General features: G+C 45.4%; 2 protein-coding genes and 1 non-coding gene across 6 annotated transcripts in view; all 3 read right to left on the bottom strand.

Moving 5' to 3' along the window:
* Positions 1–21631: 21631 nt before the first annotated feature.
* On the bottom strand, positions 21632–21696 carry Trnaa-ugc. Its single transcript has one exon. It is a non-coding gene; the product is annotated as a tRNA-Ala (tRNA).
* Positions 21697–26840: 5144 nt separating this feature from the next.
* On the bottom strand, positions 26841–34098 carry Etv3l (ETS variant transcription factor 3 like). The gene is made up of 5 exons (XM_042682195.1): positions 34038–34098; positions 33490–33727; positions 33060–33249; positions 32548–32675; positions 26841–27329 (listed from the first exon to the last, which is right to left on the bottom strand). Exons 1-5 carry the CDS (start codon positions 34096–34098, stop codon positions 26888–26890), a joined length of 1059 nt encoding a protein of 352 aa, XP_042538129.1. The 3' UTR covers positions 26841–26887.
* Positions 34099–60913: 26815 nt separating this feature from the next.
* The window catches only part of Etv3 (ETS variant transcription factor 3), a 15304-nt gene continuing 8440 nt past the window's right edge, over positions 60914–67777 (bottom strand). For 3 of the 4 annotated variants that reach the window (XM_042681773.1, XM_042681771.1, XM_042681774.1), the window contains exon 5: positions 60914–65392. In XM_042681773.1, the coding sequence (XP_042537707.1) occupies positions 64257–65392 (1136 nt within the window). In that variant the 3' untranslated portion in view covers positions 60914–64256. Of the gene's footprint in view, positions 65396–67777 lie in introns of all 4 variants that reach the window. The other variant, XM_042681775.1, reaches the window with a different exon arrangement.

The following is a 67777-nucleotide window of genomic DNA, read 5'->3' as shown; positions in this document are numbered from 1 at the left end:
AAAAAAAAAAGAATGTTCCCAAATGTTGGCACTTCTGTGGTAATAGATCAGTGGTCACCAAATACTTAAAAATATAATTTTCTTAGTATATGTAATATTTGTGTGTGTGTGTGTGTGTGTGTGTGTGTGTATGTGTGTGTGTATGTGTATGCTGGTCCTGGGGGCTTGAATTTAGAGCCTGGGCACTGTCCCTGAGCTCTTTTGCTCAAGGCTAGTAAGTATTCTACCACTTGAGCCACAGCTCCACTTTCAGGTTTTTTTGGTAGTTAATTGGAAATAAGAGTCTTATGAACTTTATTGCCAAGGCTGGCTTTGAACCAGAATCTTCAGATTTCACCCTCCTAAGTAGCTAGGATAACAGGCCACTGGTGAACCACTGGTGCCTGTATATGTAATATTATTAAACAACTATATATATGCATTTTACTACATATTTTATAAAACATTATAAACCCGAAAACATTTCTCCCTAGTGTAGAAATTTTAAAAGGTTAAAATACAGGTTTATATATTTTTAAACTAGCTACTGATGATTTAAACATATAATCCTAACTACCTCAGTGGCTGAGATCTGGTTGATATGTAGATTGAGCAGGAAAGTCTGTTAGAACTTTTCACAAGTAGGAGCCAGCTCAGGGGTCTGGGCCTGTCATTCTAACTATGACTAGAAGGCTTAAATAAATAGATGGTCATACAGGTGAGTACCTGGATAGAAACTAAAACCCTATCTCAAAATGACACCAGGAAAGGGCTAAAAGTGAGGTTCAGCACCACACTTAAGGCCATGAGTTCCTACCCAATACCACCAATAAATAAATAAATACACTTTTTTTTTGGGGGGGGGGGGAGTCAGTCACGGGTCTTGAACTCTGGGCTTCAGTGCTGTCCCTGAGCTCTTCAGCTCAGGGTGAGCACTCTACCACTTGAGCCACAGCACCACTTCCAGTTTTCTGGTGGTTAATTAGAGATAAGAATCTCACAGACTTTCCTGCCTGGGCTGGCTTTAAACCACCGATCCTCAGATCTCAGGCTCCTGAGTAGCTAGGATTACAGGTATGAGTCACTAGCACCCAGTCATAAATACACTTTTGAAATCACCTTTTTCCTTTTTTTTAGTGAAAATGTCTACCTTAACTTGAAAAAAAAAAGTAGTATATCCTTGATTACACTCAATAAATCACAATGCTCATTTTCCAATCCTATTCATTGATGATACAAATCTTTGATTCCAAATCCACTAGAAAATTTGCATCTGAAGTCAATCAGTTCTTGAATGATTGAAAGGTGTTACATTTTTATTAAGGTGTTAAAAATCACTAAGACATCCCATTTAGATTTAAAAAGCAGGTTTAAATACTCAGTTTCCTACTTTTTCAAAATTGGAAATATTTTAGTAATTTGTTTACAAAATGCTTCTCATTAGAAAAGCAGTGACTTTCTCATAGGCTTGTCATCCTCATCTTAAAGGGACTGAGTAAGTGGGTGCTTTTGTTGTATTTTGAAAGTAAATGCTAAGCAGATACTCTCGAAAGACATTCTCAAAGAACACTGTGAAATAAAATGTGTATCTCTTTTTTGTTCAATATCTCAAGACTTTCCCAGGAGACTGCCAGCCTACAGAGCAAAGATTTTCATGGTCATTCTTTCTGTCACTAAGAAAAGAAAACCCAAAAACATAAACTTTGTGGCAATGAAGAGGCTTGCTTTTGTCTAGAGGATGGCATAATACTGAAGAAAATAATTGTCAACTATGATGTTACCTTTGGTTCTTGGAAACTCCTTACTACTGCATGTGACAGATGTCTTCTGACACAGTGCCTGAGTCCACTAGGGCACTAGTAATTAGGAAAGCTTAAATAATTACTTTTGCTATAGCTAAATACTGTTCTGGGTACATTCTTAAGTATTTTCCTTATGCCTACCAGTGCAGTGCATCTCCATGCACACTACACTTTGAGGAGTACAAAGTAGCTTGCTTTTATTTATTTATTTATTTATGTAGGTTGTGGGTCTTGAACTCTGGGCCTGGACACTGTCTCTCAGCTCTTCAGATCAAGGCTATTGCTCTACCACTTGAGCCATGGCACCATTTCTGGTTTTCTGGTGGTTAGTTGCAGATAAGAGTCTTACGGACTTTCTTGCCCATCCTCAGATCTCAGCCTCCTGCGTAGCTAGGATTATAGGCGTGAGCTACTGGTGCCGGCTTTTATTTATTTATTTATTTTTGCCAGTCCTAGGGCTTAAGCTCAAGGCCTGGGCACTGTCCCTGAGCCTCTCTGTGCTCTACTACTTCAACCACAGCACCACTTCCAGCTTTTTGTAGACAAGCACTCTACCACTAACCCACATTCTCAGCCCCAAAGTGGCTTTTAAAGGACAGGTCCTTGAAGTTAGTTGGCCATTTAAATGAACTGCAAATCTTACTTTAAAAGCCAAAATAGAGTAGATTGTGTCCAAGACAAAACTAGTTTTAAGGATCTGGAAGTAGTGTTGATTGTTGGAAAGAGCACTGCATTAAGAATCCAAAGAACTGAGCCGGGCGCTGGTGGCTCATGCCTGTAATCCTAGCTACTCAGGAGGCTGAAATCTGAGGATCGCAGTTCAAAACCAGCCCGGGCAGGAGAGACCGTGAGACTCCTATCTCCAATAAACCACCAGAAAACCGGAAGTGGCGCTGTAGCTCAAGTGGTAGAGCGCTCGCCTTGAGCTGAAGAGCTGAGGGACAGCGCCCAGGCCCAGAGTTCAAGCCCCACGACCGACAAAAAAAAAAAAAAAAAAAGAATCCAAAGAACTGAATTTACTCTGGACTGTATCCCTTTCTAGTTTGTGATTTGCCATCTTTAGGTTGTGTGGATTTAATAAGATCAAGTTTGTTCTCTGTAAACTATAATGTATAGGGCAGGAAAATCAGGATTAATGTTGGTAAGTAATCATTTGAATTCATGTGGTTCTTTTGACTTTTTCCTACACAACTAGATAATAGATGAATCCTTTCCCTCTATCTGGTGTGATAGGAAGGGCATTACCTGTTTATATTCATTTACAGTTAAGGAAACTATGGCTCAGAGAGATTTTAGGTAATTTGCATCAAATCCTATTGATTGATAGACTGAAGTTAGAATTTATCCCTGTGAGAAGCAAAGGAAAGGGTAAGTATAATTAGCTTTTATTTTCTGGGATTGTAGAAACAATATTTAATTAAGTAGACAAAGGAGAGTAATGATGTAGAACTTTGAAGGGATCACAGAATAAATTCTAGAGAAACAACTTTGTTCTTGGGCAAACATCCCCAGAGCAAAAAAAAATTGGACCCTGAGTTGCAATTATTGCCCTTCAAGGGTGCTATTAAGGGATAGGCTTGGGAAAATAAAATCACCACTGGAAAGATCATGCCATTATTTACTAGAGATCTTTTCTATCTTTTTCCTAGCTTTAGGTTTTTTTTGAGACAGAGTCTCCCTGTATAGTATAGAATAACTTCCAATTTGTGACCTTCTTGCTTCAGTCTACAAAGTAGCTAAGATAATGTAGTGGGCATAAATTAAGGTTTTTTTGGTTGTTGTTGTTGTTTTTGTTTGATTTTTGTTTTTGGTGCTCATCTTGGAGCTAGAACTTAGGGTCTGATTGCTGTCTCTGAGCTTTTGTGTTCAAGGTTAGTGCTCTACCACTTGAGCCACAGCTCCACTTCCAGCTTTTTAGTGATTAACTAGAGATAAGAGTCTCATATACTTTTCTTGCCAGTGCTGGTTTGGAACCTTGGTCCTTAGAGCTCAGCCTCCTATGTAATTAGGATTATAGGCATGAGCCATCAGTGGCTGGCTAATATAGTCTTTAGTTCTAAGGCTGAGAAAGTTTTATTGGTTTGTTTGTTTGTTTTGGCAGGCATGGAGCTTGAACCCTGGGTGTGGGCGCTATCCCTCAACTCTTCAGCTCAAGGCTAGCACTCTACCACTTGAGCCACAGGACCACTTCCAGTTTTCTGGTGGTTTATTAGAGATAAAAGTCTCACAAACTGGGCTGGGAAGGTGGCTCAGTGGTAGAGCACTTGCCTTGCATGCATGAGGCCCTGGGTTCGATTCCTCAGCACCATAAGCAAAAAGGAAAAAAGCTGGAAGTGACGCTGTGGCTCAAGTGGTAGAGTGATAGCCTTGAGCACAGAGAGGCTCAGGGATAGTGCCCAGGCCCAGAGTTCAGGCCCCACAACCAGACCCCCCCCCCCAAAAAAAAAAGTCTCAAACTTTCCTGCCCAAGCTGGCTTTGAACCGCAATTCTCAGATCTCAGCCTCCTAAGTAGCTAGGATTACAGGCATAAGCCACTGACACTGGCATATTAGGCTTTTTGGTTGTTTTGTTTTGATTTTACCAATCCTGGGACTCAAACTCAGGGCCTAGGCACTGTCCCTGAGCCTCTCTGTGCTCAAGGCTATCACTCTACCACTTGAGCCACAGTGCCACTTCCAGCTTTTTCTGTTTATGTGGTACTGAGGACTTGAACCCAGGGCTTCATGCATGGTAGGCAAGCACTCAACCACTAAGCCACATTCCCAGCCTAGTTGTTTGTTTGTTTGTTTGTTTGTTTGTTTTGGGTCCAGTCGTGGGTCCTGAACTCTGGGCCTGGGCACTGTCCTTCAACTCTTCAGCTCAAGGCTAGCGCTCTACCACTTTGAGCCACAACACCACTTCCGGCTTTTTTCTTTTTGCTTATGTGGTGCTGAGGGATCAAACCCAAGGCCTCATGCATGCAAGACAAGTGCTCTACCACTGAGTCACCTTCCCAGCCCCCATCCTAGTTTATTTTTTAACTGAGATTTTTCTAGAATGCCCCTGTGTAGCCAGAATAACCAATTCTAAAATCTCTGTCTGCAATCCTCAGTACTCTCTGGAGGCAAAGATCAGGAGGATCACAACTCTATCTTCACTTCCCACACCCCACACCCTACCCTTATCTCAATGAAAAGTTGAGCATGGCAGCATATACCTATCATCCCAGCTATTCAGGAAGCATAGAAGATAAAGCATAAATAGGAGGATCAGAGCCCAGAACAGATCAGTCATAAGCTCAAGACTCTACTTGAAAAATAACAACAGTGCCAGCACTTGTGGTTCATGCCTATAAATCTAGCTGCTCAGGAGGCTGAGATGTGAGGATCAGCCTGGGAAGGAAAGTCCATGAGACTCTTATCTTCAATTAACCAACAGAAAACTGGAAGTAGAGCTAGCTCAAAGTGATAGAGCACCCAGCTCAGAATTCAAACTCCAAGACTGACCAAAACAAAGGAGAGCCAGGGAACTGGTTCCATTGGAAGAATGCCTGCCTACCAAACTCAAAGGCCTGACTGAGTTAGTATCCAAGTATCTCTTTTAAAAAAACAATTAAGGGACTGGGAAGGTGGCTCAGTGGTAGAGCTCATGCCTTGCATGCCAGAGGCCCTGGGTTCAATTCCTCAGCACCACATAAGCAAAAAGAAAAAAGCCAGAAGTGGCGCTGTGGCTCAAGTGGTAGAGCACTAGCCTTGAGCTGAAGAGCTGAGGGACAGTGCCCAGGCCCAGAGTTCAGGCCCCATGACCAGACCCAAAAAAACAAACAAACATAAAAAAAAAACATTAAGGGGGCTGGGAAATTGGCTCAGTGGTAGAGCGCTTGCCTTGCATACCCGAGGCCCTGGGTTCAATTCCTCAGCACCACATAAGCAAAAAGAAAAAAGGCAGAAGTGGCGCTGTGGCTCAAGTGGTAGAGCACTAGCCTTGAGCTGAAGAGCTGAGGGACAGCGCTCAGGCCCAGAGTTCAGGCCCCACTACCAGACCCCCCCCCCAAAAAAAAAAAAAAAAAACCATTAAGGGAGCTGGGAAGGTGGCTCAGTGGTAGAGTGCTTACCTTGCATGCATGATGCCCTGGGTTCGGTTCCTCAGCACCACATAAGCAGAAAAAGCCAGAAGTGGTGCTGTGGCTTAAGTGCTAGAACATTAGCCTTGAGCTGAAGAGCTGAGGGACAGTACCCAGACTCAGAGTTCAGGCAAAACAAAACAAAAAAGCCCATTAAGGGGGCTCAGCAATAGAGTGCTTGTCTCGCATGCATGAGGCCCTGGATTCGATTCCTCAGCACCACATAAACAGAAAGGCTAGAAGTGGTAGAGTGTTACCCTTGAGCTAAAGGGCTCAGGAACAGTGCCTAAGCCCAGTTCAAGCACCACGACCCACAAAAAAAAAGAAAAAAAAAGTCCTTTAAAGTGCTGGGAATGTGACTTAGTGGTAGATTGCTTGATTAGCATTCATGAAGCCCTGGGTTTGATTCCTCAGTACCACATAAACAGAAAAAAACTGGAAGTGGTGCTGTGGCTCAAGTGGTAGAGTGCTAGCCTTGAGCAAAAGAAGCTCAGGGACTGTGGCCAGGCCCTGAGTTCAAGCCCCAGGATTGGCAAAAAAAAAAGTCCAATAGAAATAAAAGTCCATATCCTTTTATTGCCACACTCAGAATATTATGTTCATTCAATTTGTTGAATGGTTCCCAATATAATTTTATTAATAAGTAATAATACTCAAAACATATATGGTGTTTACTGCAAAAAAATACTGTTCCAAGCAAATGACAAGTATTAACCATCTGATCCTCACAATAAGCTTTGGAAGTGCACATACTTGTAAACCCATTTTCAGATGGGAAGAGGTCAAGACAGGTAAAATTATTATTTGTTCAGCTCACAGAGCTGGGAACCCAGGTTGTCTGGTTGCAGGGTCTGTGCTTGACTATCAACTATATTACAAGCATTATGCCAGACACTGGGGAAGAAAGAACCAAAGAATAATGCATAGACAGAACCTTCTCAAAAAGTAGAGGAGGTATAGGGTATAGTTCCTCAGCTCCTAGAGAGTCCTTTTCCTAATGGTACAGTGTCCAGTACATTTTCTCTTACTATTCTCAGTTCTTTGCTTCTCTTCAGTGTCCCTTGAGTTATTTTCCCCAGAGATATAACCCCATGTCACTCTTGAAGATCTCAAGGCATTTAGTGGAAAGGAACATCTCACTTAACTCCCATTGAGGAGAGGTCTGCATTGTTTGTGGGTGGAGTCTCTTCCCAAGTATACCCTATAGTCTCAAGCTTGGTACCTTTTTTGTCTGTGGTTTCCTTAGAAACCAGGACTTTGTTATCACACCCCTAGTAGCTTAGAGCAGCTGAATAGCAGAGAAGGTGCCAAGATAAATTGTGAAGAAAAATGTGTGAAAGAAAACCAGTTTTAGATTCAAGGATAGGATTCTGGGAAGTTGGTTATGTATGTGTGCATATGGGTTTTTTTTTGTTTTGTTTTTACCCTTCTAATAAAAAAAAAGTTTTTAGGATGTAATGTGAGAAACAAAACAAGGTAAGACACCCAAAAGCTGCTTTAACAAAAAATGAAGCCAGGTACTGGTGGCTCGTGTCTATAATCCTAGCTAGCTACTCAAGAGGCTGAGATCTGGTCTGGGAATGAGGCTTAGTGGTAGAGTGCTTGCCTAGCATGCATGAAGCTCTGGGTATGATTCCTCAGTACTAAATAGAAAAAACCAGAAGTGGTGCTGTGGCTCAAGTGGTAGAGTGCTAGCCATGAGCAAAAGAAGCTCAAGAACAGTGCCCAGGTACTGAGTTCAAGCTCCAGGACTGGCAAAAAAAAAAAAAAAAGGCTGAGATCTAAGGATTTTGGTTCAAAGCTAGCCTGGGCAGAAAAGTCTGTCTCTTACCTCCATTTAACTAGCAGAAAGCCAGAGGTAGAGGTATAGCTCAAGTGATACAATGCAAGCTTTGAGTGAAAAAGCCAAGTGAGAATGCTAGTCTCATTCAGGTCCTAATACTGGCACAAAAAATAATAAGGTGGGGGCTGGGAAGGTGGCTCAATGGTAGAGCGCTTGCCTTGCATGCCTGAGGCCCTGGGTTCGATTCCTCAGCACCACATAAGCAAAAAGAAAAAAGCTGGAAGTGGCATTGTGGCTCAAGTGGTAGAGCGCTAGCCTTGAGCTGAAGAGCTGAGGGACAGTGCTCAGGCCCAGAGTTCAGGCCCCACAACTGTACCCAAAAAAATATGTATATAAGGTGGCAAAGCTAGATACTGGTATCTGACACCTGTAATCCTAATTATTCTGAAGAGGCTGAGACTTGAAGGATTGTCATTGAAAGCCAGCCTGAGCAGAAAGATGTGAAACTCCCATCTCCAATTAACCAGGAAAATGCTGGGCTAGGATGTGTCTTAAGTGGTAGAGTACCAGCCCTGAGCAAAGGAGTCAACAAGAGCATGAGGCCCTGAGCTCAAGTCCTAGTACCAGCTCTCTCTCTCTCACTCACAACAATAACAAAAACAACACTGAAAAATGTTCTCTTAAATAATAAATGACATATAATAAATTCCACATGTTTAACATCACTTTTGTTCCTTTCTAATTCTTTGCTCACAACTTGACTCTCCTGATTACCTTTCCACTCCTAATCTCATCAGCAATTGATCTGTTTTTTTTTTTGTTTCTTTAGATTCATTATCAATGTCATTGAGTATATTTACTTAAAGCTTAATAATATTTGAAATGTTCAGTTTCTAATTGTTTATTTACTCCTAGTATAGAAATTATTCATTTTGCATACTTAGTTAGCTGGCACTCCACCAAATGAATCATATTGCTAGCCCAGTTTTTTGTTGGTTATTTTGAAGATGGAGTCTCAAAGATTTTCTAGCTGGCCAGTTTAGGATCACACTCCTGTGGATCTCAGCCTCAATTTTAACCATTTTAAATATTAAACATTTTTAAACACAATTGGCCGGCACACACACAAAAGACAGACAGTTATTTCTCACAGTTCTGGAGGTTGAGAAATCCAGGATCAGGGGCCACATTATTTGGTTCTGAGGAGGGATCTCTTCCTGCCTTCACACTGTGTCCTCATATGGCAGAAAAAAAAGAACTGAAGAGAATAGCCTTTCCAGTTCTCATCTTGTAAGACACCGAGGCTTTCATGAGAATGCCACATTTATAACCTCCTGATTATCATGCAAAAGCCTCATCTCCAAATATCATATTAGAGCCTAGAATTAGCTGCTCAACACAAGTATCTGGGGACAGGAATACAGTTTAGGCCATGCAAGAGACTTAATATTATTGACTCAATCATCATTCTAATTATACATCTATTTCTATTTTAGTCCATTTTAGTAATTTCTATGTTTTCATTTTATCTGGCTAATTTGTTGTAATATAATGCTTCAATAGTATTATCTTATAATCTTCTTTATTTCAATATAATAGGTAGCCCCGGATTTCTGATTTGAGTTGTTTGAGATTGTGCTCTGTTTTCTTTATCAGGTGGAGAAGAAGGATAAACACCACATTTAATTTTAGCAGCCATAGATAAGAGGTATGGATAAGAGATTCTGATCACCACTTCTGCATCTACTTGAGTGAATTTCCTACCTAAGGATTTACACAGATAATAATTTTTCCCTCTGCATTTTGAGAGGGATGTCACTGCCACTGCAGTTTTTTGCTGACAAGCTGGGCTCCCTGCTTGGTAATTCCCAAGACACTTGGCAGCTTCAGGGAGAAACTAGCACAGATGACAGCCTCTTCCAATACCTCACTAATCCTCACAGCTGGCAAGCACACAGCAGTCAGATGGGAGAGATTCTCAGCTAAGATCATAAAGACTCCATATGGGAGAGAGAGGTTGGCCTTTTCTGAAAAGTGAGTTGATATTATGGATGTAGTGGGTGGGGCTGGAGGGCTATATTGTGAGATGGGCTGAGGGATGGGGTTGGAATTGAAAGCTCCAAATGAATGTGTAGGGTGGGGTAATAAAGTTGGAAGAGCAAACATGAAATGGAGTGAACTAGAGTAAAAGGGCATTGAATGAAAAGAGAAGCTCCATCCATCTAGAGGCAGTCCTGGGTTTCACAGATACCAGAATGAAAGGCCATTGGCAGCACAGTTTTCTTTGTGAGTGGTAGCTATCTATACATCTTCATGGTGGTATTAGTGGTAAGAAACAGAGATTTGCCAAGAATTAGGCATCTAATGAGAGCTGAATGAATGGTGGCTATTGAGGCATTGGATAAGTGGATTGATAATAAAGAGATCTCCCTATTTGCTAAGATGAGTCAAGCTAGATTGCCGACATTAGCACACACACAGCAAGGCAAGCGCAGACGGAGTCCCTGGGGTTTAAAGGATAGAGCCCGTCCATGATGATATGGGGGAGCACTTGGGCATGGCTAAGGAGTAAAGAAAGCTGAACATTGATATATGAAAAATACTTGCAGCCGGGTGCTGGTGGCTCACGCCTGTAATCCTAGCTACTCAGGAGGCTGAGATCTGAGGATCATGGTTCAAAGCCAGCCAGGGCAGAAAAGTCCGTGAGACTCTTATCTCCAATTAACCACTAGAAAACTGGAAGTGGCTCTGTAGCTCAAGTGGTAGAGTGCTCGCCTTGAGCTGAAGAGTGCAGGGATAGCACCCAAGCCCAGAGTTCAAGCCCCACGACCGACCAAAAAAAAAAAAAAATTTGCAATGAGGGTAGCAAATGGAGAGACCATCATACTTCATACTGCAGGTCAAGAGCAATGCTAGGTCTGGATAGGAGTGTGTAGACTTCTAGTGCTGTGAGATGGATCAATTAAGGGAGAATTAATTCAATCCTTCATTTTTCCAGAAGAAAAAAAATGGAAGCCTAATGAGGTAACCATACTTTTCCATTTCATTCCAGCTCCACCTTGCATTTTGTCCTTAAGTTTCAGTGAGGATTTAGTTGTGTCTAAAGTCTTTAAGTTGCTTATATCTTCAACATTCCTCTCTGTATTTTATGTCCTCTCACGTATTCTTGAATAACTACCAGTTATAAAACACACCTTTGACAAACTCCTTGAAAGAATTTTCTATGTTCTTTTTTTTTTTTTTTTGGGTCCAGTTATGGGGCCTGAACTCTGGGCCTGGACGCTTTCCCTCAGCTCTTCAGCTCAAGGCTAGCACTCTACCACTTGAGACACAGCGCCACTTCCAGCTTTTTTTCTTTTTGCTTATGTGGTGCTGAGGAATCGAACCCAGGACTTCATGCATGCAAGGCAAGCGCTCTACCACTGAGCCACCTTCCTAGCCCTTCTATGTTCTTTACCTCCACTATTAATTTATCCTCGTAGTCCATAATCCAGACTAGATTTCTTCCCTGTTATATTTCTGAACTTCCCCATAGGCTGCCATCTTGCAAGGTCCAGTGGATATATTTGGGTGGCTATTGGATTCCTTTGAGACACTTGACACATTATTCACTACAACCCTAAAGCTCTGCCTTAGATTTTATGACATAACATACATTGCTTTTTAATTGTTTTTATAAAAGTGATATACAAAAGGGTTACCATTTCATAAGTCAGGAAATGAGTCCATTTCTTTTTGGACAATGTCACCCCTTCCTTTTCTCCCAGTTTTTCCCTTCCATCCCACCCATAAGTTGTATAGTTCATTTTCAATATAGTGTCTACTGAGTGCCACTGTTGCATTAGTTCATCCTCTGTCCTTCCATTTCTGTGCCCCTCCTTACCTCCCCCCCTGCAAAGACAGATAAACTAACAAACAAGACAACAAGAAAAAAAATAACTTGTTTCCATTTCCTGGAATTTATTTGGATAAATATTATTTTATATGACCAGAAGCACTGTGCCTTTGGGTTTTTTCCCAAAATATCCTCCTTTGGTCTCACTGTGTGTGAATGCCTGGTGTCCTTTATAATGTATTATGTCTTGGTATATTTTAGGTCTAGCTTTCGCATCTGAGAGAAAATATGAACTGTGTCTGAGCTTGGTTTACCTCACTTAACATGATTTGTCATAGGTTCATCCATTTCCCTGTAAATGACATAATATTATTTTGCTAATGACTTTAAATTCCATTGTGTATAAGTTCCACATTTTTTTGATCCATTCATCAATTGTAGGGCATCTTAGCTGTTTCTATAAGTTGACTATTGTGAGTAGTGCAGCAGTGGATATGGATGTGCAGTATCCTGGCACATTTTATACATATGAGCTGGGTGCTGGGCCTCATGCCTGTAGTCCTAGCTATTAAGATCTGAGGACCATTGTTTGAAGCTAGCCATGCAGGAAACTGCGTGTAAGATTCCTATATTAGTAATGTGAGATGATGGCTTCAGGTATTTTGCAGATGCTGAAGATTGGAGAAATTAAAGAACTTCCCCACAATTACACAGCAGTGTGTACATTGAATCAATTTCAAACTCCTACCCATAGTCACAGAGACACTGAATGATTTAGCAATGTCTTTCTCTCCACCTCATCCATACCTCTTTCCCTAATTGTGTACAAAGTTATCTCTTATTATCTTTTATTGTTATATAGGAATTTGATCATGAGATACAGAGAAACCATATTTGAGAGGTTGAATTGGGAGTCTTTATTACAAAGCTGGCAACTGCGAGTGGACACATGTTCCCCCAAAACTTATAACCTCAAATGTACTTAATACTGTTAGGAAACTGAGCCACTAGGGTATAAAGAAAGAGCAGACAAGCAATCTCAATAAACCATATCCACTCTCATGGAGAGTTGAAGAGGGACGCCGTGGTGACTTGAGGAGAGTCAGGAGACATGAGGCACAGTGCATTAGTGGCTGAGGTGCTGGAGACTAAATAGGGTCATGGTCAGGAGGCAGGGTCACAGGGAACGCAAGAGTTCAAAGTCTCACAAGTTCATAGTACAGGTCTGGCAGGTCCAAGTCCCTGCCTCTGTCTCTTATGAATTCCAGCATGGGGGTGGGGGTGGGGTTTCACCTCTAAGAGTTTTCAGAAGATCCCTACATTCACCAAGATACCAAGATGATGCCAGTTAGACCTAGTATCCACATTTCATTATGTCTCTGCTTAAATTCTACTGCCTAGAGAGAAAGAGAGCTATGAGCTTTCCAACTTCAATCTCATCTCCTCTTCTCCTAAATGTTATGCTGGAGCTGGCTTTGTAAGCATTATACCCACCTTTGGTCCTCAGCTCCACCCAGACCTGCTAGCCCCTCCCTCTCTCTATGCAGACCCACCTGAATTCCCATCTACCTCACTTCCTATCCCCCAGACTCTGCTGCTACCTAGATAGTGGAGGTTGCCATGTGGTCTCTCTCCTGGGCAAATATGGCTCCTCTAATAAACCTAATAATCTTTCACCTGTGCCTGCCTCTGAGTGGTTCCCTGGCATGGATGTGACAGAAACTTTAATTGATCCTTTCGGGCTTGAGCTAGATCATATTTGTTCATGAGACCCAGGGAATTCTTAAGTCAAATAAAGTTATATGGGCAGCTTGGGGTTGGCCAGGTGGAAGTATTTATACTATGAAGATTAGCAAACACTGCTAATCAATCCTAATCCTGTTTGTTTGCTTCACAGCATTTAACACAATTTGAGATTTTTGTGTTAAGAATTTTACTCCCAGGTTACACTATTTACCTTATATAATGTGATAATTAAATGATTTATAGTTATTATTATAGTTTACATATGAAATATCCTCTTCTAGCTCATATGCTGACTTGGTCCCCAGCTAGTCAGAGATACTAAAAACTTTAGGAGGTGGGTCTTAGGAAGTAGGTCACTGAGGGTGTGCTATTGAAGTTTATATCAGATCCCAATCCCTTCCTCCATTCTCTTCTCCCTGTTTGCCATGAGAAGAAGAACCTTTTCCATCAGATGCTCCTGCCATGATGAGATTCTGATCAAACAGTCATGGATCAAGCCTTCTAAAACCATGAACTAAAATAAGTCCTTCCTCCTAGAAGTTTTTTATGTCAGACATCTAGTCACAACATAAGAAAACTGGTACCACAGAAGTGAGGTCCTGCTATGACAAAATCTGATCATGTGGGTCTTAAGCCTTGGAACTGGTTTGCTGAAAAGTTTGCAGATGTGGACTAGGGAAGTCCTAGGATTCTAGGAAGTGATATTTAATGGCCAGTTCTGGTGCAGGCCCAGAAGACTTGAATCCGTCAGGAATGCTGACAGTACAAGCTCAACTCATGCAGTTTTTAGATGGAAATGAGGACTTCATGGGGAATTGGACTAGAGGTAATTTGTGTTACATTCTTTTTTTTTTGGGGGGGGGGTCCGGTCGTGGGGCCTGAACTCTGGGCCTGGGTGCTGTCCCTCAGCTCTTCAGCTCAAGGCTAGCGCTCTGCCACTTGAGCCACAGCGCCACCTCCGGCTTTTTTCTTTTTGCTTATTTGGTGCTGAGGAATCGAACCCAGGGCCTCAGGCATGCAAGGCAAGCGCTCTGGCACTGAGCCACCATCCCAGCCCCAATTTGTGTTACATTCTGACAAAGAACTTCTCTACATTTTGTCCATAATATCCTGAGATTGCATGAGGCTGAAAGTAAAGATGATTGGCCTAGCATTTGGTCTGTGGCCAAAAGCAAAGTGCAAAGACTTGTGCAGCTTGATCAGAAAAGCCAATTTAAGCTTAAAGCTAAGGAAGGCAGGGTTTCTGAAGAAAGTGGTACTCTTCAAAAAATGAATCAATTACTTTGTATCTAGGACAATGGGAAAGATGTCTTGAAGGCATCTCAGGAATTGGTCAGACCACACCCATGTCAGCCTCCAGTGTATTAAAGAACAAGCTCATTTGAAAGACTTCTTGCTAGGAGATTGGCTCCTGAGTGACTTGCTCACAAAGGACAGCAGAGGAAAGTGTTTCCCCAGACTTACTTTCAGAGGCTTGTGAAGCCACTTTCAAAGGGGATTTCCTACTGCTTGAGCTGGCAGCACACTTTGGCATCTTCTATATAATGCTGGGTTTGCAGGCATGCAAACTCCAAGTGTTGTGAAGTCTTGGAGCCTTCCACCCAAATTTCAAAGGAAGACTGGAAGGCAGGCAATGTATGTCAGGGTCAACCCGAAAGCTTGATGTAAAGCCTCTGCTGCAATGGAGATCCCAAGATGTTGGAGGTGCCAAGAACTTGGAGTCTGCAGAGGAAAGCTGCAGGCTATGACAAAGCCAGCCTATGAGAGAGGCAATGTAAAGCCAAAGGGTTCCAAGCCTGTTAGAGTTCACATCAGGACACCATATGTCCCAGATGTTGAGCATGGAGCTACAATATTTAATGTTTGCCCTGCCAGATTTCACTCTTGCTTTGGTCTGATCATTCCTTGCTATTCCTCCATTTTTCTCTTTTGTAATGGGAAGGTTTAGTCTGCTATTGTATCTTGTAAGTATGTAGTGTGTGTGTGTGTGTGTGTGTGTGTGTGTGTGGGCATGTATGTGTGCATGTGTGTGTGTGAATGTGTGTGCTGGTCCTGGGGCTAGAACTCTGGGCCTGGATACTGTTCCTGAGCTTTGTTCAAAGCTAGCTCTCTATCAGTTGAGCTATAGCTCCACTTCTGGCTTTTTGGTAGTTAATTAGAGATAAGAGTCTCATAGACTTTCTTGCCTATGCTGGTTTAAAACTGTAATCTTCAGATTCCAGCCTCCTAAGTAGCTAGAATTACAGGTATGAGTCTCTGGTGCCCAACCTTATCTTTTATTTTACAGAGATCCACAGCCAAGAGTTTGGCCTTGAGTCAGGGAAGACCAGACTAAGATTTGTGAACAATATTGGAACTGTTAAGACCATGAGAACTCTTGGAAATGGACCACATGCACTTTGCATTATGTGATGGACAGGAGCCTTTGAGGCCAGAGGCAGAATGTTGTGGTTTGAATATGAAATGTCCCCCACAGGCTCACATGTTAAACATTTGGTTCCCAACAGATGGTGCTATTTTGGGAGATGCTATATTCTTTAGGCGGTAGGTCTTAGGAAGAGAATAGGTCACTGAGGGAGGAGAAGGTGCCTTTGAAGATTATATCTGGTTCTAGGTCTCTTCCTTGGTCTCTCTACTTCCTGTCTCCCATGAGGTGAAGAACTTCCTCTGCTATACACTTCTACTTGCGATGGTGTTCTGACCAAACAATCATGGACTCCATTCTCTGAAACCATGTGCTAAAATAAATCCTTTGTCCTTTAAGCTGTTACAACAGGCATTTTGTCTGGTATGTATTAAACATTCAATAAAAGTTATCCTATGAACTCATGAATTTTAGTCTATGTATATTTTGTCTAGTGTGTATCTGTACTGGCTCATAAGAGCCAGTTGTACACCTCTCTTCCCAATTCTACATCCACTGTGGTCATGTAGCTAGAGAGCCTATGACAGGTGTATGTATACCATTGGTATTTGGCAAATGCTTTCAACCAGGACCTTTTTTTTTCTTTTTGGAGAACAGTGTCCAATATGCTATTTATCCAGTGCCTGGTACTCAGTAGGCATTCAATATATTTTATCTCATGTATTTATCATTTGAGGTCTTTTTAGCCATGCCTTGAACTGACTTATTGCAGAACTCCCTTCCATAGGAGACCCTTGCTGAGGAAATTACTGGGCTATCATTTGCATGTTTCTTGGCTGCTCTCTAAAAGCAAACCTTGACATTCCTCCCTCTAGTTCTGGTTTCTTGGAAACAATTTACAAAGGGCAAGAAAGATGGGAGGCAAGAAGGCCATCAGAAGTGACCTATCTGCATGATTAGAGCTGTTTCAAGTTTCTTATGAGTCAATATCAATGTCTGTGCGCTTTCTCCTAGACTGCTATTTGCATTTTCAGCCTTGAGGTTTCTGTGAGAATGTCAGGATGCCAGAGGGAAGGTCATCAAACTCACCAAGCACACTAGGCACAATAAGAAAATAATGTGTGGAATTGATGACAGGTATTTGAGACCATCATGGAAGAGCCTCAGGGTGTATGAGGGGTCAATGAGTAGATGGAGCATGGTAAGAAAGGGTAGGAAGCAGGAGGCTCTACTTTGAAGAGGGTGCTTTATAAGTCTCTTTGCTGGCCGGGTTTGAGTGCAGGAACATCTATATTGAAAGCAGATGTGAGATCATGTATCAATCTAGTTGTCACTTCTTTCAATCTCCTTACTTATTTGTATTTGTTTATTTATTTTGTGCCGGACATGGGGCTTGAACTAAGGGCCTGGATGCTATGAACTTTTTCTCTCAAGGCTAGCACTCTATCACTTGAGCCAGCTCCACTTCTGGCATTTTGGTATTTAATTGAAGGTAAGAGTCTCACAAACTTCCCTACCTCAGATCTCAGCCTCCTCAGTAGCTAGGATAAAGTGTGAGACATTGATGTTCCCTTTTTTATTTTTATGTAAATTAATAGCAAAGCTTCAAATATTCTTAATGATTATGTGTTAGAGAGGTGTAGAGATGGAGAAGGGAAGATATATGACATGTTTATCATTAAAATTACAGAGGGATGCTAGTGGTTCACACCTGTAATCCTAGATACTCAGGAGGCTAAGATCTGAGATTTCTAGTTCAAAGACAGCCTGGGTAGAAAAGTCCCCATGAGACTCTATCTCCAATTAACCATTCAAAAACCAAAAGTGGCACTGTGGCTCAGGTAGTAGAACACTAGCCTTGAGGCTCAGAGTCAGCACCTAGGCCCTGAGCTCAAGCCCTACAACTCACAAAAATAAGTAAAATAATTAACACTACCATAGGATAGCAGCTTCAAAATAAAGATGCCCTTACTGTTTACACTTTCTAACAATAGCACATACTTTTGCAATGTGATATAGTTATGACAGGTAATATTCCCAATGTGTATGTGCTCTGTGTGTGTGTGTGTGTGTGTGTGTGTGTCTGTGTGTGTGTGTGTGTGTGTGTGTGTGTGTCTGTGTGTGTGTGTATGTGTGTGTGTGTGTTGAAACTGAACTTAGAGCTTTGTGATCTTCTTAGCTGTTTTTGCTCAGCGTTGGTAATCTACCACATATCCACTCTCAGATTTTTGCTAGTTAATTAGAGAACAGGCTGGCTTTGAATCTCAATTCTCAGACTTCAGACTCTGGAGTAGCTAGGATGACAGGCATGAACCACTAGTGCCTGGCTGCCATTACCTTTTTTTTTTTTTTTTTTGGTCATGGGTCTTCTTGAACTCTGGGCCTGAGCGCTGTCCCTGTGCTCTTCAGCTCAAGGCGAGTGCTCTACTGCCACTTGAGCCACAGCACCACTTCCAGTTTTCTGGTGGTTAATTGGAGATAAAAATCTCAAGGACTTTCCTGCCCTGGCTAGCTTTTGAACTGTGATCCTCAGATCTCAGCCTTCTGAGCACCTAGGATTATAGGCCTGAGCCACCGGCACCCAGTGACATTTACTTTTAACTTTTTGTAATTTTCATTAAAATGATGTGGTCCTGCCAAGTGCTGGTGACTCATGCCTGTAATCCTAGCTACTCAGGAATCTGAGATCTGAGGATTGAGGTTCAAAGCCAGCCAAAGCAGAAAAGTCTGTGAGATTCTTTTTTTTTTTTTTTGGCGGGGGGCGGGGGGACCCTGTCGTGGGGCCTGAACTCTCGGCCTGGGCGCTGTCCCTCAGCTCTTCAGCTCAAGGCTAGTGCTGTACCAGTTGAGCCACAGTGCCACTTCTGGCTTTTTTCTTTTTGCTTATGTGGTGCTGAGGATTCGAACCCAGGGCCTCATGCATGCAAGGCAAGTGCTCTACCACTGAGCTACCTTCCCAGCACCAGTCTGTGAGATTCTTATCTTCAATTAAGCAGCAGAAAAGCCAGACATGAAGCTGTGGTAGAGTGGTAGTATGCTAACACACACACACACACACACACACACACACACACACACACACACACACACATACACACAAAAGTGATATGGTCTTATAACCTAAAAATTCTAAGTACCATACTGAATAAAACATATATATTGAAAAATGTACTTTTTACCTGTCCTCTAGCCACCCATTTTCTTCTTCCACATATAAAACCTCTATTATTAGTTGTTATTTTTTTCCAGACTTTTTTTCTTTCAATTTTGGGAACTGAACTTAACAGCCTCACACAAAGTTAGGAACGTTCTCTGCTACAGAGCTATATCCCCAACTCCTTTTGGACTTTTTTTTTTTTTGGGTCCGGTTGTGGGGCCTGAACTCTGGGCCTGGGCGCTGTCCCTCAGCTCTTCAGCTCAAGGCTAGCGCTCTACCACTTGAGCCACAGCGCCACTTCCGGCTTTTTTCTTTTTGCTTATGTGGTGCTGAGGAATCAAACCCAGGGCCTCAGGCATGCAAGGCAAGTGCTCTACCACTGAGCCACCTTCCTCCTTTTGGACTTTTAATATGAGATATTAATATAAATAGAGCTTTCTCTATTTTAGACCACTGATGACATTCCCACCCACTGTGCTGCCTCTACATTTTTCTCTAAAATCTTAGCGGTAACTTGTAAAGAGCTCCCTCTTTCTTTTTGATTGTGCCTACTGTTCCATGGAGTGGATGTACTCTAACTAGGTTGCCTCTTTTTTTGGTTGTGGGGCTTCAACTCAGGGCCTGGGCACTATCCCTGAGCTCTTTTGCTCAAGGATAGTACTGTACCACTTTGGGCCATGGCTCTACTTCTCATTTGTAGGTGGTTTATTAGAGATGAGAGTCTCATGTCTGGGCTGGCTCCCAGCAGATGATCCTTAGATCTTGGCCTCCTAAATAGCAAGTTCTTGGTATGAAAATTTTGTTTTTAAAACAATCCTGCAAAATAAAAATTTGCTTGTAATTTTGCACCCAGACTAATATATCTATAATGTCTGTTTCATAGTTGGGGGACATCTCGAGCTAAGGCTCGAGATGGCAAAATGACATGCCTAAGGTCACAACAGGCCAGCCACAAGAGGATTTCTCTCCTCCATACTGCACAGCCTGAATTTCAGTTGAGTAGCCATTGTTCTCATGCTACAGTTGATCAGGCCCTATGAATCTTCAGAGATTGATGGGGTTGTTCTTCTCCTGGGGTGGCCAACAGTTCAGGATCATGTCCACAAGATGGTAGTGCCCTGAGGACTCCATGCACAGAGGAAAGGCTGGCCTAATTGATCAGGATGAACTTCCTAGCAAACCTTAAAAGATGAGGAGTCTAGGAAGAAGGCAGAGTGAGGCCTTGACAGAGAGATGAATGGGAATTCAAAGCTCAGAGACACAAACAGTGTGGTGGCACACGTGTCTAGTGGATGATGGGATGTGGCGTCAGAGCATTTGTGTGGAGGAGGGGCGGAGGGGGGGGGGTGAGGTGTTTAATAGTAGTAAGCCTTTGGGTCTCATGCTGTGTGGAGCCTGGACTTGGTTCTTTAAGTCTGAAGTGTATTGAATTTATGGGGAAGGGTTAACTATCACATTGTACTTTTAATAATAATATAAAATAAAATGACAAATGAGAAATGAGTTTTGGGTCCTCTGGGTGGTACTATATAATGCATCTGGCCAAGTGATTTCAGTGTCTGCATTTGACTTTGTGTTCCTGATGAATTGGCACAAAATAGTGCTGCTTTAATTGTCTTTGCTAATGGGAAGAGAACAGAGGAGGACTTAATATGTAAATGATGCCTTTGCTCTGAGAGGACAAAAGTTCTCCATGTAGGCTGAGTGAACAAAGGAAGAGCACAAGTTCCAGTGGAGAAGTGAGTCATCACACAGTGCCATACGCTGAGACCTCTTGCTGGAGTGGGCGCTCCATGATCACATTTGCAGGAGCACTTAGCTTTACCAAACATCATCTGCTGCAAAAAATTAATGCTTTTATTTTAAAGTGGATTGTCTTTATAGTTTTGTTTCCATTTAGTTGGGAAAAATGCCATTGCTTTTATGGTTTTGTATGCTGTAAATATTTTTATTTATACCTAGTTTTATGTTCATTACTATTTTTTTTTGGGGGGGGGTCCGGTCATGGGACCTGAACTCTGGGCCTGGGCGCTGTCCCTCAGCTCTTCAGCTCAAGGCTAGTGCTCTACTACTTGAGCCACAGCACCACTTGCAACTTTTTTTCTTTTTGCGTAAGTGGTGCTGGGGAATCAAACCCAGGGCCTCATGCATGCAAGGCAAGCGCTCTACCACTGAGCCACCTTCCCAGCCCCTTCATTACTATTTAAATGGCATTACAGTACAAATAAATGATCATCACTGGGGGTGCGGAGATTTTTTTTTTCCTTTCAGGAGAGCTCCTCAAAAACTTTTTGTATGATAAGATTGGTATTTTATTTAAAAAATATATTAACAATCCTTATTTATTTCATTTATATTTTTAGTGATAATAGGACAGGAGTTCAAGACTTCCTGCTTGCGAGGCAGGTGCTCTACCATTTGGGCTAGGCTTCTAGCTCTTCTATCTAGCTACATATGTATGTATCTATTTTTTAAACATAAGTTAGATCTCCTTGTGACATTTTACACATGAATACAATGTTTCCTGATCAATCTTCCCTTCTGTAACTCTCCTTATCCTCCTCCCCATTCTTAAGACAATTTCAACATAGGCTATTGATTTGTTTTAATTAATTTATTGTGTCAATTGTGGGGCTTGAACTCAGGGACTGAGAGCTGTCCCTGAGCTTTTTCCCTCAAGATCAGTGCTCTGCCAATTGAGCCACAGCTCTGCTTTTATCTTTTTTTGGGGGGAGGGGATGGTCCGGTCATGGGGCCTGAACTCTAGGCCTGGGCGCTGTCCCTCAGCTCTTCAGCTCAAGGCTAGCGTTCTACCACTTGAGCCACAGCACCACTTCCGGCTTTTTTTCTTTTTGCTTATGTGGTGCTGGGGAATTGAACCCAGGGCCTCTTGCATGCAAGGCAAGTGCTCTACCACTGAGCCACCTTCCCAGCCCCTGCTTTGATCTTTTTGCTGATTAACTGGATATAAGAGTTTCACAGGCTGGGTGCTGATGGCTCATGCCTGTAATCCTAGCTACTCAGGAGGCTGAGATCTGAGGATTGCAGTTCAAAGTCAGCTCAGGGAGACTCTTATCTCCAATTAACCACCAGACAACTGGAAGTGGAGCTGTGGCTCAAGTGGTAGAATGCTAGCCTTGAGCTGAAGAGTTCAGGGTCAGCACCCAGGCCCAGAATTCAAGCCCTGTGACTGACAAAAACAACAACAACAAAAAAAGTTTCACATGGGCTGGGAAGGTGGTTCAGTGGTAGAGCGCTTGCCTTGCATGCATGAGGCCCTGGGTTCGATTCCTCAGCACCACATAAGCAAAAAAGAAAAAAGCCAGAAGTGGTGCTGTGGCTCAAGTGGTAGAGCGCTAGCCTTGAGCTGAAGAGCTCAAGGACAGCACCCAGGCCCAGAGTTCAGGCTCCATGACTGGACCCAAAAAAAAAAAAAAAGTTTCACAGACTTTCTTGCTTGAGCTGGGTTTGAACTGTGATCCTCAGATCTCAGTCTCCTGAGTAGCTAGGATTACAAATGTGAGCCACTGGTGCTTGGCTACATCCCATGTTGCATCACTTGATTGTGTAAGAGGCCGTGTGCTGTGACTGACCTTTGCCATCTAGTTTCAAACAAGTACATTCAACATTGATCACAGAGAGAGAGAGACTAATACAGAACATGTCTTAACATTAAGTGTATATATGAAACATGCAGATGCTTATGTTTTCCTCTCCTCTATGTCAGGGTTGTCATTAGAGAATGAAAGGGGGAACGTGGGGATTACTGCTGCCAACAACACAGGGCAGCAAATTTTTTGCTTTGGTTTTAAATCTCCAAGACTTCTTCCATTTGCTAATCAAGTGTTCTATTGACCAAACACCTCCCATGTCACAAGAGATTAGTGTGGCACTATCCAGCTTTATGATACCATATTGATGCTCATGAACAAAATTGATGTTCATGAGACAATGAGAGGCCAGCCCAAGACAGCAGCATGTAATCAAGTGCCAAGATGCATATAGAAAAGAGTGCAGTTGGGGCTGGGAATGTGGCTTAGTGCTTGAATAGCATGCATGAAGCCCTGGGTTCGATTCCTCAGTACCACATAAGCAGAAAAAGCCAAAAGTGGCACTGTGGCTCAAGTGGTAGACTACAAGCCTTGAGTATAAAGAAGCTTAGAGATAGTGCTCAGGCCCTAAATTCAAGCCCCAGGACTGGCGGAAAAAAGAAAGAAAGTAGTGCTTAATCTTAGCATCTTGATAGGCAAAGATAGAAGGTTACAGTTCAAGACTAGCCTGAACATTAAAGTTGGAGAGACTCTATCTCAACCAGTGTCTGAGACAGCAGTATGTCCCTGTCATACCAGTGACAAAAGAAAGCACAAATAAGAGGATTGAAATCCAGCCAATTATAAAGCAGGAACTGGATATCTTGAAAAAGACAAACACAAAAAGGGACTGTCAAGTGAGTCCAATCTCTAGTACTGCCGAAAGAGCAAAAAGGAAAAAAAAGGAAAACACATTATTATTGTTATGATCATATTAAAAATCATAGGAGGGCTCAGAATGTGGCTTATTGGTAGAGTGCTTGCCTAGCATGCATGAAGCCCCTGGTTTGATTACTCAGTACCACACAAACAGAAAAAGCTGGAAGTGGCTCTGTGGCTCAAGTGGTAGAGTGCTAGCCTGGAGCACCGAGAGGCTCAGGGACAGTACCCAGGCCCTGAGTTCAAACCCTAGGACTGGCAAAAAAAAAAAAAAAAATCATAGGAAATCTAGGTGCTAGTGGCCTATACCTGTAATCCTAGCTACTCAGAAGGCTGAGATCTAAGGATCATGGCTTAAAGCTAGCCTGAGCAGACAAATCTGAGAAAACTCCAAGTTACCAGCAAAAGCTGGAAGTGGAAGTGTGGCTCAAGTGGTAGAGTATTAGCCTTGATCAAAAAAGCTAAGGAAAAGCATGAGTTCTTGAGTTCAAGCCCTAGTACAGGCATGCACCCCTCCCCCATTATAAGAATAACTTCTAAAATGTCCATTTCCCCATATAAGAAAGCTTATTTCGAAGGAATTTTAAATACCTCTTAAATGATCCACGCAAGTGATTATGGTAAGATGGAAAAGAACATTAACTGATAATTAGGAAATTTATGTTCCAAATTTGGCTCTTCTATAGGTATGGTTTGGAACAAGTCCCTTCTTCTCTCTGGGCTTGTAAAATTAGAGCGGTTGAGCTTGATGATCTCAAAAGGTTCCTTCTGGCTCCTAACAGTATAAGATTCATGCAGCCTGAAAGTCTGACTCCTTAAAATTGCTGAATCCTATTAGTAAATCTGCCTAGGAGCCAGGTATTGGTGAACTGATTTTTCTGTCTTGTCCAGATCTCCAACAGCTCTTGGTAGAGTGTCTATGACATGCTATTCCCAAGTAAGGCTGGTGGTCACAGGGGGCCAGAGTATATGATATCTGGGGTTCACTACAGACTTGACTATACCACAAACTGACAACCTGAAATCTGTTGTCGCGTTAGATTGGTGGTACTGTAGTGAATTGTCCATGATTTCTCAAGGTGTTTGAAATAGGAGTGTTTTCAGAGTACTTTTAGGTCATCTCTTTTCCTTCTCTCAGAGGACTCCAAGGTTTTCTTATCTCCTCACCTCACACAGAACCCTCATTGGGCTCTACACACACAACCTAGTCCAGAGCTTTGGGCTTTGAATACTGACTCTGGCCACCAGAGGGTACTCTTGTAATACAGAGACCAACAGATCTCTCTGGGAAGCTGGCACATTTTTGCCAGACAGAACATCTGGATTTGCTCAAGTCATTCTCTACTTAAGTGATTGTCAACTGTGGGCCATTTTCTCCTTTCCCTGGGGATATGTAACAATGTCTGGAGACATTTTGTGTTGTCACAATTGGTTGGGGGAGGGTGCTACTGGTGTAGGCCCCAGATGCTGCTAAATACCCAGGTTGCACAGAATAGCTTCTCACAATGCTGAATTATGCATCCCTCCCCCCACCAATGCCAAAAGTGACACAAAGTAGAGGTTTTCTCTACTCGAATCTATTACCTAAATAAAGAAAGTACCATCTGGATGCAAGTCCTCTGGGCTATGCTTTGAGTGTGCTGGGTTCACCTATCCTAAAGGGAAATCTCAGAATAGAGACATCACAGTATTTCTCACTACCTAAAGAGTGTGTGTGTGTGTGTGTGTGTGTGTGTGTGTGTGTGTGTGTGTGTGACAGCCATCATAAACCACTGAAGAGGATAAGGAAGGGTCAGGCCAAGGGCATGAGGGTCCTCATTGTGGAGACCCTGCTGGCTTTCTGAACAGGCCCCAAGCCTCATGCCAACTCTGTCCACTTCCTTGTGCTGGACGAACAATACATGTTCTTTGTCTCCCCAAACTGAACAGGGTGATACAAAAGCCCCAGGGACTGGGCCTGAGTCTCGGAGGACAAGTAGAGAATAGTTTCCTCTATGAGTCTGAGTGGAAATGACTGGGAAAGAGAATCTGGGGACTTCTTTTTGGCATCTGAACTGAGGGAGGGAGAGTAAGATGAACTCTTAGAAATCCTTTCTCCTGGGCTAGGTTGGGTTCTTTATCCATCTTTTTTTTTTTTTTGGGTCTGGTCGTGGAGCCTAAACTCTGGGCCTGGGCGCTGTCCCTCAGCTCTTCAGCTCAAGGCTAGCGTTCTACCACTTGAGCCATAGCGCCACTTCCGGCTTTTTTCTTTTTACTTATGTGGAATCGAACCCAGGGCCTCAGGCATGCAAGGCAAGCACTCTACCCACTGAGCCACCTTCCCAGCCCCATCTTTACCCATCTTGACCCCAGCTACTCTGGGTCTTTCCCCCATTCAGTCAACTGGCAATGCATCTGCCACAAGGACTGAGAAGCTACAGAAAGCAAATGAGAAGGGATTGGTGGAATAGGGACAAAGAATGGGCAGAGAGACTCTCTGTGCTTTCCTAGTTCACGCTCCATTTAATAGAAAGGAGGAATGACAAGTACTAGCTGTGTAATTGGCAGCCTAGAGACAAGAGAGCAATGTGGTTCAGTGGCCTTGGTTTTGGCAGCATTCTTCTCCATCAGTGTGTCAGTTGTTGAGTAAAAGACCCTCTTTCTCATGTTTCTCTCCATGCTTCAAGTTTGCTTTGCTTGTCATTCTTACGATTGACAGGGGGACAGTGGAAAAGGGACCCGTGTCACAGGCTTTTTTCTCATTCCACCTCTTAGGATTTTCCAGAAGTCTTCCACAGGGATCCGAGGATCATTCTGTAAAGACCCAAGCTTTCCTATATCTCCTAGGAACGCTCCCCTTCCCCTGCTTCCTTCTGAGATGATGGTAGGAGGCAGCACCTTGGCTGGCTTGCTTTCCAGTCCTAGTCTAACCCCAGGTCCTAACCAAACTCTCTCTCCCCATTCCTAGACACACTCACCAGTGGTGTTTAACTCTACAGGGGATCATAATGCAGGAGGAGTGCAGAGAGTGGGGGGCAGAGGGTGGGGACAGAGGGTGGAGGGAGGCTGTCAACTAAGAGGCATTGCCAAGGGCATTTTATTAGTGGTCAGCAGTGGAGTATTACAGAGAAGTGGAAACCAGCCCCTCTCTACCCACCTGCCTGGGTCTTGGGTTAATGGAGAGCGAAGGAAGTACCTTTCTGGGATGGGAGCTCCCAAGGGCTCAGTAATCCGGGATAGGAGAGGGACTGGAAACCTTAGCCTGGATGGGGAGAAGAGCCCAGAGAAGAAAGGAATCACCTGAGACTCAGGAGCAAAGCTACCCCTAGTCCCTTCCTCCCCAGCAGAAACCTTTGACTTTTTTCTTCTTGAAGGCAGTTAAGGGATGATTCAAATAATGGAAACCTTGATCTCATTTCTCTTGAAAAAAGTTGAGATCAAGTAGGTCTCCTAAAGTTAATGAGATGTCTGAGAGACAGGGCCCCTACTCCGTTTCCCCACCCTTATATTCACTCGTTCCTGCAATGCTCCATCTTGGTCCAATCCCAGCCCTGCAAATCTTTCTTCAAGTTCAGGTGGTGTCCAACCAGAGAAGGTGCAACACCACAAGGAAGGAGGGCAAGGGGAGAGAAGGAATTTGGGGACTTACCCCCATATTTTTCTCTTCAATTAAGGAGGGTCCAAGGGCCACACCACTTTGAGGTTCTCCAGATTGGGGTTCTCTGGGCTTTCCTCCCCAATTCTCTGTCCATGGGTCTCTGAAGTGAAGCCCAGACTCCCTTTCGCCCCCACCATGAAGTCAGGCTTTACTTCTAACCCTTCAGGCCTAAGTGACAGGAGCCGAAGCCTCTCACCTGCACCCTGACCCAGCCCGGCCAGCAGGGAGAGCCCTGGGGGACAGCCTGGACCTGTGAGCAGGGTGCCTGGCTTAGGAGACCCTGGGAGCTGCTGCTCTGAGGCAAGAGGGGGGAAGAAGGTCCCTGGGAGGCGGGTCCAGTCAGGGGGGCCAGGAGGTGGCAGAGCAGGAGTGAGAGAGGCAAAACTGGGCAGCTCACTTTGGAGGCTTCCAAAATGGCAGCAAGGGCCAAGCCAACACGATGCGGGGGCAGAGCTAAATCCTAGAGAAAGAAAAAGAGAAAAAGTCACGAGGGTGCACCATCTCTTGGAGATGCCCCCCAACTCCTCCCACTTTCCAGTTCTTTCTACCTTTTTTTTTTTTTTGGTCGGTCGTGGGGCTTGAACTCTGGGCCTGGGCACTGTCCCTCAGCTCTTCAGCTCAAGGCGAGCGCTCTACCACTTGAGCTACTTCAGTTTTCTAGTGGTTTATTGGAGATAGGAGTCTTCCTGCCCGAGCTGGCTTTGAACCTTGATCCTCAGATTTCAGCCTCCGGAGTAGCTAGGATTACAGGCATGAGCCACCGGCACCTGGCTCTCTTTCTACTTCTTGCTTCAGATTCTCCCTCCCTGCCTTCTCTGCCCCTGACCCACTTTTCTTCAGATTCACTGCAAATGTTGAGTCTTTGGGGATTCTTCAGACACTTGCTAGCCTATGTCACCTCCTGTCATCATTTTTTTTGCCTTTTCTTAGGGCACTTTTTCAGCTGGAATCATGTAGTCCCTTGTGTGCTCCTTTCTCTAATGTCTGTGTCCTCATCTTGGTGGGGCACTGCATCTATTTTATTCTGTCCCAAATTCAGGTTAGCCTGGAACAGATGAAGAGCTCAATGAAAATATACTGAGATAAAGAGTGAAAGATATTCTTTGCCAGGGCTAGGAAGGTGGCTCAGTGGTAGAGCGCTTGCCTTGCATGCATGAGGCCCTGGGTTCGATTCCTCAGCACCACATAAGCAGAAAAAAAAGCCGGAAGTGGTGCTATGGCTCAAGTGGTAGTGTGCTAGCCTTGAGCTGAAGAGCTCAAGGACAGCACCCAGGACCAGAGTTCAGGCCCCACGCCTGGACCCAACAAAACAAAACAAAACAAAAAGATATTCTTTACCAAAACTCAATGAATCTATTCTTTACTCTCCTCACCTTGCAGCCAAAGGCTCAAACATCTAACTGGTTGTGTGGTCTTAGATTTGTTGTTTAAATGTGTAAGTCTTAAGCTGGATGTCCATGGTTTACACCTGTAATCCTAGCTACTCAAGGGGCTGAGATCTGAGGATCAGAATTCAAAATCCCAGCCTTTGCAGGAAAGTTTGTGAGACTCATATCTCCAATTAGTCACCAAAAAGCTGGAAGTGGAATTCTGGCTCAAGTAAGAGAGGGCTAGCCTTGAACAAAAGAAGCTGGGACAGCACTCAGGCCCTGAGTTCAAGCCCCAGACCCATCACACAGATAACAGAATTATAAGTTTCAGTCTTCTTATCCATAAAGACCCCTCTCCTCGATAAAATCAAGCAGGAGGATCAGTAAGAAGAGGTCTGCAGCCAGGCACCAGTGGCTCATGCCTGTAATCCTAGCTACTCAGGAGGCTGAGATCTGAGGATTGTAGTTCAAAGCCAGCTTGGGCAGGAAAAGCTATGAAACTCTTATCTCCAATTAACCACCAGAAACTCTTTTTTTTTTTTTTTTTGTCGGTCGTGGGGCTTGAACTCTGGGCCTGGGCGCTGTCCCTCAGCTCTTCAGCTCAAGGCGAGCGCTCTACCACTTGAGCTACAGCACCACTTCCATCCACCAGAAACTCTTATCTCCAATAAACTACCAGAAAACTGGAAATGGTACTGTGGCTCAAGTGGTAGAGGCTAGCTTTGAGCTGAAGAGCTGAGGAACAGCTCCCAGGCCTGGAGTTCAAGCCCCATGACCGACAAAACACAACAAAAAAAGAAGGGGTCTTCAGAGTTCAGTACTGTCAGGTCCAGGGTCATGGGAGAAAAGCCTGAGTTTCCCTCTTTTGTCTGGTACTCACCCATAGCTCTTCTTCTCCTAGCTTTCCCTCCTCCCATTCTTTCTAAATCTGACCTTTTCCTTCTCCCACTTGCCAGGTTCCTATGATAGGGATGCCCAGCCTGGAGTGTTTAAAGATGACTGCACAGAACTTCACATGATTTTCTACATTTCAACAAGCCCAACTGCAAACCATACTATTTAACTAAGAGCAAGAATTAATGCAATTTAGCCACATGGGTGAAATTATAGTGAAAAACTGGAAAAACATATGAACTATTATATAATACATCCAGTGTCTTTGATAGGAAGGAACCATGTTTCTCTACTCAGGTCTATGAAGAGAGAAAATAATCACAAAGGTCTTCCATGAGAAAACACACAGGAACCTCTGCCAAAGTATTCTTTCTCTGTGGGCCATTGTCCTTCTTGTAAGGTATGGACTGTTGTTTCAAAGGAAGGTTTGGTCCCAGGGAGCTTTTGTGGTCAGGGCTGTATCTGCCACTCCAGCCAAGTACACAGATTAGGATGTTCAGCTTCCTGGCTCTGGCTCTTGAGGGCCCATACTCCTCTGCCCAGCAGCAGCTTCCTCCCTGGGAACACATGCTTTATGGAAGGGTGGAGGCAAGACTGGCAGTGTTTTGGAATCCCAACCCTAAAGCAGGATTTGTGCCTGCTATTGACTGTCTGGTGACTTAAACCTTTCGTGTTGTTCAGGAGAGTAAGAGGTCCAAAGGAGCCCCTCCAAGTTGGGGTCTCTTTCTTATTTATTTATTTATTTATTTATTTTGGTTGGTCATGGGGATTGAACTCTAGGCCTAGGCGCTGTCCCTGAGCTCTTTAGCTCAAGACTAACACTTTACCACTTGAGCCACAGCTCCACTTCTGGCCTTTTCTGTTTATATGGTGCTGAGGAATCAAACCCAGGGCCTCATGAATGTGAGGCAAGCATGCTACCGCTGAGCCACCTTCCCAGCCCCAACTGGGGACTCTTAGTTTCCCAAAGTGGGAAGCTTCATTCCCACGGCATTCCCATAGCCAAGAAGGGTGAGTAGGATGGAGGAACAGAGAGGCTGTTCAGGTTCTGAGTAGCTCCAGGCTAACAGACAGACTAACAGGCTAACAGGGAGTTTAGTCTGTTCCTGGCCGCCTCACACCCATGGCTCAGCTGTGCTCTTGGGCAACATAGAGTTTGGGCCCCCAGCTGTATAGGGTGTGGAGTAAATGCCAAGGGGTCTTTGTTCCATGAAATGTCCACAGCAGAGCGATAGTTCTTGGGCCTCTGCAGAAGAGCCTTGGTTTGCCATGTGTTTCTGATCTTTTCCACAAAATCATCTGATTTTGTTCTTCCAAGAGGCAACTGGAGTCTCCATTTCCACCTTTTCTCCCACTCCATGACCATGTGTCATCACAGTGCTGCTTGCTGTCCCGGGATCAGAGAACCCTCTGTGCTTTCTCCTCCCCATGCTTTCTTGGCTCCCTCTGAGCTCAGCTGACATCTCTGTGTACTTTAGGTGTCAGCTCAAATGTCATTTTGACAAGGAAGTTTTCCTTGTTGCCCTTAGCACCCTCAGCTTCCCCTCTGTGTGGTAATGCAGTTATAATTGCATATCTAATAGTAACTGTCCTCACTCTGGTCTATGAACCTTGTAAAGACAGTCTTGTTTGCATTGGTGTCCTCAGCCCCCGGGATAGATTCTAGCACATTAAACAGAACATCATTAAACAGGAAAAACAGAAGAAAGAAATGAGTGAGTGACTGAAAGAACTTTGTCTTACCCATTTCTCTTCATATGAGCTTCCTTTACCCCATAGTCCTGGTCTTGTTTCGGATCTTATTGTCTCTTACCTATTCTTCATTTTATTTTTGTGCCAATACTGGGGATTGAACCCAGAGCTTTGTGTTCCCCCATGGCTTTTTCTGTTCAAAACCACTCTATCACTTGAGCTACAGCTCCACTTACTGCCTTTTGGTGGTTAATTGGACATAAGAGTCTTACAGATTTTCCTGCCTGGGCTGGCTTTGAACCATGATTCCCAGATTTTAGCCTTCTGAGTAGCCAGGATTAGAGGTGTGTGATACGAGAGCCCAGTTTTTGCGCGTGCATTTGCGTGCACGTGTGCGTGTACACGCGCGCACGCACAAACACACAGCCTCCCACTGTCAGCCTCCTACCTCCAATTCCAACTCAGCACAACCATAGTGCTTGACTTATGATAGGGTTACATTTAAATAAGCCCATTGTAAGTTAAAAATACTGTAAATAAAAATGCATTTAATAGTTAGTTTACAGAATATCACAGTTTAGCAGCACAGTGCACTGCAGATTATCAGTAATTTTGTGTGTGTGTGTGTGTGTGTGTGTGTGTGTGTGTTACAGTACTGGGACTTGAACTCAGGGCTTCTTGCTCTTATTTAGCTTTTTTACTCAAGACTGGTACTCTACCATTTAGGTCATACCTTTACTTCTGGTCTTTTGCTGGTTAATTGGAGATTAGAATATCACAGACTTTTCTGTCCAGGCTGGCTTCAAACTGTGATCCTCAGATCTCAGCCTCCTGCGTAGCTAGGCTTACAGATGTAAGCCACCTGCCCCTGGCTAGTCTATTGGTGTTTACTCTTAAGATCATTTTCCTTTTATTACTGGACCCAGGAAAGATAAAAATTCAGAAACCAAAGTATGATTTCCATTGAATATCTACTGCTTTTGCACCATTGTAAAAATTTAAAAGATATTCTAAATAAAACCATTGTAAGTCAGAGACCTTCTGGAATGTTTATGACATGAAGATAGGAGCATGTATCACCTTCCTAGGTCCCCTTGTCCATAGGATAAAATTTAACCACTTTATGGTAGAGTGTTTGCCTTGAGGTGAAGAGCTGAGGGACAGCCCCCAGGCCCAGAGTTCAAGACCCATGACAGGCAAAAATAAAAATAAAATAACCACTTTAGAATGGTTTCTGAAGTCTTCTGGGACAGGACACCTGTTTGCCTCTCAACCCTCCTGAACATATAACTCACTCTGATCACAGCCAGCTACTAGCTAGTCTTCAGGGATTGTCTCCAGATTTGGTACAGTGTTTCTTTTTGTTGTTGTTTTGTTTTGCAACTGTTATTTCCCTCTGCCAGAGTCTTTCTTCACATTCTTCGCCTCTTATAGAAGCTGCATTTCCTCTACTCTTCTCCTCCCAGTACCTGTGCTTACTAGATATTCTACTCAACATCAGTTCGTGGCATATTTCCTCACTTTTTGAGAAAAGGCCATCTTTTATCTCTGAGCCCCTGCCCCTAGCAAATAGTTGGCACGCACTAAATGTTGGTTGAATTAAAATGAATGACACACATATTAACCCTTGTCTAATTTCTGTTTTGTCATGTGTTCAGCCAGAAAGGTCCCTCCTCTGGTTAGATTCCCTCTCATCCCCAAACCCCCATCCTCACTTACGCTGACTGCTGCTACTGCTGCTCCCCTTCTTTTCCCCCAGGGCCTCTGGTAGCTCCCTGGGAATCCGCTGTCCAGCCAGCTGCTCCACCATGGCCTGATGGGTGAACAGCATGCTGTGCAGGAGCTGCGAAGTGAGGAGAAGGGTGGAGTAGATGGGCTTTCCCTGACACACCCAGTTGTAAAAACGATGAAATATTCTCATATCGGTTGTTAAACACCAGTGACTACCAGGTCCTATCTGCCATCTTGAATGCCCCGGACCCTCCCCTGGGGCTCCACCCACTTCTGTCTGATTTATAACTGGAAGATGATGCCTAGTACAGAAGTCACCCTTTCTTACAGGTGGATACTGTATCCTGTGTACTATTAAATCCCTAGGCTCAGGGCCTAGGGTGCAAAAGACCATTAGAGGCCAGTGGTACTCAAGGTGAGAGCAGAGTTGGGGACCTGTGGGCAGAGGGGCAGATACTAGTGGAGCTCTGGGGTTAGGGACCACTTTCATGCCTACCTCACTCTGCACACCCATGGGTACCAGGGCTGGCCGACACAAGGCAGGTGCCCCCAGCAGCAAGTGGGAGGAAGGTGGTCCCCGAACTTCCCACAAAGGATAGTTGACCACAATCAGCTTGCTAAAGTTGAACTTGTAAGTGAACCTTTTGCCTTTGGTCTTATGCAGGATCCTCTTATTGTAGTAATACCTGGAAAATTGAGGTTGAGAAGTATAGAGACCCAATGGAGAAGGAACAGACTCAGAATCCTCATCCCCATGACAGAAGGCTGGCCTCAGCTGAGCCTGTAGAACATTAAGCATCTTCCCACACATGAGGACATTTCCCAAGCCTCGGAGGAGTGGGAATTAGACAGAAGTGCCAAAAACCACAGCCCTTTCTCTTCTGTGAACTCTGCTTTCTCTGGCCTCGTTGGCCACCTCCTCTCACCTGAGGGCCCGGCTCAGCTTGTCATAATTCATCTGTGGTTTGCATTTCCTGCGGCCCCAGAGGCGGGCCACCTCATCTGGATCCTTGATGACAAACTCCCCGTACTCTCCTTGCTGCCAGGCAATGACATGGCGAAACTCTTCCTTCTGCAGCAGCTCCAGGATGAAGTGCCACAGCTGGATCTGCCGGGAGCCTGGAGATGACTCTGCTTTGTAGGCCCAGTCAGGGAAGGCCAGACCTGGGGTAGGGAGGGTAGCGTGAGGACTACCCTGTGACTGGGAAAGCCCCTACCCAAGGTAGCTTCAAGAGCAGGGGGGAGGGCTGGGAAGGTGGCTCAGTGGTAGAGTGCTTGCCTTGCATGCATGAGGCCCTGGGTTCAATTCCTCAGCACTATATAAGCAGAAAATGCCGGAAGTGGTGCTGTGACTCAAGTAGTAGAGTGTTAGCCTTGAGCTGAAGAGCTGAGGGACAGTACTCAGGCCTAGAGTTCAGGCCCCCCCCCCCAAAAAAAAGAGCATGGGGGAGAGGGAACCTGGCAGGAGGCTCACCTGAGATCCAGTAGTTGCCAGAAGTGGCTGGGATGCCCTCAGCTAAGCAGCTGCAGTGCATATTCAGGCCAAGTGACAGAGGACCAGCAGGGCCTTGGTGGAAATGGTCACCACTTGAAAGCAAGGGGAAGAAGGAATGGAGAAAGTCAACAAGGAACAGAATTGTTCAGGGAGAAAATGGATGCTTGGGCAGGAAGTTTCCCTATACCCAGAGTAGGGCTCAGCCTCTTTGGAGACCTCTTCACTGGCTTGGGTCTGAGCCACTTATACAGAGGGAGGGGATACAGAGTCCTCCATCCTGCCTGGCTGTGGGATTTAGACAGAGGGTTCCATCTCTCCTTAGGGCTTAGTGGGATTTGATGTTTCCACAAGAGGAGAGAGGCTGTTTCTAAAACTTGAGTGGAGAAGAGGTGACATATATACATAGTCATACTTTAGTATCTCGAACATTTTCACATTTGAGAATAGCAGGGATTTCTGTGTGTTATTTTCACCAATGAGTCCCAAGAGCCTGACATAGAGTAGTAGATGAATGAATGAATGAATGGTGAGGAACTTATCAGTGATGTTATTGTTTGACCTCTGTGCTTCCCCTCAGAATATTAGCTCCAAGATGTCAAGAACCCCGGGTGTCTTGCTCATTAACTGTCATCTGGATCTCATCCCAGCACTGAGCCTTGTTTCACAGGCATTCTGTAAACACTTGTTGATTAATGAATCATAGGTAAGGAAGAGGAAGATTGTGTTGGTTCTCAACTGGAGAAGCCAGGAAGAGACTTTTGGAATGAGCTCAGTTGAGACAGACTTGCCTAATGCAGGTAAAGGGAAGAAAAGAAAAAAAAGCATTGAAGCAAAGAATTCTGGGTAGAACAGAGGAGACAGGGGCAAAAGGCTGGTTTCCACAGTCACCAATGGAACATGAAGCAAGGTACAGGAGGACTAAGAAAAGATGGAAAGGACAACCCTGGGAAGACAGAAGCTTGCTCCTGAGGGTGGGATGGGCCAGGGAGATTTCTGGGTGATAAGGACTGCAGGAAGACTTACATGCTTGGGGCTTGGAGATCCCCTTTCTGGTAAACTCAGAATTTATGAAGTTCTCAGATCTGGAGGATATGTTGGTCTGGAGTAAACTCTTCCCATTCCAGAGAAGGCTCAGAGGGAGAGGAAGTGACAACCAAAGACACATTATAACTTAATCACTGTACGTGGATAGCACTTGCTCATACACTGCATTGCCTTGAAACTTAAAAACAATATTTATATGGTAGTGCTTCTCAACTCTAGTGTGCATAAGAGTGATTTGATGGTCCAGTGTTGGTGGCTCACGCCTGTAATCCCATCTACTCAGGAGGCTGAGATCTAAGGATCGTGGTTCAAAGCCAGCCCGGGAAGGAAAGTCTATGAGATTCTTATCTCCAATAAACCATTCAGAAAACCAGAAGTGGTGCTGTGGCTCAAGTGATAGAATGCTCACCTTGAGCTGAAGAGCTGAGGGATAATGCACAGGGCCAGAGTTCAAGCCCCATAACCGACCCCCACCCCCCCAAAAAATAGTTATTTGATATCGCTTCAAAACCCAGTTTCTGATGGACTGGGTGACCCTGAGATTCTGTGTGTCTACCAAGCCCCTAGGTGATGCTGCTGCTGCAGCTCCATGGATCTTACTTGGAGTAACAAGAATCCCTGCTACTCAAAAAAAAAAAAAAAACAAAGAAACAAAAAAACAAACTGTGGTTGTTAGAAAGTCAAGGAATCCCAGATACCTCACTCAGGAGGTGAGGTCCTCCAATTTCCCCACTCCTAGTACAGAAAGGTCATGTTGTCTCTTTGCTTTCCCAACCTATCCCAGGGAATGCTCAGCATCAGAAAGGATCAGCTGTTGGGGGCTGGGAATGTGGGTTAGTGGTAGAGCACTTGCCTAGGATGCCTGAAGCCCTAGATTCAATTAGTACCACCTAAACAGAAAAAGCCAGAAGTGGTACTATGGCTCAAGTAGTAGAGTACTAGCCTTGAGAAAAAAGAAGCTTAGGGACAGGGCCTAGGCCCTGAGTTCAAGTCCCAGGAATGGCAAAAAAAAAAAAAGATCAGCTGACAAGTTGACAGACTGGGAGGGTGGGGTGGAAGACAGGAGCTTCTGCAGATACCTATGTGGCTGAGCTGTGATGTCTCTAGAAATTAAGGTAAACAGGGTAGTAAGTAGATCCATACTTCATGATGTTTCCAAACAGACAATTGTCATTGTAGAATTATTTTCTCCTTCCTTCTCCCCCAAGCAGATATTCTCACTCCTTTCCCATCCATCCATCCATCCATCCATCCATCCATCCATCCATCCATCCATCCATCCATCTATCCAGATACTCTTTATTCTGTAACCTCAGTCAGATTAAGAGCTCTTCTGCCTCACCTTGGAAATGTGGGATGGGACTTGGGATGTGAATATATGGGAGGGGTTCCTGTGGAAAACCATTACCTGGAGGAAATGACAGAGATTTTATTGCTTGCCCTGGTGCCCAGTAGATGATGGAGTTTCCTGGTTTGGAGGATTTGAGACTTCAGCATAGATTGAGAACTGGCAAGAAGAGGATAAGGAAACTCACCACTACCAGACATTGGCTATATCTTGTATGGCTTTTTTTGGGGGGGAGGGGGAGAGTGGGGGTCCGGTCGTGGGGTCTGAACTCTGGGCCTGGACGCTGTCCCTCAGCTCTTCAGCTCAAGGCTAGTGCTCTACCACTTGAGCCACAGCGCCACTTCCAGGTTTTTTCTTTTTGCTATGTGGTACTGAGGAATCGAACCCAGGGCCTCATGCATGCAAGGCAAGTGCTCTACCACTGAGCCACCTTCCCAGCCCTTGTATGGCATTGAGAGATTGAAATTTACCTATGCTAAAACCTCACACCAAGTAGAGGCTCAGAGAGATTGTGCAATTTCCCTAAGGTCATACAGCTAAGGTAAAGTGTAGTCAGCTACCTAGGTGAGCTCTTAACACCAGCTCTCTAAGAAAAACAAAGTAAAACAAAAACTCTAAATACAAAACCAAAACAGTATGAGCAGGGGAGACCAACTTTTCGTTTCCTGATACCAGCAGCTGCCTTCCTCAGCTTCTTTCTGTGTGTCGCTAATGGATCCTCAACCCTGGGTAAGCCTACCACTTCTAGGCATGGAAAGCCTTACAGCTAGCAAGTTCTGCCAAGGTTGCCTATAAGCTTTTCCTTTCCTTACAAGAGCCCCTGAGTTAAATGTTGGGAGGGGGTCCCCAGAGAAGAGCAGCAGTCATGTGAGAACTGGCCTTGGCACTTAACCTTAATTCCTCACACATGCTTTAATCCAAACTCTGGTGAGGGGATCCTACTTGGTCCCATTGTGTCCCTTTCTCCCTGTCTTCCAGGCTCCTCAGTTCCCTCTCCTTTGTTCCAGGAACTGAACACACACAGTTTAGAGAAGCTCTAACCAATGGCTGAGTACAGCTCCTCTGTTCCTGCAGTGGCCACTGAAGAATAAGCACAGAGGCCTCCAAGGGGAGCAATATTGAGAACCATAAATCATTGGATCATAACCCAATCTTGAATGATTGGTGTAGTTTCTCTAAAGCACTATATGTTTCTGGAAGGGTTAACGAAGCAAGCAATTACTATTGTCATTATCACCATCATTCTGATTACTACTAATATGGCTAATTCCCTTTGCCAATGTTAAGTGTTTGTTACAACACATGTAGGTTTTAGGTCATTATTTAATAAAAGCAATATAGATAACAATGAAAACAATAGAGAGTAAGCCTGAAGCTAGGGCTTGGAGCCAAAGAAAACAAAGCAGACTTTATTTCTCCAAGATTTTGGTTAATATGAATTGGGCCTCTGTCCTGCATCCTGCACTGGGTGATTTTTTTCTTTTAATATATGTTACTTCATAATAACCTTTCAAGGTGGGTATTGGCTACATTTTGCAAGCCAAGGAAATTGAGGCTCAAAAAGATTAAGAAAGAGACTTGCATAAGATCTTAGCCAAGTGGTGGAGCCGGATGGGAACAGGTCTGTCAGACACCAGGCTTTGAGCTGTAATCAGTCAATCAGAGCAGAAAAGTTGAGGATGAAACTTTCAGAGCAGAGAGGAGAGGCTGGCAGGCCCTGTGCCCCAAAGAAGGAACACTAGTCTAAACCTAAAGTGTGGGCTCTTTGCCAGAAACAATTTCAGTAAAGGCCCCAGGAAGTCAGAGGATAACCATGCAGATTAGGCAGAAAGCAACACAGAATGAGAAAGATGGGGGAAACACACACACACACACACACACACACACACACACACACACACACACACACACACACACACACACACACACACACACACACACACACACACACACAGAGATAAAGCCCTGTTGCCTGCATGCAAATAGAAAGCTGTATTGAAAGTCACTTTGTAGTTGGGGCTGGGAGTGGACAGACTGTTATCTGACTGACTGGACAAAATCAAGTCTTGATTCAGTGGGAAAATGGACTGTCGTTTATAAACACAAAGGTAGCCAGAGGAGGCAAGCCAGGAGAGATATGGAGAAGGAGAGTGAATCAGAATGAAACAGAACTAGGGAGGGGAAAATCTGTGTCCTGGCATAGGTGTGGCCCAGAGTACAACTAAGGGGCTGAGAGATCAAGTAGAGAAACCAGCCTCCAGAGGCCACAGTGGTGAGAGACACACCCCTTGAGAGATACAGGAATGCTTGTTAGCTTTGGACAAACTGCACATCCCCCCTCCCCTCCACCAAATCCCCAATCTGATTAGAAGCCTCTGGTCTCTCTCCTTGATCTCAGCCCCAAGTGGAGAGTAGTTAGTCTTGAGACCTGCTTAATGCTATTAGCTAAAGCTGCTTAGGCAGGAGAGCAAGAGGAGCTGGGATCCTGGGAAGGGTAAAGCCCAGCCACCTTTTTTCCTTGGGCAGGGTGGGGAATGTCTGGGGTAGATATCCTTCCTTTGACTCCTCTCAGTCTCCCTTCCCTTCCTCTCCCCTGACTGAAGGATGTACTGACAGAGAACCCAAGGGCATCATCACGCATCCTTGCCCAGGGCAGGGAGGATCCCTTTTGGATGTTGGGATGCTGATGTGGGAATTAGCTTCCTCCAGCAGCCTCAGCTCTTCCTACATAGGCAGCAGGAAAGAGAGGCTCTCGAGCAGCAGCTGGCTGCTCCTCTCCCTCCCTAGCCTTAGCCCGTCTCCTGGCTCCCTTTCTATCCCCTTTACTGCATCTCAGATCTCTGTCCAGCCCCTCCTCACAGCCCCCACCCCTTGACCTTGACTCCCTGGAGGCCCGTGGGATTGAAAGGGTTTAAATAACTCTGAGGGAGCAGAAATCCAAACCCAGACACCTCCAGTCTCATTGTCATGGGCATCTGAAGGTCAAGGAGAAAATAACACATCCCCTCAGGGGTCCAGAGGTTAAGGGGATGGGACATGGGGTGTCCGCACCGGTTTTTAGCTTGGGACCCGCCCCTTTGACCACTGCCAGTCTGCACTCTGATCTTTCTTCAGCTCAGTTTCTCTTTCACTACCTCTCTTCTCCCATTCCACTTGAACACGTGTGTGTGTGTGTGTGTGTGTGTGTGTGTGTGTGTGTGTGTCTATCTGTCTGTCTGTCTGTCTGTCTGTCGTGGTGACTGAACTCTGAGCCTGGGTGCTGTCCCTCAGCTCTTCAGCTCAAGGCTAGCGCTCTACCACTTGAGCCACAGCACCCCTTCCTGCTTTTTCTGTTTATGCGGTGCTGAGGAATCAAACCCCAGGGCCTCATGCATGCAAGGCAAGCACTCTACCACTGAGCCACCTTCCCAGCCTGAACCCCCTCCTTTTTTCCTTTCCTTTTTTTTTTTGCCAGTTTTGGGGCTTGAACTCAGGGCCTGGGCACTGTCCCAAGGCTCAAGGCTAGCATTCTACCACTTGAACCACAGCACCACTCTTGGCTTTTGCTATTTATGTGGTACTGAGGAATTGAAACCAGGGCTTCATGTATGCTAGGCAAGCACTCTACCACTAGGCCACATTCTCAGCCCTGAATCCCTCTTTCTTTCCTCTTCTCACTCACCAGCTTTCTCTCATCTTTCTTTCCTGCCGCGACTGTTTCCCACTCTTCTCTCTTCCCTTTTGTCTTTCTTCTCTTTCCTCTCTCTCTTTTTCCCCCCTCACTCCCCTGAGATGCCTGTCTCTCTTTTTCGGATCTCTGTCTCCCCACTTCTCACCCAGCCGTTTTGTTCTTTCTGTCACTGTCCCTCACGGTCACTTTCTGGTTTTGTCTCTATGTCTTTCCTCTCCTGCTTCTATGTGATGGCTCCTACAGTCTCACTTCCCCAATCTCTTCCTTCTCCCAAATCCCACCAGCACCCCTTCCTTTCCCCAAGTGGCAGCCTCAACACTGATTCCTCGCATGGCATTCCCATTAGCTGTGACCTGGAGAACCCCCTGGGCACTCCCCTACATCCTTAGTCTCCCCACCCAGGGGTAAGAAATCCCCTCCCGCAGGCAGAGGTGGCAGAGGAACCAGGCCTGGGGGAGAGGAAGTGAAAGTTCCTAGCAAATAGATAAGCTGAGTGAGTTAAGTAAGTCTGGGGCTGAGTAATGGGGCCAGGAAATCAGGGGGCCAGCAGCCTCTATAACAGGCATCCAAGGTAGTCTTTACTAACTGGGGGGTTCTGTGACACCTTCTGACTCAATCCCCAATCTTTAATCTCTGGTCCACTTCTAGCCTCAATTCCACAGACTTAACGTGAACCCTTAATTTCTAGCAAGCCCCATGCCCAACCATGGGCTCCATCCATGCACCTTGGTGCCTACGCCTAGGGGGCTCCATTGCCAGAAAGGGGAATGAAGATGGAATGGCAGCAGCACCCATAGCCTGCCCCACTGGTTTCCATGGTGAAGGGGCTGGAAGAGGGGTAAGGACTTTCCTCTGTCATCTCCTGGTGCCTCTTCAGCCCATATCAGTGCTCAATGTCCCCAAGGCTCTCATGCCACAGGTCAAGGTAGGACCTAAGGTCTCATCTTCAGCCTCCTTAGTCTTAGCCCTTTGGGAAGGATATGCTTAGTCTGAGGGAAGGAGGGAGGCAGGTGACTGGGCAGAATCCCTTTACCTCAGATTTCCATTTAATTCACCCCACCCTGCTCTGCTTCAGGTAGAAACAGAGCCCCAACTCTCCCCATCATGAGATCTTTCTGCCCTCCAGCTCCTTCCCGTTCCCATGCTGTGATCCTGCAACCTTGCCTGCTTCAGCGGCCTCGCTGCGCCCCCACAGCCACCAGCAGATTGCCAGCCCTGCGAGGAGCCCACAGCTCTTCATCCTCAGTCCCTCCCTGGCAGCAGAGTGTGCTGAGAGGCAGAACCTTGTATACACAGACACCCCACGGGCAGGGAGATGGCAGAGACCATCCTTCATTCCACCCCCAGAACCCAACTTCACTAATGCATCCCAAGATTCTTTCTGCTCCAGAAAGCCAACATCTGCCCCAACATCGGGTCCCACTTGGGGCACGGTCGATTGCCATCGTGGACCTGCTGGCTTATGATGTACTCCTGCAGGTGCCAAGGTGCTTTCTGTCCTGAATGCCCAACACCTGGCTCTCTGGCTGTCCCACATCTGAATGCCAAAGCCCTGACACCTCCCAAGTGGCTTCAGTGTGGCCCCAAGGCAGGGGGCTCCCAGATGCACTCCTCACTCCTGTTCCCAAGTGCCCCCCCCACTGGCTCCACAGTTGGGCCGGGGGTAGGGGCAGAGAAGGGCCGCCCCTCTGTGCCAGCCCCAGCCGCAGACCTACAAGAGACTCTTACCGAGCTGCTGTGCAGACAAGTCCCCCGAGCTCAGTCCGGAGCCTTCTGGCGCACTCCTCGCCCAGCGACCCTTACTTAGCTCATCACAGGCGTTAGGGTTACTTAAAATGAGAGCGGGATCTCCAAGCTCCCTAGGGAGCTGATGTGGTTTTCAGACAATAGCATTAACCCTTCAAGGTCCAGCACAAGGTCCCAAGCCCCCCCCCCCTCGCAGGCTCCCCCACCCTGTGGGGGTGGGGTGGAGGAGTGTCTTGCTCTAGGTCCTTTGCATCCAGAGCCTGCCTCTAGAGCGGCTGGCTCCTAAAACATCTGGCCAACAAGGAGACTGGCATGAGGGCTACCTCTTCAACTCTTTCAAGGGATGCTAATCTATTAGAAAGTCCTTCCAGCTGTCTACCCTTCTCACTCACACAGCCATTCTCTTGTGGAACTTTTTGTGGTGAGAATAGTACAGACAGACCCAGAAAACACAATCTCTGACATAACACCTCCCACCCCCCACACTTCAACTCCCCCACTTGAGCCCCAGGTCCCACCCTCCCTGTACCCAGAGACTGCTGCTGGATCTTCACAATTTATAACTTTTCTTCTTAGTCTCCATAAAATGATATAACAGGCTTACTCGTTTTCCTTTTCCTAAGGAGTTTCAAGCCGTCATGTAGAGCTCTAGAAAATGGAAGACTCGTACTCATAACCTGACATGGAATTGCCACCCCTTTGTACAACTACACAGTAATAATAATAACAATAATAATAATAATAATAATAAGCTGAGTGCCTATGTCTCACAGTAATAATCCTAGCTACTCAGGAGGCTGAGATCTGAGGAAGCCAACCCAGGCAAAAAAGTCCCTGTGAGACTCTTATCTCCAATTAACAATTCAAAAACCAAAAGTGGAGCTATGGTTCAAAGTGGTAGAGCACTAGCCTTGAGCAAAAGAGCTCAGCGACAGAACCTCAGCCCTGATTTCAAGCCCCATGACTGACAATAATAATAATAATAATAATAATAAGAAGAAGAAGAAGAAGAAGAAGAAGAAGAAATAAAGAAAGAGAAAGAGAAAAAGAAAGAAAATGACTTTTCTTTTTCCTTACTAATTTGATTTGCTGCTAGATAGCAGGAAGAACTTCCAGCTAAGGATTAAGACAGCTAGGAGAAAGTGACTAGAGGCCCATCAGATAGCCAGTCTAGGAACAAGATAAGAGGTCAGGTTCCAGGATATCCTGTGGAGGGAATGGATAATTTAAGTAACTGAATTAGCTAAGAGACAGGGATTTTCAGGAGAAACTAGAGAAGGGTGGAGACCAAAGACAGAGCCTCTGTTTTTAAAGTCTGGGGGACCAAGAGGCCCTGGAGCCTGTCAGGCGTGTGTCTAATCTCCAAATTCCTATCAGAGAGAGAAGATTGATGGATATCATGGTGGTGGTGGTGTGGGGGGAGAAATCAATATGAATTTCTTTCTTTTTTTTCCCCCTGCCTCTGACAGACCAAGTTTCCCCCACTCTCCCTCTCATTACACAGCCCCTCCCAACCCCGAGCTGATGGAGATGGGAATGGAGGGCCATGGAATTAAATTCTGGGGGTTGTTTTCTGGTTAAATCAACCGAAGCTAACATGATGGAAAGGTGAGAGAGAGGCTGATTGATGGAAGAGACAGGACTGGGGGCCATGAACAGAGGAGGCAGGGAGGACAGGGCTCTGTGGGTCCACGGAGGGCAAAGAGAAAAGGGCTACAAAGGGAGCGAGACATGGTGCCAGGACAATGGCTAGAGAGGTGTTGGGGGATACTAGAAAGAACTATGCAGACCTGGCCTCCAGAGAATAGAGATCTGCAGACAGAGTGAGGTGAGAGCCAAGACATGGATCCTGCTCAATCTCTCTCTCCCTCCCCCTGCACCTTCTCTCTCTCTTACGGGGACTTGAACTTGCTAAGCAAGTGCTCTGGCACTTGAGCCTCATCCCCAGTCTGTTTGTGTTCAGTTTCTCAGATATTGTCTGCATTAAACAACCCACATATATTCCCCCCCCACACCAGACTTTGATCCTCTTACCTCTGCCGCCAAAGTAGCCAGGATTGCAGGTGTGTGCAGACACCCAGCCTAAGTGTCCCGCTTAGGTATCTTGGGTATTTCCTCATTTTGGAGCTTTCCTTGCCCCTTGCTCAAATTCAGCTTTTTTTTTTTTTTTTTTGCCAGTCCTGGGATTTGAACTCTGGGCCTGGTGCTGTCCTTCAGCTCTTCAGCTCAAGGCTAGCACCCTACCACTTGAGCCACAGCACCACTTCCAGCTTTTTTCTGCTTATGTCATGCTGAGGAATCGAACCCAGGGCCTCATCCATGGGAGGCAAGCACTCTACCACTGAGCCAACTTCCCAGCCCATGTTTTTTTGTTTTAATTTTATTTTCTTGTAAAGATGCTGTACAGAGGAGTTACAGTTACATCTTGTTGAGCATTGTTACCCTCTCCTTTGTTTTTCTCCTACTATCCTGTCCCTCCTCAACTCCCTGCTTTTTCTGCTTATGTGGTACTGAGGAATTGATCCCAGGGCTTCATGCATGTTAGGCAAGCACTCTACAACTAAGCCACATTCCAGACCCTTCACATTTTTTTTTCTTTTTCTTTTTGGTACCTGTACTGGGGCTTGAACTCAACCTGGGTGTTTTTCCTTAGATTTATTTTTTCCTTCGGCCTGGCACGCTACCACTTGAGCCACAGCTCTACTTTGAGCTTTTTGCTGGTTAACTGGAAATAAGAGATGAGGCCTGGGAAGGTGGCTCAGTGCTAGCTTTGAGCTGAAGAGCTGAGGGACAGCGCCCAGGCCCAGGGTTCAGGCCCCACGACTGACAAAAACAAAAACAAAAACAAGAGATGAGACTTCCAGAAAACTGGAAATGGTGCTGTGGCTAAAGTGGTAGCGTAGTAGCCTTGAGCAAAACTGCTCAAGAATAGCCCCCAGGCCTTGAGTTCAAGCCCCATGACCAATAAAAAAGAAGAAATGAAAAGGAAAAGGAAAAAGAATTAAGAGTCTTATGGACTTTCCTGATGTGTTGAACTACCCATCCTCAGATCTCAGCTTCTGAGTAGCTAGGATTATAGGCATGAGATATCAGCACTGGGCTGTTTTTTGTTTGTTTGTTGAGATGTTAGGAGTAAAACCCAGAGTTTCACATGCAGGCAAGCACTCCATTCCTGAGCTACATCCTTCACCCCCATCTCCTTCACTGATAGTTTTCAGATGATTTGAGTTAGGAGCAGGTAGATGCCTAAGTTTAGGAGGACTTCATTCGAAGCGGGAGGAGCACTTCATGAAGGCCCATTCACCTGCAGAATCTACAATCTATAGTGGAAGAACCAAGACCTAGATTTAGGCCTGTAACTCCCTGGGATCTCCAGAGACCTTCCTGCCCACAAGCTGTCCTAGGAAGGCCACCTGTAAAAGACCTCCAGACAGCCAGGTGTTGTTGGTTCATGCCTGTAATCCTAGCTATTCCAGAGGCTGAGATCTGAAGATCACAGTTCAAAGCCAGCCTGGGTAGAAAAGGCCATGAGACTTTTATCTCTAATAAACTATTCAGAAAAAGATAAAAGGGGTACTGTGGCTCGAGTGGTAGAGCACTGGCCTTGAACAAAAGAAGCTCAGGGACAATGCCCAGGCCCTGAGTTCAAGCCCTAGGACTGGCACCAAAAAACAAAACAACAATAACAACGACAAAAAACCCTCCAGACAAAGAGGCTCACGGCTCTTCTGTGGTCTCCCTTGCCACCATCCTGCTCCTGCAGAGTCCCTCCTGTGGCTGACTTGAAGACCACGTGAGAGCGAGGGGAGCTGCTGTTGGGTAGAGTTTTCACCTCTTGTCTTCCCTGCCCACTTCCTCTCATCTTGCAGGAAACTTGATAAAACCAGCTCTCCTCACCTCACCCACTTTTGTTCCAATTCACATTCACTAGCTTGGCTCAGACGTTGACTTCAGCTGGGATGGCCAGCTGGGCTTTCTGTTTCTTCCATGGGAGATAAACAAATATCCTACTACTGGTGGGGTAGTATGTGTATGGGGTGGGGGGGAGGGAACCCTGGACTAAACTGAATCCTTTTACATGATGAGTTGGCTCTGTGCTCTATGTGCATCCCATGGCCCTGCATGGTGATTCACACAGCCAATCCAAAATCCAACCAGCCTGATACACCATACGCAGCCTCAACACATTTTTTGTTGGTCATGGGGCTTGAACTCTGGGCCTGGGTGCTGTCATTGAGCTCTTTCACTCAAAGCTAGTGCTCTACCACTTTGAGCCACAGCTCCACTTCTGGTATGCTGGTGGTTAATTGGATATAAGCATCTCATGGACCTTCCTACCTGGGCTAGCTTTGAACCATGATCCTCAGATCTCAGCCTCCTACTCAGGAGGATTGCAGGTGTGAACCACTGGCACCTGGCTTTCAACATGTTTTATATTATTTACTTATATTTGTTTATGTTTTGCAGCTCCGGGGATTACACCCAATTCTACTATTGACTTACACCCTTAGCTCCTAACTTTATTTCCATCAATTCTCCCTGGCCTGATGTGCCCCACAAGTCTGTCACAGTGAATTACAGTAATGGCATCTGAGCCAGGAAGGATGAGGATAGAGGCCCCCTTGTTTGGGGCAGCAGTTAGCTTCTTCTGCTTTGGGGCTTAAAGCACAGTGTCTCCTAGTACTCTCTTTGGGCAGGGAAAGGGACCGGAAAGAGCTGGTGAGTGATGGTTGGGGAGCAGGATCAGGGCACAGACTCGGGCAAGTAGATACCACAGGAGTAAACCAAAGATAACTTGTTTGAGTCTCAACTAGAACTTTTCCTGCTCTAGTGAGTGATTTTTCTTTTTCACACGTGTTTAAATTGTGCAAGAGGCTGAATTTGGAAGAGTCTATCAGCTGTGTATCAAGACCTCAATAGCTGAATGTGCCCTTGGGGGATTTCACTCAGTGCTTTTGCAGTGACTGAAGTTAACTTGGTGCAGGCTAGACTCTGGTGGCTCAGGCTTTTAATCCTACTTGTTTAGAAGGTTGAGATCTGAGGATCATGGTTCAAAGGCAGCCCAGGCAACTCCATGAGATTCTTATCTCCAATTAACCACCAGAAAACCAGAAGTGAAGCTGTGGCTCAAGTGGTAGAGCGCTACTAGCCTTGAGCATAAACACCTCAGGACAGTGCCTAGGTCCTGTGTTCAAGCCCCAGGAACAACACAAACCCACAGATGCAGATACAGACACAGATACACACAGACACACACATGCCCCACAGGCTGGAAGATTCAACATGGGCCTACTTCTTGGGAAAAGCTTCTTTAGGGGCTGCCCAGGGATGATTTCCAGTCAGGGTGGCCTATCCTTTTCCTTGAGGGATAGGAAGAATTCAAGAAAACTAGTTTCCTTTCTTGTCCTCCACTGTTCCCTTGTTCTTCTGCCAGAGTTCTGTTGGGGGACATGGCAGCCATAGCAAAGGTGGTTTGGGAACCTGGCTGGTTCTAGGAGAGTCTGTCTGTCCAGTCTAATTGTAACAGGGAGCCATGTATAAGTACTCTTTTTTTTTTTTTCTTTTGGTCGGTCGTGGGACTTGAACTCTGGGCCTGGGCGCTGTCCCTCAGCTTTTCAGCTCAAGGCTAGCGCTCCACCACTTGAGCCACAGTGCCCTTTACGGCTTTTTCTGCTTATGTGGTGCTGAGGAATCGAATCTGGGGCTTCATGCATGTAAGGCAAGCACTCTACCACTGAGCCACCTTCCCAGCCCCTGTATAAGCACTCTTAACCAAATTTTGGGAAAGCAGGGCCATTCCCACCACTCCTGCCTCATGTCCAATACAGGATGGAACTCAGTGCTTCCCATCAGAAAGGGGTGGAAAGCCAGGCACCAGTGACTCAGAAAAGGGTAGAAAGCCGGGCACCGGTGGCTCATACCTGTAATCCTAGCTACTCAGGAGGCTGAGATCTGAGGATTGAGGTTCAAAGCCAGCCTGGGCAGGAAAGTCTGTGAGATTCTGATCTCAAATAAACCACCAGAAAACTGGAAGTGGTGCTGTGGCTCAAGTGGTAGAGCGCTAGCCTTGAGCTGAAGAGCTGGAGGACAACACCCAGGCCCTGAGTTCAAGCTGCTCAATTGGCAAAATAAATAAATAATTGAAAAGAAAAGAAAGGAGTGGAAAGGCATAGTTTCTACTAGATTCCCCCCAGAAAGGAGGGAGAAACTGTGCTCCGCCCCAGCCCTGCTAATGGAGAGATAAGATCCTCAGGTGGCTAGAGAGGGGAAAAGAAAGGAAGCGCAGCTGGGAACCAGTAGCTTATTCCCATAATCCTAGCAACTCAGGTGGCTGAGATCAGAGGATCGCAGTTCAAGGCCAGCCAGGGTAGGAAAGTCTGTAAGACTCTTTTTTTTCCTTTTGGGTCATGTTGTGGGGCCCAAACTCTGGGCCTGGGTGCTGTCCCTCAGCTCTTCAGCTCAAGGCTAGCACTCTACCACTTCCGGCTTTTTTCTTTTTGCTTATGTGGTGCTGAGGAATCAAACCCAGGGCCTCTTGCATGCAAGGCAAGCGCTCTACCACTGAGCCACCTGTGAGACTCTTCTATTCAATCTGCCACCAAAATGCCAGAAGTGGAGTTAGGGCTCAAGTGGTAGAACACTAGCCTTATGCAAAAAGGTCCAGGAATGGTGCCCAAGCCCTGAGTTCAAACTCCAGGGCCAGCACCGAATTTTGAAAGAGGAAAAAAAAAAGGGAAGAAAGAAAGAAGGAGAGGAAGGGAGGAAGGGAGGGAGGAAGGGAGGAAGAGAGGAAGGAAGGGAGGGAGAAAAAAAGAAAGAAAGGAAAGAGGCAGGCAAACCTTGGGAGGAGGAAATCTGGCTTAAGAAGACTAAGAAGAAAGGAGAAGGAATTGAGAACTGAGAAGGCTAGGGGCAGAGAGCCGTGGGGAGGGCCTGCTGCTAGTGTGGGCACACGGCTGAGGTAGCCCTGGAATGCAGTGTTGGGAGGGAAGGGGGGGATCTGGGGGCTGCAGGGGGAGGGAGGGCTGGGTGTGTGGAGCTGTGGTGTCGGTGGAGACTCTTCATGTCCCATTAGCAGCAATGGAAGGTGACATGAGGGATCGATACCAATCGAGGCAACAGACTCCCAGTAATAAACCCATTTCACTCACACTTCTCCACCCCCACTGCCTGACCCGCAGCGAGGAGCTGGGGAGGGCTTCCCACCCCAACCAGGCTTTCCAGACAGGCGGCTCTCAGGACAGTCCCAGACCTGGGACAGGGGCAGGGGCTGTTCCCGTGGAGAAGCCTTCTTGGGTTGGAGGTCTGCAGTCTGGAAAGCTTTGGAGCTCAGCTCTTTCCTGGGCAAAGGTGAAGGCTTCTTTGTGCTTCTGGGTATCTAGGAAGACACCCCTGCTTTTATGGGGTGGGTGTGGCGGGGGTCTGAATGTGATTGTCTCTGTTAGTAGGTGTGCAGCTGTGTGTCTCTGAGGAGTTGTAAAATGACTGTATAGTTCTCTGTGGACGTCTGTCTCTGCCACTGTGTGTTTTCGTGCGTAGGTGTTGGTGTCAAGCTTTGTGTTTCTAGCTTGTGTTGTTGGTGTACTGTGTGTTCTTGCATCCATAGCTCTGGGAACCTAGATGTGTGAGCCAGGCTCTTGTAAATGGAAGAATGACATCTGTGTTTCTGTAGGTGCCTCTTTTGGGTGTGGGGGCTGAGCTTTGTTTTGGAGACTCTGTGTGTGTGTGTGTGTGTGTGTGTGTGTGTGTGTGTGTGTGTGTGTGTGTGTGTGTGTGTGTGTGTGTGTGTGTGCATGCGTGCGCACGTGCCTGTCTTTGTCTCCTTGGCCACCTGGGAGAATGCCACTGGCCTCTCCATACTTAGGCCAAAACCTTGCTTTGATCTGGCCCCTCAGACAGACCTTCCAAACAGGGTGCTCACCTGTTCAGAGTTGCTTGGGCCTGAGAGGGTCCCCAGAGGTAGTACATCCAGTGCTAGAACTGGGATAGCCTCAGAAATATAGATCATTTGGTCAGGCTGCTTCAAGTCCTACACAAAGGGAAGCTAATTAAGTGGCCCTGCAAGTATCAGAGAGGAAAGAGTGGAAGAAAGGTAGGGAGGGGAGAGTTGAAGCAGAACTTAAGAAGACAAAGCATTTGAATGAAGAAGGAACTAAAAAGGAAAAGGTGGGAGCAGGAGGGATGCTAGTTAGATTACAAGAGGAACTTCCCTGGGACAAAGAAGGAGAGGAGAGGAAAAGGGACCCCCTGCTCTGGAAAAACTGGAGGATTCGCTTCCTGTGGGACAGACAGATACTTGCTTTTTTGGCTGGCGGGGTGTCTCTAGATGCAGAAGCTGGAAGGGGGCTCCCACTCTCCTGAATACCCCATGCTGTGTCTGCCTCCTCACTGGTGGAGATCCCTGTAGTACACAACACATGATGCCTTGGCTTTGAGTCCTCTTTGAATCTTCTGCCGAGTGGGCTCCCTTCCTCAAAGTGGACAGGACCTGGAGGGGCCTGGGTGAGGAGCACGGTGGGCAAGGGCAGGAGGCTTTGGAGGGAGAACTGGTTTCAAATCTCTTTGAGTCTCTGAACTCTACGAGGAGGGTCTGGGGTGTACTCACTACAAACCTCCCGGCCATACCCCAGTGCCTGGCACACAGCAGTCCTATGGGCCTACATATATAGTTTTACTTCCTGCTCCTCTCACTTCAGCTGCCCTTCTTGGGCAGGACAGGGGGGGAATGAATAAAAAAGGGCCTCTCTGGCCCATCAGCAGCACTGGACATTGATAAAAATGAACTGAGCAACTCAAGGGCAGCAGTGGGAGGGAGGGAATGAGAGGGAAAGAGGGAACAGCTAACACTAAGCGAAAGGAAAGAAGTGTACATACCACCCGATGTGAAAGAAATAGTTGGATTGTCAAAGTTTATAGAATGCACAAACTTTTAGACCATGATAATGACAATTTGCCTTGTGAAGGTTAAAATATGTTTGTGACTTTAACTAAGTATCACTATCCCGCAATACTGTGAAAGTTGTGAAATTTATGTAATCACTTAATCTAATTAAAAAAATTATTTTTTTAAAAAAGGACCCTCTAATTTTCAGGCCTGTCCTCTACTCCTTTCTCACCCTGATCTGCACTGGACCTGATCATAGAAGTCTCTGGAAGATTAGACATGACCTGGTTCAGCCCAGAGGCCCCCAGTCTCTGCCATTCCTTACTGATTTGCCCCAGTGTAGCGTTTTCCTAGTTGCTCCGACATTGATCCTTTGGAATTTCCAGAAGTTGAAGGGGCTGGCAGAATCATAAAGATTTAAAAAGACCTTTGGAGATCATGTAACACTTTCATTTGTTTTATAAACTGAGCCCTAGGGAGAAGTTTCAAAAAAAAATAGGGCTCCGTACTAAAATATCTTTGTCCTGTGGACTACTCCTGAGGCATACAATGTCTATCCATGCAAGAGGACAGACAATGGTTCCACTGGGTGGGCCCTGCTCTGGAGGATGGGGTGGCCAGAGGCAGAGCACTATGGTCTGGATGCAGGTGGGGACAGGGAATGCTGGGGTTCACGGTGCCTAGAGAGACATTGTTCTTGGTGAGTATTTTCCCTTCGACCCCACCGAGCCCTTACTGGGTTCTCTTTGAGAATGGCCATTTCAGGACCTGCTTTCTGCCCATGAGATCTGCTGGCCTTTGAACTGTGCAAAGTTGAGCTCTGAAAGATGAAAAGAGAAGAATCCCATACTACTTGCTCTCCCTTGGGGCTTTTTGGTCTTTTGTATTGCATTCTGGCCTACTCCTCAGATCTTTTCTCTTTCCTTAGATTGGAAGCTTCAGGTAGCTATGGCTATTGCTTCTCAGATTAGGGCTTCCATGAGCTTTATCTCTTCCCTCAGACTGGGGGTTCCGTTTGGGGTCTGAGTTATCTTCCTTACCTCCTTTTGGGGGCTCATGGAGAATGGCAGGGAAATGCAAGTGTGAGGAAGGTGGCCTAAAAAGACACACAGAGGCTTCAAGGGTCACCTAGCATGATATAGTTCAAGAGGAACAAAGGAGTTGGATACCCGTGGTTCATATCTGTAAGCCTAGCTACTCAGGAGGCTGAGATCTGAAGACTTTAGTTCAAAGCCAGCCAGGGCAGGAAATTCTGTGAGACTATTACCTCCAATGAACTTCCAAAAAGCCAAAGGTGGAGCTGTGGCTTAAGAGTAGAGTGCTAAATGTTTACAAACAAGACCACACTAAAGCTACCAGCACAACTATGTTTATTGCAGCATTATTTACCATAGCTAAGATATGGAACCAACCCAGATGCCCCTCAGTAGATGAATGGATCAAGAAAATGTGGTATATATACACAATGGAATTCTATGCCTCCATCAGAAAGAATGACATTGCCCCATTTGTTAGGAAATGGAAAAACTTGGAAAAAATTATATTAAGTGAAATAAGCCAGGCCCAAAGAAACGTAGGTCCCATGGTTTCCCTTATTTGTAATATCTAGTATATGTATGAGTCAAGCGGAAAAGGTCAGATAATGTGATGTCAGGAAAATGAACCCTTAGATGTGTATTTTAATGTTTTTTTTCTTTCATGCATGTGTTTCTAACACATTTATAAGATTATCTCTTTGTTGCTTTGTATGTCCCTCCCCCACAGTATAACTCTTGCTTTCACTATATTTGATGTCAGTATAACTTGTGGAGGAGATGGGGAAAAACCAGTTGTTTAAGGATACAGGTGGACCTGTTGCAACAATGAGAAGTACAAGTTGTCATGTCCAAAACGAACTTTACAACGTTGGTGGGGGGGGGCTGGGGGGGGAGGAAGGAGAAGGATTGGGATTAGGGGGGGAGGGGGGAGGCTGGGAAGGGATGTGAAGGGTAAACAAAGGAGGAGGCTGCAATGCTTGGTAAGAAATGTACACATTATCCTGCCCATGTAACTGTAACTCCTCTGTACAGTATGTTCACAAATAAAATTAAATTAAATTAAAAAAAAAAAAAAAAAGAGTAGAGTGCTAGCCTTGAGTGAAAAAGCTGAAGGTCAGTGCCCAGGCCCTGAGTTCAAGTATGCATGTAAGTACATACAAACACAGACACTACATGCACATGCACATGTGCGTGCAGGCGCACACACACACGCGCACACAAAGGTAAGGCTTGGAGGAGAGCTGTCTAGAGCCTAATGTAGGAGCTGGAGCTGGAGGTGGGGAGACCCCAGGCCTTGTAGCTCAGAAGTAGGATGAATGGGATGATAAGAAAAAGATAGACTGAGTAGGGCTGGGAATATGGCTTAGTGGTAGAGTGCTTGCCTAGCATGCATGAAGCCCTGGGTTCAGTTTCTCAGTACCACATAAATCACAAAAAGCTGGAAGTGGTTCTATGGCTCAAGTGGTAGAGTGTTAGCCTTGAGCAAAAGAAGCTCAGGGACAGTGAGTGACCAGGTCTTGAGTTCAGGCCTCAGGACTGGCAGAAAAAAAAAAAAAGACAGAGTAGGGACCCTTGACCTCTGGAGTTTGGGAATATCCTGGAGTTATAGTTTCCCTGTTCTTTTCTAGACTCCTGAGAACCTAGGCTGGGCAGGTATATCTACCATTTGGAACCAGAAAGTATATCTTAGAAGAAGAGAATTCAGGGGCTCCAAAGCAAGACTGGTCTCCCCCTCCTTTCAGCCCACTCCCTTCTTCTGCCTCAAACACTAACTCAGGGTGGCCTAACCAAACTATATATATATTCTGTGTTAAGAAGCTTTGTGTCAGGTTGATAGGAAAAAACAAGAAGGAGAAAGAAGGGGAAGCCAAGAGAATGCAGAGCTCAAATGAGAACCGAGATAAAGCAATTACCTGATCAATACGGGTGAAATTGAGTAATCTAGCAGATCAATACCATGAGCAGGAGCTGGAGTGCTCCTTGCTCTCTGCCCCCTCCCCTGCCCATCCATGTTCCTCATCTGTCCACCGCCCCCCCCCCCTTTGGGGATGCAATTCAGACTGCCTCCACTTCAGCCTCTGCATTCAGGACCCCCAAATATCACCTGTGCCCTCCGGACAGTCCCCAACCTGTTCACAGGCTGCCATACCACCAAGACTTCCTCCCCCATTCCCTTGCCTCTCTCCTTTTGAAAGTGCTCAACAGTCCTTACGGGTTGCTGCTTCCCTGTTTTCCTCCATGTCTCCCACCCCCATCACACTGAGGGCTGCAGCCCACACTGGTGGCAAGAAACACATCTTCCCTCATCCGTCAGAGCTACCCAGAGGTGGAGCCGCACCTGTCATTTTGCTGAGCAATTGGAATATAAAGATAACTCCATTTATGGCATGCTGGCCATTTGCTAGTGCAGGTTGAACTGGACATTGAAGAAGGGAACCTGGGAGGGCACCCTGGTTCCCACTGATCCAAAAGTCCCCATAGTGTGGGTGCCTCCAGTGAAGGGCACTAGGCTCATCTGGGAACTGCTTCAGTATAAGAGTCTGCAAGTTGGTTGGCTTGTTTGCTTGTTTTTTCAGAAGGGGGTAGGGGAGTGAGAACATTCTCAGGGTTGTAGCACCATCTGAGCTCCTGCTGGCTCCACAGCAGCAGTGGAAAGGAACAGGTTCAGCTTCCCTAGGGGATGGAGAGAAAGGCCTGGCACTGTGGAGAGGGCACTGGAACAGGGCTTAGAGTTTTATGATTTACTCTGCTTCTGTCACTGCTAATCTGGAAGCCCTGGGACAGCCAGCACTGGGTTTATTTGACTTTGTAGAGTAGCGTCTGGCTGAATAGATGAGTCATTATTGTCACTTGGTACTTTAGTTCATTAAATTGGCTGGTCTCTTAGCTGGGAGCTGGGAGCTCTTGCCAGTAATTCTAGCTACTCAGGAGGCTGAGATCTGAGGAGTGTGGTTTAAAGCCAGCCCAGGCAGCAATATCTTGAGACTCTTATCCCCAATTAACCATCAGAAAACCCAGAAGTGGCACTGTGGATCAAGTGATAGAGTGCTAGCCGTGAAGAACTGATGGACAGCACCCTGGCCCAGAGTTCAAGCCTTATGACTGACAAAATAAAATAAAAATAAATTGGCTGGTCCCTCACCAAACTGTAAGCACTTAGAGAACAGGGTCTCGGGTGTGTCCCAACACACAGCTGGCATTAGCAGGCACCAGCTAGGTCTGCTTCATGACTAAGTGACTATGTGATTCTTAGTTTGTGACCCTTTGTTTAGTTGTGGAGTGGGAGGTAGAGGCGGGAGCTCAAGTGGCAAGGATCATGCAAATTTCATGAGGGAAATCTGGGATGTCTTTAAAGCAACTGGATGCTCTGACCGTCCAGGCGTCAGCAATGAGACCGAGGTATCTGAAGAAAAACATGGACTTTGGAACCTTAAGTGTTGAGTGAGTTTCTTCTGGTTACTCAAGGTGTTGACCTTGGGCTATCCCTGTAACTTTCTTGACTTTTGTTTTCTTCATCAGCAAAACTGGGACAATGATAGCACCTAGGGCGGAAGATAATTTTGTGGATCCTGGAAGTTCACACAAGTTCTTGGAGAAGATAGAAATAGTAATCCTTATTTTTACCCCTGGAATTGGTCTGTAGATCACAGATAAAGATTTCTTTCAGCCGAGCCAAGAATGGGAGGATAAAAACCAACTTCTTAGAGCTGTTATATTCTGAAGATAGGCTGACACCTACGTACCGTGGTACTAGTTGGTTATTTTTGTTTATTTATTTTGGTGTGGGAACTGGGACTTGAACCCAGGGCCTGGGCACTATCCCTTAGCCTTTCCTCCCAAGGCTAGCTTTCTACCACTTGAGCCACAGCTCCACTTCTGGCTTTTGGTAGTTCATTGGAGATGAGCTCACAGAATTTCCTGTCTTGGCTGGCTTGAACTAAAAACTCCTCAGATTTCAGCTTTTTGAGTAGCTAGGATTACAGCCATGAGACACTGGTACCCAGCTACTAGTTGGTTTATTGAGGGAGCAAAATAATATGAAGTAGACACTGAAGTCTCAAAACCATACCATATTAGCCAGGCACTGGTGTTTCACACCTGAGTTTCTCAGGAGGCTGAGATCTGAGGATCATGGTTTGGGCTGGTTTTGAACCAATTAATCAACAAAATGCCAGGAGTGGAACTATGGTTCGAGTGGAGGGGAAGAGTGCTAGCCTCTAGAGAAAAAGCTAAGGGACCGTGCCTAAGTCCTGAGTTCAAGCCTTAGTACTGACACAAAACAAACAAACTCCACTCAAACATGCCTGACTCCTAGTCGGTCTCTCACTTGTTTATGCTTCTCTTTGAAGAATTCTGGGAAAACACGGAGGCAGTGTAATGACAACAGGAAAAAAGGCCTTAACATTGTTCTCAGAAGATCCAAGGCTGACCTCTGCTCCCAGACCTTCTGTCCTCCATCCCTAAAGGCCCTACAGGAGTGAAGGCAACCAGATAAGAGGCCAATGACCTTTTTACTGGCCCTAGGCTCTCTGGGACCCAGGTTGTAAGGCTCAGTCTCCAAGACTGATGTTTGGGCTAAAGGTGAGGTGGAACTCTGACCTGAGATAATGAAGCAGGGACCGAGGCCTGCTGTTGTTGGTCCCAGACCTTCACTTTCATGGCTTAGGACATATCCCCTGGGTTTATGGCTTTCCCACCAACTGCCAACTTAATCCCGGAGCTGAGTGGGAGACTTGGGGTGGGGCCTTCTCTGCCACCCTTCACCCTAGACCATCAGTCTGGCAGTCTGGGGTGGAGTGAGCAGGCAGAGGGAAGGCTGAATTCTGGGAATGCTTTGGAGAATCTTTGGGAACTGGGAATCTCTAGAGGCTTTGGAGCCTGTCTAAGTCCTCACAATCCCCCAGCAAAACAACAATAATAAAACACTAACAGGTGCTTTCCCCTACCCCCATCCACCCACTGCCCGGCAGGTTTCTTGCCAAGATCTTAATACTCCAGGCTGTGACACATGATCTAATACCTGGAGGAATGCTTGAGGCTGCCCTCTTCCCAGCCTCCATTCTGCTTGCCTGATTCTGGGATGCTGGGCAGAACAGGTGTCTTCAGGGGAAAAAGTATGAAATCTGGACTTGGAAGGCCTTGGTTTGAATCTCGGTCCTGTCACCTGCTCAGATCTTCTTCTTCTTTTTTTTTTTTGTATCAGTAAAATGGAGATGATAGTATCTCCCTCCTTTTGAGTGGACTGTGAAAACCTAGAATAAAGGCACAAAGACTCAGAAGATGTAACCATGATCCTAGGGTGCTAGGGTAGGACCTTACATAAGCATCCTGGTTACTTTACTAAAAGAACAGTTTTGAATACTAAGCATTTTCTGTGCATCATTGAATCTCCAAAACAACCCTATAAAACAGAGAAATGGAGGTACAGAGGACTTCTATAAATGGCCCAAGGTTTCATGCCAGTAAAATGGCATGGGTGGAACTATGGATTCGATGTTTCAGGAAATCTCCAGAGCTTGGGAGGGAAGCTGGTGCAGAACAGGCCATAGTCTTAGAAGGGGTTTCTGCCTGCTTACTTTTTTTCTTCCCTAAAGGACAGAGGGTAGGTATGCACAGCTGGGACTAGTGAGGAATCCTAGAGAGGGAACAGGAAGGGAAATGCTCAGGTGGGCTGGTTAGAACTAGGGGCATCTTGGAAAATGGGAGGCAGGGGAAAGGCTTTTATAATTTTACTTCATTTTTTTTCTTGCTTACATTTTCTTGGAGTAAATAGACAGCCAACACATCCTGTTGGTCCCTGGAGCAAAGGCAGGTTTGAAGGTAGGTGTGACAGTTACAGTGACAAGAAGGGAAGGAGACCTTGGAGATCAGAGGGGAGGAGCCTATGAGGACCAGCTCAGAGATTGAGAGAAGGCTGTGCTTGAATGGGCTTGGGGGCAGAAGGGTTCAGCAATGCTGGCAGGTGTTCCCTACTCTGTAGCCAAAACTAGACCACAGATATTGTGTAACTGTCACCCTTCCCTCATCCTTTTGCCTGTCTTCATGTTCTAAAGCTGATCTTCTGTCCCAGTAATGAAACATCCTTCTTTATTCAACAAGCATTTACCAAATATCCTTAGCTTTAGTGTGTTAGGTGGTGGTGAAAGCCAGTTAATTCAAACCCTGTGCTGGCCCTTGACCTCTTGACTGCTCTGTGAGAAGTTAGACAAGCAGACAAACAAGCAGTTAAGTGTGTCAGGGGAGAAGAAGACTGGGAGATAAACAGGGCTGTAATAGAACACCCAGGAGTTTCCCTATCCTGCTGGGAAAGGACCCTAGAGGCACTGAGTTGAATTCTGAAGAATTCTTGGACAGAAATGCAAGAAAGAAAAGATTCCAGGAAAGGACCCTAGAGGCACTGAGTTGAATTCTGAAGGAGAAAATATTTGTACAGTAATGCAGAAAGAAGCCAGGTGCCAGTGGCTCACACCTGTAATCCTGGCTACTTAGGAGGCTGAGATCTGAGGATCATAGTTTGAAGCCAGCCAGGGAAGGAAAGTCCATGAAACTCTTGTTTTGTTTTGTTTTTGTTGGTCGTGGGGCCTGAACTCTGGGCCTGGGAGCTGTTCCTCAGCTCTTCAGCTCAAGGCTAGCACTCTACCACTTGAGCCACAGTGCCAATTCCAGCTTTTTCTGTTTACGTGGTGCTGAGGAATTGAACCCAGGGTCTCATGCATGGAAGGCAAGCACTGTACCACTGAGCCACCTTCCCAGCCCCATACATGAAACTCTTATCTCTAATAAACTACTCAGAAAAGCTGAAAGTGGCATATTGTGGTTCAAGTGGTAGAGCACTAGCTTTGATCACAAAGAAAAAAGAAGAAAAGAAAAAAAAATAGGGAGAACGAAAGGTATTCAGGCAGAGCCAGGTGAATCAGATCTATGGTGCTGCATGGCACAGAGGCCTGTGGCTGGGTAGTTGTGAGTCCAAGTGCTGGGGTTTGCACTCTGGTCACACCAGAGAACTTCTCTGAAACTCAGTGTTCATCTCAGAAGAATAGGAACAAACAATCCTGCCTCAGAGGGCTGTCATGAGGACTGAGTTAAGTCCTTAAAAAGTCCTTGGGCTTCAGGGTGCTGGTGGCTCACACTTGTAATCCTCAGGAGGCTGAGATCTGAGGATTGTGGTTCAAAGCCAGCCTAGACAGGAAAGTCCATGAGACTCTTATCTCCAATTAACCACCAAAAAACTGGAAGTGGCGCTATGGCTCAAGTGGTAGAGTGCTAGCCTTGAGCTGAAGAGCTCAGGGACAGTGCCCAGGCCTAAAGTTCAAGCCCCATGACTGACAAAAAAAAAAAAAAAAGTCCTTAGGCTGGGCTGGAAATGTGGCTTAGTGGTAGAATGTTTGCTTAGCATGCATGAAGCCCTGGGTTCAATTAGTCAGTACCACATACACAGAAAAAGCCAGAAGTGGTGTTGTGGCTCAGAGTGGTAGAGTGCTAGGCACAGGACTGCTAAAAAAAAAAAAAAAAAAAAAAGTCTTTAGGCTTTGGATAACCAAGAGAATGTCTGTGTGTCCAGGTAAAGGATGAGGCTGGAAGCAGTCCAATGAAAGGCCTTCCAGGATATGCTAAACATGGTTATCAGTGAAACAACTGAGAGCCACTGAAGGCTTTTGGTCCCTAACCATGAAGAGCCAATGGCCTTTCCAATCTTCTCATTGCCTGCTATACCTCCTACCCCCTCCCTTCCCTCGGCTCATCATCACTCTCCCCCCTTGAATTCCATAACACCATACAATTGGGAGCAACCTGTCATCTAGGATCCTGATATGAACATGAGGTGCACACTTGTTCCTAAAACAAGCCTACCTTTGCTTTCAGTATTGAGGGAGAAGCAGGAGGCACAAATTGTCGTAAGACAATAGATGTGGCTACTGCTGGCAGAATAAACTGCAAACATCTTAGGCTTGTTCCACACCAGATCTTATCCATTTACCTTTACCTGCATCTCCTTTACCACCCAGTTCTACCTAATTACTGAATGAATTTGACACAGGGAACGTTGGGACTTTCAGAAAAATCACTTTTCCTATCTCCCACGGGCAAAATGAAATTACTACCTGATACTATTTTCCTTAAAAGTTTGATTATATGGCATTCAATATCCAGATCCCCTCCATCTCTCTGGAATCTTGTTCTCTACTGGGAATTATTATGTTTCCCTGGTACTGGCTTGCCTACTAAAAAAAAAAAAATAACAAAAAAACCAAAACCAAACCAAGAAAATCCATCTTTATTGAGATATAACTCATTTTAACATTCACGTTTTCAGAGCTGTTATAATTCACTGGTTATATTCAAATTCTGCAACTGTCTGAATCCTGCACATTCTTACCATCCTTAAAGCAAAGGGTAACTCCCTACTCTAGCAACCACAAATCTGTTTGGTCTCTAGACTTGCCTGTCTTGTACATTTGCACATTTGTAGATCTACAGTCCTTCCTCCAGCCTTGCTTTGCCTGTTATTTTTTTTTAGTTTTGTGCCAGTCCCGGAGCTTGAACTCAGGACCCTGGTACTGTCCCTGATTTTTGCTCAAAGCCAGCAGTTGAGATACAGATCTACTTTTTTTTTTTTTTTTAAACTGGAGATAGAGTATCATGGGCTTCTCTGCTCTGGCTCTTTGAATCACAATCCGCAGATCTCAAACTTCCTAGTGAGTGTTACAGGTGTGACCCCCCAGTGCCTGTTTTGCCTTATTTTTGAGATAGGGTCTTGATCCCTGCCTGGACTGAGACCACCTATTTTAGGCTTACCATCATTGCTGGGATCACTTCATCAAGCTCTCAGACTTTTCTGCCCAGGCTGGCCTGGAACCTTGATCCTCCTAGGAAAATTTCTTGAGACATGTTCTTCTAACTTGGGTCCCTGGCTTTGGTTTCCTTTATCTAGTAGTAGTGACTCACTGGAGGAAACCAACAAGTTCTAACACTGTTAGAGAGACCTAACCCTCACTATGTTGGCTCTCATACAACAGGATGAAAAAGTGTGGTGGTGGTGTGACCTAGCATGGACTTGGTAAATTCTCTGCCATGATCACCCTGACACAAGCATGTTATGAACAACAAAATCATCACTTACAAACATTACTTAAAAGTACTTTTTATTTAACTTTAATTTCTGAGGTAAAATACTTTTTTTTCTTTCAACTTCCATAACAAAATACAGAGCTATCAGATACCCCTGGAAAAAAATATGTATATTATACATATATTTCTATAACATTACATCATATATATAATATATATGCAAAAATTTGGAGACTGTATAGAAAGCGGAACATCTAAAAGGCACTGCACAATGGAGTTAAAATTACTTACATTTTATGTACATATACACACTTTATTCTGCTTATGTGGGTAACTAGTGGTTACCTTTCACACATGAATGTCTTATTCACAAATCCCTGCATCACAATTTTATAACTCAAAGAATGCCTAACTATTTCAGAACAAATTAACTGATAACTTTTTTCCTCAAGAAGAAACTAAAAATGGAACAATTCTTCAAAGACTGAATCAAAGTTTTCTTTTAAACCACATAAAAATATATGATCCATTACTGTTTATAAAAACAAAAAGCACAAACATAATTACAGAATAAATTAAAAAAACAAGGGACAGCCAACTGACTACTCACTTGGTGAGAAGTGATATACTTCAACCATCTTTTTTAATGCTTTTGGAAGTTTCTTGGCCCATGGATCATTAGGGTGTGGTAATTCCCTGTATTAGTGAGCTGGGTTTAATGTAGTACAGCTTAAAAACTGGGGTGAAGGGACTTGGGATGTTGACATTTTACTCCTAACCCTTCAGGAAAAAAGGTGAGCTCAGCAAGGCTGGATGCCCTTAAGAGATCTCTACTGTTTCCTTCCTATAGCTAAAAAAGCAAACTTTTTACATGAACAAGTTCTTGATTAATGAAATTTCAATAATTTATATTTGCAAACTCCTAAACATTTGGCACAGCAAAACTGGAAAAATGGAGGGAGAGGGAAGTAGGTCTGGCTTTTGTCCCCCCTTTTTCCATCTGCTGTCGGGCAGTGATGAGATGCTCATGGAAGGGAAAAATCTGCCTTGTACCAGGTTAGTGACAGGTGCTGCCAGGAGTGGGCTGGGGAGATAAAAGACTCTTTTGCCAGAGGAAATATCAACGACCTGCACATTCCCCAGTCCACTTCCTGAGCAAGCCCATGGTTCAGCTGTTTAAGAAGCTCCACCCCCACCCCCAGTGTGCAGTGCAAATCAACAAACACTGGTGGAATGGCAATCAAAGGAAACAGTTAAACAGCAAACAATTTCTTAAATCCAAAAAAAAAAAAAAAAAAAAGTTTTTCATGGAGTTGAACATATTTTGAGTGTGTTTTCAAGTGTAAAAGCAGTGACTTTTTCTTCAGAAGCAGCATCTAGGAATTAATTCTGGCACTTGGGTTCTAGGGGGTTACAGGTATGTAACATGGATTTTTCTCCCTCTTATTTTAAAGGCCCCATGTTTCTATTCCTGAGTTCATACAGACACCTGCTGGCCCTCCCCTCTAGTGGACAATGGGTGTCCAGCTGGCCTCCCTGGTTAGACTGGGCAATACCTAGCAGAGAGCTTTCTTCTACCTGCTGGGTTTGCTTTCTGATTCAGAGGTAAGTTGAGGTGCAGAGAAGGAAACACAACCACAAAGGCAGCATGACCAAAGCCTGAGTCATTAGGGACCATTCTCAGTCCCTTTCCTGGGGGAAAGACAAATCACTCATGGAATTTGGATTAAGTGAGGACACTTGTCATGAAAAAGCATGATGGACTCCAGTAAAATACCACTGTCAAATGTTACTTAGTATACAGTTTTCTTAGGCCAAAGGAGTCAGGAGTCTCTTCAATTCCTGGAAGCCACTCCCATGCCACCCCTTTCTTCCCTGCTGCCCTGTTAAGGTGGATCTGGGCCACAGCCAGCTAGGTGTTTTACTACACTAGAGGTACACATGCACATACAAAGGCTGGCTGCTGCCTCTCTGCCCCCAGTCCTACCTAGTGTTTTGCTTCATATTAGACCAAATATCTTCCCATTCTCTTGAACTTGCTGGGAGGGAATTTCCCAGAAAGAAATAATTCCTCACTTTTCTGTATAGTGGTCTGACTCAGGATATTTAACTGACCAGGAGACTCAGAACTAGCTGGGTAAAGGGGGATGGCATGAATGGCAACACCAGAAGAGCACAGACACCGACTTCCCTCACACCAGACCTCTCAGCATCTAACTGCCTGTCTTCTTTCTACCCATTCCTACAGTTTCAACAAACTTCCACTTGTTCCTGCGGCTACCTTCTGTGTTACCAGGCATCTGTCCTCAGCTTCACAATTTACCTTTTGCTACCATTCCAACATTAAGAGGAAATGACTACCAGTAAGGAATTTAACCATGTTTGAATATTCCTTGATTATCTCAACAGTGGCCACATCCTTTACAGGTTTAAGTTGACAGACCCGTATCACTTTAAAGTGTGTTCATAGTTAAGGCTCGACTTAAGAAAATAAGAGAATCAGACACAATGTAAAGACATATGTCAGGCTTCTCCATGAACTTGTTCACACTTTGGTTTGGCTTCCCAAACCCACAATGGAAAAAGAAAAATGACCATTTTTTCATTTTTTGTTTTTAAAGGCATTGGGTTGCTTCCTCCTGCCCTCTTCTTTCTTCCCTGAACAAGAGTTTACAAGTCTTCATGGCTTCTTAGTAGGTGAAGTGGGTGAAAAGTCCAAGGAGCGGGTGGCAGGCTTACTTCCCGCCTTCCCCCTGCAGCGGAGAGGGGCCTCCAGCACCCTCCCAGTCTACCCTAACTGGCAGTATGCTCACGTGTCCTGAAAACATTTTAAAAAAAGGAAATGAAAAATGCCAAACAACAACAAAAGAAGAGACACCTGAACATCCTCTGCCCAAGTTAAGACCGACAGTCTATTATTCTTCCCCTGAAATAATTAAAAGAGTATTTTCAGGTAAAAATACTTACTGTTGAACTTCTCCCAGCTACAATGTTTTCCCTTTTATGTATCTCTCTCAGAACAAAAGAAACTCATTAATGGCTTTCCATGTATATATAGAAAACAAAGAGGTCTAGAACCTGAACTGTTATGGGACCAGAAAGTACCTGGGCCCTTTAGATATTTCCTTGTCAGGAAGTGCAAGCCTCAAATGGGAAACAGGCTCCTTCCCCTTTCAATTCAATACTCTGTGTCCTACTTCCCAGGAAAAAAAAAGTGTGTTCACATCCAACTTAATTTACAACAGAAGATTCCCATCCCATCCCCAACAGAAAAGTACAAGACTATGCCCCAGAATGATCAAACCAGTCTAACACCCTCCCCCCTCCCTCCAAATCTTGCTACATAAATACATGTATGTATTTGATTATAATATAAACAGCGCCTATCTCACTTGCAGTTCTAAGCATCAGCGGCAGCTGCTGCTAGGCCCCGAGGTCCTGCCCCACTCCAGAAGAACTTGCCGGTCTTATTCAGCTCACGGGCTTCAGGGTCATCATTCCAGCGCCGCTTCAATCGAAGCTTGGGGGGCATTAGGGCATCTTCTTTCTTCTCAGGTGCACTAGGTTCTTTGCCTGATCTATCCTCACTGTCTTCAGTTACCTCTGGAGGTTCCTCACTGGGGTTACTAATGGGTACAGAGGGCCAGGCTGGTGGGGCAGTAGGGCGGGCAAAGATGGTACCTTTCTCCTCTTCTATAGTCCTGCTTGGCACAGTGCCCTCATCTTGAGAGTGCTCTTCCTTCTCCCGGGCTGACGGCCCGAGGCCCTCTGTATCCTTCTCAGAGGTGGGCTCCACCTTAATTCGAGGAGGAATGGGAGCCACGGTGGGCACAGTGACAGGTGCAGACTCCTCTGTGCTCTCTGCTCTCTCTCGGTTCTTTCGTCCAATGGGTGGGGGCTGCAGCTTGATAGAAAACTGAGTAGACTCCTCAGGATGCATTTGGCATTGCAGTGGTGGAACCATGAGCCCTGGGTAGCGGGGAAAAGTCCGAGGACTCAGATGATAATTGAACACAGAACAGGCTTGAGAATGAAGGTAGTGTTTCATTTCCTCTGGGCTGAAGGAGAAGCAACTGCTGTTGAAGGGGCTGAGGCCTGGTGAAGGGCTATAGGAGAAGATGGTGGGAGTCAGGGAGAGGGCCGGTGAGATGGGGACACTAAGGACACCTCCACGGCTAGGAATTGGAGAGACAGCAAAAGGACTGTGGGGGTCAGGGTACATCCCTGGCCTAGTGAACAGAGGAAGCATTATGTCAGGCTTGCGTTTCTGATGGCCAATCCCTCCTCCACCAACAGCATTCCTGGAGGCCATGAGATCCACGCCCCGGCGCCAGTCAGCAGCTGAGCCATCTTCTAGCTCTGAAAGCTCCACCTTTCTATCAGTGCCATTATTTGACTCCTGGCCAGAGGCAGTTAGGGAGCTAGCAGAGAACCGCCCAGACTGTACATCACCAGGTGGAGAATGGGCATCCAGAGGTGGGAAATGGAACCGTGAAGAGGCTGTTGGCACTGGTGGTGCACTTTGAGGAACCACACCTGTGATCGTGGAAGAGACAAAAGACTGCATCGATCATTTGGTCATTCACTATCATTACTTTTACTATGCTAGTCCCATGTACAATTTTCAGTGGCAGCAGGAAATAAAGACTCCAAATGACCCATATCCCATAGTTTCCTGTCTAGTTAGAAAATACAGACCAGCCTGGGTGTAGGGGCATATACCTATAATCTCAACACATGGGTGGATAATGAGTTCAAAGACAGCCTTGAGTTTAAAACAGCTGGGTGACAGTGGCTCACGCCTATAAACCTAGCTACTCAGGAGGTTGAGCCCTGAGGACAACCAGTCCAGGCAGGAGAGTCCATGAGACCCTTATCTCCAACCAACCACCAGAAAACTGAAGTTGTGCTGAGGCTCAAAACGGTAGAGCACTAGCCTTGAGCAAAAGAGTTCAGGGACAGTGTCCAGGTCCTAAGTTCAAGCCCTACTATAGATCAAAATGAAAACAAAACCCAAAAACAAAACTGGAAAAAGGATGTCTTTTAAGTTCTTTCGGTGTTCTTTTTTTGTTTTTTTTTTTGGGTCCAGTCGTGGGGCCTGAACTCTGGGCCTGGGCGCTGTCCTCAGCTCTTCAGCTCAAGGCTAGCACTCTACCACTTGAGCCACAGTGCCACTCCGGCTTTTTTTTTCTGCTTATGTGATGATAAGGAATCAAACCCAGGGCCTCATGCATGCAAGGCAAGCGCTCTACCACTGAGCCGCCTTCCCAGCCCTCTTTTGGTGTTCTTATAATGGATATTCCCCCTAATAAGTTCTCTGTTACCTATGTCAGGTAAAAATCTCCATTCCCATTCAAGCATTGAGGAGAGTGGGAGAAAATCTAGGATCTATTCTCACTCTCTCAAATTCCACTGCTAAACCTGAAACTATTATTGTGTTGATCATACCAATTTGAAGGGCTCTCAAGTTCTCAGCTTCCCCACAAAGCCCTAAATATGAACTGAGAAAGTTTTGCTATTGGAGGCCACAGGGACCCTTCAGGTTCCTGGGAGGTGCCAGTGGCTTCCACTATGATGATGATGTCGGGTTGCTTTACACCCTGAAGGAGAAGGTAAAAGGACAAAAGGGACAAGAAATAAACAAGAAAAAAAATCAGTCTAAGTATAGTGGTCGTGGAAAGGAAACAAAAAGTGTGGTTCGTAATTGCTCCCACACGAGTGTGCTAGTCCTAGGGCTTGAATTCTCAGCCTGAGTGCTGTCTCTGAGCTTTATTTTATTTTTTTAATGCTCAAAGCTAGCACTCTACCACTTGAGCCACAGCACCACTTAAGACTTTTTTGGTGATAAGAGTCTCATGGACTTTCCTGTCTGAGCTGGCTTCAAACGGCAATCCTCAGATCTCCGCCTCCTGAGTAGCTAAGATTACATTGTGTACCACCAGTGTCTGGCATACGTTTTCTACTGTTGGTCTAAGAGTCACTCTCAGACTTGACTGGAGTTGGCTGATACATACAAGACTGTAGCTTTCTATGTTTGACAAGTCACAATGTGCTAGAAGAGCATTTCCTGAACTGATATTCCACAGAAAACTGTTCTACAATACTTCTAAAATGGCCTCTGATTTAATCTCAACCCAGAAAAACAGACAGATAACCTTGAATAGTATTTAAATAGGCCGAGAGTACCAGGGCAAAATGACCTCTTCTTTCAACTTACTACAGTGACTAAAAACCTACCTTGGTAACCTTTTTGATTGTTTTGACTCTTTTTTTTGTTTGTTTGTTGGTCCTATGGTTTGAACTCTGGGTCTGGGTTCTGTCCCTGAGCTAGTGCCTAGTGCTCTACCACTTGAGCCACAATGCCTTTCACCTTCTTTGAGTAGTTTACTGGGATAAAAGCCTCATGGACTTTTCTGTCCAGGCTGGCTTTGAACCATAACCTTCAGATCTCAGCCTCCTGAGTAGCTATGATTATAGGTGTATGACTCTTGATTTTTAGTTCAAGAGTACATACATGCCTAGGCCCTGAGTTCAAACCCCTAACTTATATGCATTCTTATATGCATTCCAAGCCCCTGCTCCCCACTTTTATGTATTACATCTTAAGAGTTCAGAGCTAAAATTCTGTTTACAATGGAGTTTGCTGCCAAAAAATGACAAATACTGTTGCTCTTAAAAGACGATCATTTCATCGGGCGCTGGTGGCTCACGCCTGTAATCCTAGCTACTCAGGAGGCTGAGATCTGAGGATCGCGGTTCAAAGCCAGCCCGGGCAGGAGAGACCGTGAGACTCCTATCTCCAATAAACCACCAGAAAACCCGAAGTGGCGCTGTAGCTCAAGTGGGAGAGCGCTCTCCTTGAGCTGAAGAGCTGAAGGACAGCACCCAGGCCCAGAGTTCAAGCCCCACGGCCGACCAAAA

This window comes from Dipodomys spectabilis, unplaced genomic scaffold, assembly GCF_019054845.1.
Source record: "Dipodomys spectabilis isolate Male_0828 unplaced genomic scaffold, ASM1905484v1 ptg000069l, whole genome shotgun sequence".
In the NCBI taxonomy this organism is placed as follows: Eukaryota; Metazoa; Chordata; class Mammalia; order Rodentia; family Heteromyidae; genus Dipodomys; species Dipodomys spectabilis.
This window is presented reverse-complemented; position numbering and strand designations above follow the sequence as displayed.

Bases quoted from the DNA above. Each gene is read 5' to 3' on its own strand.
- Etv3l (XM_042682195.1), bottom strand. From the start codon at position 34,098: ATGCACTGCAGCTGCTTAGCTGAGGGCATCCCAGCCACTTCTGGCAAC. The intron at 33,728-34,037 runs GTGAGCCTCCTG...TCCCTACCCCAG, and splicing joins TGGCAACTACTGGATCTCAG to GTCTGGCCTTCCCTGACTGG. The intron at 27,330-32,547 runs GTGAGGATGGGG...TCTAGGATTTAG, and splicing joins AGTAGCAGCAGTCAGCGTAA to CTCTGCCCCCGCATCGTGTT.